Consider the following 71,628-nt stretch of genomic DNA (forward strand, 5'->3'; position numbering starts at 1 on the left):
GCAACACCCCCTTCCCTTCCTCCTCGTTATTCAGCTGCACCCCATTAGTGCTGTAGTAAGTGACCTTCAAAACAAGAGGTCAAGTTGCTCAAAGGACTGGAGCATTTACGACTTTGCCAGCACACTTTATGTTATAAAGGAATGCCAGAAATGCCATTGTGGGACAAAAACATGTCCCGGGGGTTCCATACACTCCATCCACCGCCCAAAATCTGTCAAGTCTTTGGAGACAGACATGTAGATCGGACTGTATATACACACCAGCCGCAGCGAATCAGGCTGTCAGTCCGTTGTTTATATTGTCTTTGTTCAAGTTTTAGGAACCCATAGTGGAGTGCTTGGGCTTCGTCTTGCTCATGCGGGGTTAACGCTCCATATCCTCTTCCATTCAGCGCATTGTTCCTTTTACCGCTGATTAATATCTTGTTTAAACAGCCACCAGACGCAACGCGCCATCAGCGTGTCCATAAATTCTCCAGAGCTGATCAACACAATGGCTGCATTCTTGTACAGAGACCTTCGCATATCACAGCATCTCCATACCTCTGGAGACTGTGAGGTTCTAGGAATACGGGATCAAAACAAATCAAGTGACTGTGGCTCCATTGATGAAAAATGAGCCCAAAATAGATATATTTCACCTTTTGGAATGGACTCAGCACTACAAGATTCTGTAATGCTCCCCTGTTGGCTTGTGCAATATTGTCCACGCTGATAAAATAGGGCACATAATCAAGACGTGTTATGATGTTTTGAAACGGAACAGTGATCTGTGCGAATGCTGTGGCGGAGGAGGGATGAGATCATTGGGAATGAGGCCTGTTCTAATACGGTCACTTCAAGTCAAGAGAAATCCATCTCACATGCTCAAGTGGACATTTAATGACTTTTCGGCATTAGCTCAGACTGAACTTGACTGGAGGATGAGTCACTTCTTCTTGTGTAATTCAGTGTTTATTTACATCTGTTCTCTTTTTTCATACTCAGCTGTCCATAATTTTCATTTGAAGATATGGCAAAACTGGAGGAGACCAGAGGAGTTACAAATGTTGTCTGTACTTAAAGATTCTGAGCAAATGCTTCAGTACAGAAAAAAATATCTTCAATCAATCAAAAAAAAGCTTCAATCAATTATTCATTTAACCCTTTTTTTTTTTTACTTGGAGCACATTGAGGTTGTAGCCGAGCTGATACATTAACATATAGACTAAAAAATGAAAAGGAGCAATTTATAAAAACTTTAAATGAACAAAAAGTAAGATATTAAACAAGTAGGACAAATTTTTTAAGTCAAATCCAATAAGGAAAACCATAAAAATAGCTGTAGATGTAGTTATGTTCAGCTCCCCATCGATCTGCACTCAATACCCCATAATGAGAAAGTGATAATGTTGAGTAGGTCTAGCTTGTGCCTCCACAGCAGATCTTAGCATTCGAGCCATGGACTCGTCTAAAGGCACTAGGACCATGACTCTGTTGGCAATTCACCGGTTATCCTTAATTGGAGCACTTTTGGTAGGTACTGACCACTGCCTACTAGTAAAAATCCCACAAGACCTCCCTGATGTTCTGGAGATGCTCTGACCCAGTCGTCTAGCCACCACAATTGGGCCCTTGGTCAACAAGCTCAGATCCTTATGCTTGCCCATTTTTCCTGATTTTAACACATCACCTTTAAGATCACTTGCTGCCTACCCCTTGACAGTTGCCACTATAGATGAAGATAGTCAATGTTTTGAAGATAATAAATGGTCTGTTTGATACAAACAATGAAATTAAAACAAAAACAAATAATTATTTAATTATTAATACCAATTAGCAATGTATTTATTCAAGTGTTTCTAAAATACCATATCATATAAATCTTAAACTTAGTTTTAAATATCACCCAGTTCTAGCAGGTTACTCTGACAGACAGCAGAAGAGATGCCAGACGTGACTGTTTCAGGCCAACAGCATGGCCTTCAGCACGGAGACCTAACCACAGAATAATAATAATTGGGAGGGGTTCATTCACAAGGCCTAATGTTGAGCCATTAACAAAACATGCCTTTCATTCACATTGAGTCATTCTTTGTTTCTCACTGGGTTGGGGTATATGTGAGATTGGTATCTCCAGATCGCTTGTGGACATTGTTTAGAGGTGGGTTATACAGGCTACTGGATTTGTTGGCTGGGCTGGAGTTGTAGTGAGCTCCATCACGTTCACGCTAAAGCTCAAACGCAGAGGGGAAAACGGACATCATTAGCCCAGGTCCCACTGCATCAGCAGAGTTTATCTTAGACTCTTAGCAAACGTCGGAGCTAATTTCTATATTTAACAACTGAATCCTGCTTAGTCTACTGCTCATATTTACAGTGGCATATCTAGAACTTCCAGAAGGCCTAGAGTGATGTGTTTTTTATAGAAATTGACCCACTCATTAGAAATCAAAAGGTGATTGCTTGATTTACAGTATGATGAATTAAATAATATTTATACTGGTTTAAATCTGCTGACCAGAGGAGTTACGGCATGTATATGATGACGCTATGCATAGTGAAATATAAGCTTGTAAAAACAGTGTTTGTGTGCCACCATGATCCCAATTACTTTATAAAAGATGCACAAGGCCTTAGGTCTTGTTAAATGAGCCATATTTTTTTCCATAGTACGCACATATGCTTAGATTTTACTATGCCTCAGACTAGTGGCCCAAACTGGTCGTTGGTGTGGCGCAACAGATAAACAGATATTACACCATGTGGAAGACCAGGGTTCGATTCCCATTCTGGGTGTGCTACACCAATAGGAGTCCTTGGGCAAGACTCCTAACACTGCATTTGTCCACCTCTGTAATATGAGCACCTTTGTAAGTCGCTCTGGGTAAGAGTGTCAGCTAAATGCTGTAAATGTAAACTCCACTACTGACTATGCTGAAGTTTACGTGGACTCTAAGTATATGCTACTATTATAAATACTACTGGCACAGTTATGATTATTTCAGCAAACCTGAGCTGAAGAACAGTTTTATGTGGTGGTACAGTGACTTTTATCAATAATATAGAAGTAGCTTTGGCCAGACGAGGTTTGGGAGTCTTTGTTCCTCCCAAGGTTTCTTCCTCCAGCTCTGAGGGAGTTTTTTCTTGCCATTGTCGCCTTTGGTCTGCTCATCAGGGGTTTATGGTTTTTATTATCTTTTGTTTTATTACTGGATTTTTGTAAAGCTTCTTTGTGACAATGCCAGTTGTAAAACGGGCTATACAAATTAACCTTATTTGATTTGAAATCCAAGCAATTTTTAAACCTTTTTAATGAAAGTAAAAAAGAAACAAAAGTGATACGTGACTTAAATACCTGTTCATGTGTTTGAAAAGCTTTTTCTGAGTTTCTGATGGTAACCAAATAAACTTCAGCTTTGTTAGATCATGTTTATTACATATCAACTAGATGCATCAATGTCCAACAATGCAAGAAGTCACGTTATTAATAGAAAACAAATTGGTTGCCAAATAAGGCGGCCACTCAGGGGCCTGTGGAAAAAGAATGAGTTGGCATCTTTTGTACGTGGAGAGGTAGGTGTGTAACTTACTCAACATATTATATTTGTTGTCATTTTTGTCATTCACACCCTCTATTATAATACAGCATTATGTACTTAGTATAACATTTTATATTTTGCCAGATCTCCTATCCTATATCTTGAATTTTGGAATTAGGAAAAAGTTTGTGGAATTAAATCTACACTGATTCCCGTTACTTGGAGTTGACTCCAATCTCTGAAACACTAAAACATTATTGTCCATTTAATCGACAGTATGATGCAGATGCTGCATGCGGAGATTAGGTTTAAAAACAGAGGATTACTTTTTATGAGCTTGAACGACAAACTAGAGTTGAAAAATCAGAGAAACGCATGAAATCCTGCACCTGAACTAGACAGAGCATCAGTTCCGCTGCCTCTTCAGCGACAGCCAGTCAAAAGGCTGATCATGCAAATTCATCCGAGTCAAGTTGCAGTTTGATCAGCGAGGCAAAGCCGGCATATATGATAACATCTCTAGAGGCTGCTTTGGTTCTGAACGGTATATTGAGAAACCAGACAGAAATCTATCCCTGCAGGAAATGACCAGCTCTAACCACTGCTTAACACACACGGTTTGCGGTTACACCTTCACCCTGTAAACAATGGCACTTTGATCTCAGACTGGGTCCTGCACAGAGGTATACATTGTACAAGTCCTCCCCTGTATGACTTTACCACACAGCCAAGAGAGACGGGTCACTGAAGAGTTAAAAGTTAGAAGATGGGGATGGTTATGTGTGTGTGTGTGTGTTAAAGATGACCACTGAATATACATGTCACTTGCATTGTTTCCTTTGTAAAAAGCCCTTTAGCAGTAGGACCCAGAGGATTGCTCCCATCCATCAACACTGAAGTTGGACAAGTACACCTTTATGGGGTCTCTGCCAAACTAGGATGTAAAAAAAGGCTCCACCAAACAGTTCTCCTCAGTTAAAGAAAAAAAGCCTCCTGCGTCGAGCCTGTCAATTGGCTCCAAGCACCTGACAGGAAAACACAATGGTTCCTGATGTCAAACGCCTGACAGCTATAAATGAATGGCCAGGTAGCACATCCTAACTGCCCTGAGGAACCCATCTCTCTCTCCCTCTCTCTCTCCCTCTCTGGATTTAGCCTACAGTCATTCCAAGGCAACGAGGCGTTTTGTTAAGAGGACACGATGAGCACTTCTGTGGCTGTGTACAGGAACATATACACAGAGGACCGTTTCAGGCAGACCTACGGTACAGAGGCTACGCCGAGTGGGAAAGCAGCTCGCCTCAGAGAGACTCTCTTCAGACCGTGCAGGTGTTCCCGGGATACCTGCCTCCACCTGTTGAAGGAACGGGTGCCCATTTTCAACTGGCTGCCAAAATACAGACTCAGGAAATGGATTTTAGGGGATACTGTAGCGGGGTTAACTGTTGGCATATTGCACATTCCCCAAGGTAAGACACTTCAGCTTGTAAACTGGAAACTATATGGAGTTAAGTGGTTGGGAATCTCTAGATCAGATTAGATCAGATCGGAGTAAATCGCCTGTTTTTCCTCCTTCTCTGTTTATGATGTCCTTTTATAACGAAAGTGTGACTTCGTGTCTTAAATTAGCGACTAACAAATTGAGAGCATTGCTTGATTTTTTATTTTATGATTTTTGATATCATGAAGTAATTACTTATTTTCTTCAAATGACGTCGTTTTGTGTTGTAATAATTAGCACGACTTACTTCTTAAATATGCGGCTTACTATGTAATAAATAACGACTTCAATAAAAAAAGTAGCTACGTGGGCTAGCATTACTTCAGGGGGTGCATTTGAGGTAACACGTAAAATAATAATACATTAATAATAATAATAATAATAATAATAATAATACATTAATAATAATAATAATAATAATAATACATTAATAATAATAATAATAATAATAATAATGATATTTTTAATAATTACTCATCCATAATAATTACTCATCCTTACCTGAAATGGGCTCTAATAGCAGTAAGCATCCATCAAGTGTGACTGAATGGAGCAGAGTGGAAACAGCCTTTAGCGATGGTGGAACAGCTGATTTCATTCTCAGCTAATTTTAAATGTTCCTCAAGTATTTTCTTAAGCATATGTCTTTTTAGATTCCAGTATAAACTAGGACCTGGAAAAAAATGTCTGTAGTAGTAAGAATTCGTTCCCCTGCAGTTCTGCAAAGATCCCAAAACTCGATGAGATTTAATGGCCTGATACCTTTTAGCCCTTTAGCCCTTTAAGCCTTAGCTGTTGGTTGGAAATGTCCTCATAGAATTATAGAGTATATATAGAATTATATAGTAGAAACTTCAGCTGCTTACTCCTTTCTCTCACTCCTTTCTCTCCCTCTCTCTGTCTCTCTCTTTCTCTGTTTTATCAAATGTGTGGGCTGCAGTCTGTAATGTACAGTAATGCAAAATGTACAGTTTGATTATGCTATTTGAAGATGTCTGTATGATAGTTCATCTGTCTTTACTACAGAGAGAATATTTGTGTTGTGTTGAGCCTAAACCCCCCACAAAATACGCAGTTACTCTTTCTGACACTTGATTGTGGATGTCCGATGTCCAATGCTCATGACAGTACCCACATCTTATTGCAGTCAAGGTCATAACAATACTAATCTCACTAATATGGATTTTCTCTCTGACAGGGATGGCTTTTGCTTTATTGACATCAGTGGCTCCAATTTATGGCCTTTACACATCGTTCTTCCCTGTGGTGCTCTACATGCTTTTCGGGACGGGGCGCCATGTCTCCACAGGTAACACGTTCTCCTTTCAGTAGCAGGGGCTTCAAAACGTTAGTTTCTATGAAAGTGGGCATTTAGGTGGGCTTAAAAAATACATTGAGTATATCCATGTTCACTGTTGCACACTTCTTGCATTCTTTTGCATAGTGTCTATTATTAGCACAGTCTGTCTGTCATAATGAATGCACAACATTTGATAGTAGTATTTCATTTATGTAAAATCTTAGCAAAATAGCTAAATTTCTATCCTAAGAGAAATCCTGAGAGATGTAGCAACAAGGGGAAGTATGTCACAATGTTTGTGGACACCCCTTATAATGAATTCATTCAGCTACTTTAAGTTGCGTCCATTGCTGACCCAGATGTGCAGACACAAACACACACACACACACACACACACACACACACACACACAGTCTAGTCAACTTGCCTGTAGACAAGTATTTTCAATAGAATTGGCCCCATGCCTAATGCCAGACATGGCTTAGAGAGTTATAAGGTCCACAAGCATTGGGCTGTGAGACAGTGGAACTGTGTTCTCTGGAATGATGGTTGATGCTCCGTGCAATACTTTTGGGGTGAGTTGGGGATGAGGTGGGGTGGTGATCATTAACACTCTTGTTGCCTCACATTAATGCTCCAAAACCTAGTAGAAAGTCTTCCCTGGACAGTAGAGACAGTTACTCCAACAAAAGCAGCATGAACTCTTTTTTAATACTTCTGCATCCTTCAGAAAAGTGAATGAGAAGGCGTCCACATTTTTTTGTCTATTTAATATATGTTCTTGACTTTAAGAGCACTTTCTTATTTCTGTTCCTGCACAGGTACGTTTGCTGTGGTAAGTCTGATGACTGGCTCAGTGGTTGAGCAGCTTGTCCCCACTCCTCCTGCTCTGAACTCCAGTAGCCCAGAAGCTGCAGAGCTGGAAGCTCAGAGGATTGGGGTGGCTTCAGCCATAGCATTCCTTTCAGGAGTGATGATGGTAAGAAAGCACAGGCCCCGAACTCATGAAAACATATTTTGCTGGTGTACTGTGTGTGTTATGGCAGGAGCTCCACTGTGGGGGTCTCTGAATTTTACTCTGTAATTATGACAGTCTGCCGCCTGTGTTTATGGTTTTCTTCCCCAGCTCTGCATGTTTGGTCTGCAGTTGGGCTTCCTCTCCACATACCTATCGGAGCCTATTGTTAAGGCCTTCACCAGTGCAGCGGCCTTTCATGTGACTATTTCACAGCTTCAGAGCATGCTGGGATTACGGCTTCCTCGCTACACAGGCACTTTCTCTCTATTCAAGGTTAGAGGCCTTTGAATTGAAGGCAATTCTAACCCAAAACAAAGCGATTACACAGAAGGAATGAGGACTGTAAGGAATGGTATAAATAAATAAAGATAAAGTCAGTCAATTAATTGACTTTCAAATCATTGCTGTTGTAACAAAAGATTGTAAAATGAATTATAAATAATTTGGAAACATTTCTGTTGGTACATTTATCATGAAACATTCACATTAAGTAAAAGGCAGCTGGCATTTTCAAAGAGTTTCAAAAATTAAACTGAAATAATTATTTGAAATATAGTCCTGCTGTCACTTTTGTCATGCTTGTCACTTGCTGTCAGAACTGAACTTGTGCTCACAGCATGTCTTCTTCATTATCTTCCACAGACGCTGGCCTCAGTGATGGAGAACCTGCCCCACACTAACCTGGCTGAGCTGCTGATCTCACTGCTCTGCCTAGCTGTGCTCATTCCAATTAAAGAAGTGAACACACGCTTTCGACAGCGCCTCCGCACACCCATTCCTGTAGAGATTCTTACAGTATGTAATTCCGGGAAAGACTCTTAAAAATAAACATTACAGAAATGCTTTTTGGCAGAACTGCAAACAAAAAGAACCCTTTAGGTTCTCTGAAGGTTTAGGTTTTAATGAACCTTTTACACAATGTAAACTTTCTGTTCCAAGCCAGGGCATGAATAATTTAGGAACCTTTAAATCTAGAATTTGTTCAGATTAGTGTCGTTCGCTCTGTTACTATGACTATTTTTCTCTGTTGATCTTTTTGGCTGCCCTTTAGGTGATAATTGCCACGGGTGTTGCTTATGCCTTCTCTCTGGATTCCACGTATGATGTACAGATTGTGGGTCACATTCCAGCAGGGTAACTATTATTCCTAAATCTGAATTGCACTTGAAAATTTACATCAGTTCTGCTAGTAGGTTTCTACAGGTTTCAAGTCATGAGTAGTTTGCATTGTTTAAAATGTGGGAACCCTTGAACAAATTATCTGCAGCCATCATCTCAGCTTTTATTGCCATGCTGATGACATGCAGATATACAGTATACCAGCACATACAGTAAGTCAACTCCTGACTTTGCACCCCAGGATCTGTCAGAATGCATCCATGAATTAAACCTCTGGATGAGTCACAATATTTGATAATTAAATATGTAAAGATCTAGTTTTGAAGTATTCTTCACTCTCCTTTGAGGTTCATGTAAACCCTTTTTATTGTCCTAAAAGTGAGAAATTATCCATGACCTTAAATGATCACCTTGAAATTTAAAAAAGTGAAAATTTGTCTGTTTATACTTCCATGATAGCTGTACACCACCAGGGTAAATGGACTGTCTCTAGATTGTCCCTTTTTGACCCTTCTGCCATGAAAAGGGTTTCCTACTACATTATTGCATCCTTACAATATTGTCTGTCCCCGAAAACACTGGTCCATGTCTTCATATACTTCATATAAAGTTCTTTCTCACATATAAACTCAGCAATGGCAAGAGTTTCACTAACAGCAAGACATTAGCATACATGACTTTCCTTCTTATTGAGCTACACTGGTTACCAATAACATCACACATTGTGTGAATGTGTAAAATACTGCTAGATAGTCTGGTCCCTGCATATCTTGGGGAGCCCCTCCCCCCATACAGCCCACCTTGTGCCCTCAGACTCCTTAGAGAGTAGTTTACCCACAGTCCCCTAAACAGAACTCTCCTGTAAGGGTGGCAGATCCTTAGGTTCCACACACCCTTAAAAAATGCTACAAAAGGTTCTTTGAGCAGTGCCATAGAAGAACCACTGTGGAATTCTTTAGCCCAATCTCTTCAGGACTGTAGTTCTCTCTCCTTCTCCTGCCTTATAGGTCATTGTTACTATAACAATTACCATCAAAACTAGGATTCACATCTTATTTGTTGTGTTTTGTTGCTTGTTTTGCAGGTTCCCTCAGCCTCGGCTGCCTGCATTGCACACGGTGCCAGTCATAGCTGGTGACACAGTTGCCATCACGTTTGTAGGCTATGCTGTGTCTGTGTCACTAGCAATGATTTATGCAGATAAGCATGGTTATTCTATACACCCTAACCAGGTAAAGCTATTCTTAAAGTCGCATACTAATATATACACTGATTAGCCATAACATTAAAGCCACTGACAGGTGAAGCAAATTAAGTTACTTAATACAGTATCTTAATACAGTGGCACCTGTAAAGGGGTGGTATGTACAAATTAAGCAGCAAATTAACTTTCAGTTCTTGAAGTTGATGTGTTGGAAGCAGTAAAATGGGAAAGTGTAAGAATCAAAGCTACTTTGACAAGAATCATGTTTTTTTGGCTAGATGGCTGGGTCAGAGCATCTCCAAAACACCAGGCAGGTCTTGTGGGGGGTCAGTACCTACCAAAAGTAGTCCAGAGAAGGACAACCACAGAACCAGTGACAGGATCATGGGCATTTAAGGCTCATTGGGTTGATCCATTGAGGCGCCAACTCACAACTTACAGGACTTAAAGGATCTGCTGCTAATGTCTTGGAGTCAGACACCACAGGACACCTTCAGAGGTTCATGACTTGGAGGGTCAGAACTGATTTAGTGGCACAAAAAAGACCTACCCAATCTTAGGCAGATGGTTTTAAAGTCTGATCTGGAATAAACAATCGTTTGTGTTATTTTTCATCATCATTGTTGAAGCTGTGGTATTATTTCATTACCACATTAATGATCACGGTATATTGTGAGATATTAACACTTTTCTGGAGTGAGCATTGGTGCGATTTCAAGGTATTGCACACCCGATCAAGTATAATTGCATACACTCTTTAAAAATAAAAGTGCTCCACATGGTTCTTTGAGCATTGCTGTAGAAGAAACCCAAGGTTCAGATATAATGACCTGGGTTCTATGGCATCACTTAAATATGAATTTGATGCATCCTATAATTTTTAAGAATTTAGGTTGTCACCAAAAACAATATGCAGTAACCGCTTAGGTCTAATGTTCTGGTTTCTATTGCAGGAGCTACTTGCACATGGGATTTCCAACACAGTGTCCTCTCTCTTCACCTGCTTTCCAAGTTCAGCCACTCTGGCCACCACTAACATCCTGGAGAGTGCTGGAGGATACACACAGGTATAATATAATAAAAAGGTGCTCCATTCAATGAGTTGGGGAATTGGGGATGAGGTGGAATGGTGATTATTCATCCTGACCTCAAAATCTAGTAGAAAGCCTTCTTCCCTGTCCCTGACTTTTCTTATCATACCTATTGGTTTTGGAAGAAACAGTTTAATATTTCTTCCAGCAGTTGTCCTAATACTTTTGTCCTAATGTTGTATATCAAATTAAAAAACACATTTTCCCACATCATGCAGCCCTTCTCGCAACTAATGTGATTAAAGTCTAAAAGGACATGTTTGACTATGGGAGATACTGTAATGTAATGTAATATGTAGGATTTAACTGACTGATTCATGCAGGACAAAGGATTTGTGAAATTGTCCCAAACTGCCACAGAGGTCATAGCCTAGATGTTCATGTCAGGGCTACATGGCAGACGCCACACTCAGTAGCAGTCACCACAGCCCAATCTATGAGCAGGCTGTGTTATTACATTACAGCGAAGTCAGTTCTAACAGGACTGTTATTACTGCAGGAGCCAGTTACAGAGCGCCATTCACACTGCAATTTTTACTGTCAGACTTGCGAAAACTACGCACATTGTAGATCCATGGTGGTTTAAAATCTCAGATATGGTCACTTCAATTACAGTACCTCCTAAAGTGTCACTAATCCAGCAGGAATCATGCTTACGTTTGCTGATTTGTTCAATCTGCTAGCTCTCGGGCCTGTTCACAAGTCTGGTGGTGCTGGTGGTGCTACTACTCATTGGTCCTCTTTTCTACTTCTTACCCAAGGTGAGGGTGTGCACTAAACCATATGTACAAAGTTATACAAGCCAGTCTGAGCACAATTGCAGCAACAGTAAATACTGTACATTGATACAGTCCTTTCCCTTTTCTCTGTATAGGCTGTCCTTGCATGTATAAATGTGACCAGCTTGAGGCAAATGTTCCTCCAGTTCCAGGATCTTCCAGATCTGTGGAGGGTTAGCAGGATTGACTTTGTAAGTATTGCACCATCACTGTGCAACCTTCCCTTTTTCCTGGGTATGAATATCAATGACAAAACATGTACATGAAGCCTATTTGAAGTGCTGGAACATGTGTACAGATGGTGTGGCTGGTGACCTGGCTGTCTGTGGTGGTACTCAACGTGGATTTGGGTCTGGCCATTGGAGTGGTGTTCTCCATGATGACGGTCATCTGTCGCACTCAGAGGTAGTACAATTTATAGACCTTTTTTGGTGGGCTTCTTTACTGTACTGTACAGAACTGTAAAGGCTTGTACAGAATGCAGCAGAGTAAATCTTAACTAAAACAAAAAAGCACAAAATGGCCAATCACCTGTGCACCTCACTGACCATCTCATCTGCTTATGTTCCAAAACGTGACCCTACATCTGCAGATTATGGGCTTTTACAAATAACCTGCATAATTACGGAAGGAATTAAGAAATATCTGTTATCATAGTTTTAAACTGGAAGGTCAATCCCACCTATTTAAGCAGTCAATTTTGGTACATAATTTTTAAGAAACATTTAACAATATATCTTAATTTAGCTTTTAATTTGAGTGCTTTTTTTGTTTATAGTTTTTTAAGAAATGAACAGCAGGAGAATATTAAAATTAAAGCATTATTAAAGCAACATTATGTAGCATGTTTACCTTACCTAGCTTTAAAATCATTGTGATGCTCTGCTGATTGTAAAAGGGAGAGTAGCATCTGGCTTGGCACGCTAAGCATGTTATCAAGTTATTGTACAATATATAGACAGGACCTCGACCATTTTTGATATTGCCCACTGTGTTAACTAGCCCTATTGAACACTCATGATGTTCTGTTCTTTTGCCTGCTCTAATTCTGCTTTAACTAACATTAACAAAATAAAAGGAAATTATTTACTTTATTGTATTTGCTTTATTTTATTTATTTATTTATTTATTTGTATTTGTATTTACTTGTGTGCAGCTACCTTAAAGAAAAGTACACTATAAATAAAGCTTATTCTTATTAATAGTATTACACAACATTGTCTGCACTATTGTTATTTCCAAAAAGCACCAAAAAAGCCTCTTGGTCACTCAGCGAATGAGTATGTGAGAGTGTAATATTTATAAATAAGTTGTTATCCTCTCAAGTCATCATGGGACGATAGAATAAGCTCTCCAACTGGAGCAGCCCCATTGAAAGCAAATATTGAGCACATACAGTAATATAATTGCCCGTGTAAATAGAGACTGAAACTAGCTAATTAGATTTGTGCATTTATCAGCTACAATAATCATGTTTACTATATCCTCTAATTATAATTTCCAAAGCTCAGGGGCAGTGTGGAAAAAATAAACCGTGAACTGTGAAGTATCCCTTACAAAAACCCCTGTTCCAAAACAACATCCCTCTCCTGGAGGATGTATCAATTTCCCATAAGGTGTAAATAAAGTTGAGACATAAATATGTACAGGAACCTTTAACAAACTCTGTTTCTGCAGGGCTGGCTGCTCGGTTCTGGGCAGGGCGTCTAATACAGAGATCTACCGGCCCATCAACAATCACAATAAGGTGATACACAATCACAAAATCATGCTAGTGATTCTTCTCTGTTCTGCCTTCACGTATTCATTAAAACTGTGTGATCTTGGTTCCGTGCTTTTTATAGAAATTCTATAAAACATGCAGCTGAGATTCCAAATAAACACTAGTGTTTTTAATATGGTATGTCTCAGTTAGCTCAGTTGTCAGTATTTATACTGCCTTTTTTTTTGTTCTGCAGTGTTATGAAATCCCTGGAGTGAAGATTTTGACCTACAACGGGCCTATCTACTATGGTAACCGCAGTTTCTTCAAGGCAGACGTAAACCAGCTGCTGGGCCTCACCCCTGAGCGTATCCGCAGCCGAGAGAAGGCCAGGAAGGCCCTGGAAAAGAGGGAAAGAGAGGCCATCAACACCGTGGTGAGATATATATATATATATATATATATATATATATATATATATATATATATATATATAAAACCATGTACACAACAACTACACAGTTCACACATACACATAGACTGTCTCTTATTTGATTCTTCTTCTGATTTCCAGGAAAGAGGAGTAGCAAACACCTCGTTTTCCTCTGAGAATGAGTTTTTCAAATCAGGTGACTAAATCACATTGATGAAATAGCAATATTTGCTTATCTGTAGGTCATTCCTGCATATTTGAGCATAAATATGAGTGGCGTTTGTCTGTGTCACTGCAGAAATGGGAGAGAATGAAGTCCAGTCCGTTCTGATGGATTGCAGCAGCGTTGTTTTTGTGGATGTGGCTGGAGCCAAGCTATTCATACAGGTAAGCCAAATCATCCTACTGTATCTTGTTGTGATCGATGTCTTTGTTCCTTTAAAACAGCTGATAATAAACATTGCCTTTTATAGGTGTGTATTGAGTGTCAGAAGATGGGAGTGCGGATATTCTTGGCGAACTGCAATGGTAAGTTTTCAGTGTAAGCTTACTGTTTCAAATGTTTCAGGCGTGCGATGAATTAACCTCCTTAAATCCATTGATCTGTTTTAGATATCAAATTAGAATCATCTTAAGAAGGGACTTGATTTGTTTACTGCACTGTCACAGAATGGAGTCCTTTAACAGCAGATATCTTTTGTTTCTGTAGAGAATGTGTTAAAGATTCTCACGTCAAGTGGCCTGATGAACTATATGAACCCACAGCACATCTTCGTCACAGTCCATGATGCTGTTGTCTACATTCAACAGCAGAGGGTATACAGGATTGTTTATTCTGCATTTCTTTCTCTATAGGTTTTTCTGATGCTACCAAGCATTAAAAAATATTCCAGTGTTTTTCAAGCTAATCTCTGTTTGCTGATTTCTGTGAATAAGTGTGACTGTATAAGTGAAATAAATAACTGTAATAAGAGTAGAATCTGGAACTGGAAGAACTGGAACTGGTATAGTTAGAATTACAAACATTTGCTTTTTATTTTTGCTTTTCTGTATCATGGTTAAGAGACATTTTTGTTTTTTTATATTTAATCAATGTTTCAATTGTACAGCTAATTACGCACTCACTTGTTAGAACTCCCCCCATTACATGCAACCAAGGTGCTCAGAATGACAAGGCAACCATATTCACCATTTGTGTCTAATATGGTTACTGAATATGGTTGTCTATCGGTTGCATCAGCTGGTTGCGGCTGGCTGAAGGAGGCATGCGTCAGCCCTCACCCTTCCAGTGTCGGGAGCATCACATGTAATAAGGGGGGGGTACTACATGTCTGGAGCAGGGGGCAGCCATTGCTGCAGAGAGGGTTAAGGCAGCTTGCGAAGCCTGTGTAGCCTGTGTGAGCCACAACTGCCCTTGCCAGGTCATGCATTGGCCAGGAAACAAGACCAGGTTAACTGCTTGGAAGGCATCTATGCTCACCATTGTACCACCAAGGGCAAGGCCAATTGTGCTCTCTCGAGCTCCGGCTGCTGATGGCAGGCTGAACCACTTGGTCAGACATTCTAATCCAGGAGTTCCCAATCTCTGCCCGAGGACCACATGCAGTGCACAGTTTTTAAACAGCACAATTAGTTAATGAGTCAGCTGTAGTGCTCATGGCTGGGATTGAGAACTTATGTTCTAACCAAGTCCAATGAAGGAAACATTGAAAGACGTATACAGCTGTCTAGATAATACACAGATAATACAGATAATAGCAGGGTCCAAACTTACAATTTGAAAATCCTGACTCGTCTCTAGCATCATAGAAGCTATGGTGGTTTTTAGCTGTATGATACTAATGTGGCAGACCAAGGTTAGATTGAAAAAGCGCTGGAAAATTCCTTAAACGTTTGTAGGTTTAACCAAGGAGCTTTTGTAAAGTGTCTTTATGCTGACTGGTTCGTTTTTTGTTTTACAGGAGAAGCCTTCAGAAAACACTACGATTTGGGTGTGAATGCCTAAACTTTCACTGAATTCATTCAGGCGTCTTGTGTTGGAAACAGTTGGACACACTGTTCAAGAGCTTCAGATCTGGAAGGTTGGTTATGTTAGACCAATGTGATTTTGGTCATTTGTACCCTAAAAAATTGGGTATATTGCCTTAGAGTGTTTCGCTGCCATTAAAAACCTTCTGTAGCTTTGCAGCGGGTTTGTTCAAGTTCCAATACTGGATGGAAAGCCATGCAGTCAAGCTGAAGCTCATTGAAGACTTTGGCATGCTGTGTTCAGACAGCGCTGTCAGTCACTTTGATCTTTGTGGGAGCTAGTGAAGTTAAGGTTTGCACTATTGCCCTGTATGAAGCACACATCCTGAAATAGGTAGCTACTGTATAGGTGCCAGGTGCATTCAAGGTCCATGTACTCAAAACTAAGCATGGACACACATATGCACACACACACATACACACACACACACACACGATCAGTTTGTGCTCTTATGTTGTTGTTTTTTTTTACATTTCTGTTTGAGTACTTTCAGTTTTCATATTTAGCCGAACTTATTTCAATGTCTCTTTTGTTTGAATGCTGGAAAAACACTCTTAGAAGTATTTATTTATTTCATTTTCTTAATACTATTTCTAATTGCTTGTTAATATCTTTAGTATCACTCCTGAAGAAAGATGCACTGAATGGCCAAAATGTATTTCAATAGAAAGAAAGTTAACTGAAAGTTTTCTTGTAACTATATGAAAACAATATTCAGAACTCTGCACAATTACAGTAAAACAGTAAGACAAGTACATAAAAGATAAATGAACATTTTTTAAAAAGGGGCAATGAACTGACCATCAGAGGCAGAGGCTTGATTTTGTTATATTTTTAATATTCTTTTTCTGACTTTTCTATGTTTAAATAAGACAATGGACTCTTTTTACAATAAAATTTATTTTCCCACTTTACTTGTAATACTTTCATTTAAAAACAGCACATACACATGATTAATAACTAACCTAACCTGTACTGGAACTGGTAATAAGGTAAGCACATAGCAAAGGCTGAAGTGATGCTTCAAATGACTCACATTATGGAGAAGCAAGATTTCCTCACTTTCTAAAAATAATGTTCATGAAATTTGATGTGATATGTAAACATTTCAAATGTACAGATCCATATATGGAAACTAATCTGCATAAACAGCCTGGTTAGAGTACTGTTCCCTTAACGTCACAAAAGAACAGTACTCAAAAGAGCTGAGAAATCAGGACAGCAAATCAAATGTTCCATTTTTAAATGAAAAGTTGAATAAATTGCATTCCCAATTCACCTAATCAGCCAACAGCAGGTTTACACCACTTGCACAGGCCAATGTGTGAAGCATGGATTTAGGTTGGACAGAGATCATTTACATATTTACACTAAATGTCCACCCATGCTGACACACACTGCTGGTCTAGTCCCTGTGGAAAACTACAGGCAATAGAATAGGACTCTCTGGAGCAGATAAACATTAACCTACTGGTGCCATGTGTAACGCCAGGCTGAGCTAGCGTTGAGCTGTGGAGCAGTGGAGAACTGTGCTCTCTGGAACGATGGATGGTGCTCCATTCAATACTTTTGGGATCCTCACAGCAGTGCTCTTCTAAAATCTGGTAGAAAATCTTCCCTGGACAGTAGAGATAGTTACTCCAACAAAAGCAGGACAGGATAAACTCTTTTTTTAACACCCATGACTCAAAAGAAAGAATAGTGCATCAGTCTTGAGCCTGTTTAGCTTTAATAGATGAAGAAAGGTTCAGAAACCCACACCAAGTGAAGCTCAGAAAAAAAGACAAAATATGGGTCCTTATTTAATAATAAATAGAAATATTAAATCTACTTAAATATTGAATCTACTGTACTTTAGCTCCACCCATTCAAACTGAAGTGAGAAATGCTGTTTGAATGATGTGGACATGGAGCCAGATAAAGTCTGAAACGTGTAGTATCACCCTGTTTAATTCGGAGGGACAAGTTTAAATGTCCATGCAAAACTGAATTATGACCCTTTTGGTATATTAAGTCCTTTTCAGGGGGCAAATCTAAGAGAGCTGTATGATATGATCCTTTGAGCACATTAGGCAGTTATAAGGCCCATTGTGAGAAGAATTAGAGCTCAGATTATTTATGTACATGTGCTGAGACAGACTAAAATGACACACTGCCCTCTGCTGTTGCTTTCTGCGAGTGGTGAGGTACTGCGGACCACCTCCTCGTGAGCCTTTACCTTGACCTGATAAAATTAATGCAGAGTTCAAAATCGGGCCACAAAATTAATTATTTTTCCTGCTTGATGTTGGATGCCCATATTTTTTTTTAATCCAGGGTGTATTTCAAAGAACTCCCCAGACTCTACACCCTCTGGGTTTTCCTTTAAAGCTCAAGGAGTACTTTACTAATTGGCAGGATGGAATGTAGTCCACATCAATTACTGTGTGTGTTATAAGACCGTCCAACTGCTCTCCTCAGCCACTCCTGCATCTCTCCTGCTGCACGAATACACAAACACCAATACACTGGAAAGTAGGCTTAATCAATTTGAATGACTTTATTGATTTGATCAGAACATTGAGTTAATGGATAAATTAATTATAAAAGTTAATTATATATATATAAAAAAACAATATGCAGATTCAAATGTGTGCATAATGTTTAACAGTAAAATTGTGCATACAAATGTTCACTTCCACCACCTCAACCAAAAGAAAATCATGAAAATGGCCTTTAAACTGAATATCTCTCACTTAATCAAAATGAAGTTAAGTGTGAAGTGATGTAGAAAATGTAGATTCTCTCCCCACTTCCTGCAGTCCATATATGAAAACTAAGCTGCACTGCTTGTCTGAGGTCATAAAAATGTATTCACATATCCAAATATATTGTTGCCATCAAAAAACATGCATCTCCAACGGCATTTAGAGTTCTGGTTTAAAACTGAATACAGTGAGAGGGCTGGTGGAGCTGTGGAGCTGGTTAAAAGGATGGAGAAGGAACCCACATAAGCAGTGATACCATCAGGAAGCCTAACATCACATATTTATTACCCTCTACATGAGCGAGTAATTAACAGTCATTATTACCATAGATTCACATGTGATTTTGCATGCACTGGAACAATCCAGTCAAACTGATAAAACTGATGGGTGCAGTACTACACTACCTAATACTACAGAACACACTTAACCTTTAATGTTAACAGATATTAGGGGCTTTGTATTGTGACATACATGATTATATATATATATATATATATATATATATATATATATATATATATATATATATACACACACACACACACACACACATTATATATATATATACATATGTGTGTATATATATATATATATATATATATATATATACAGTGAGTCCAAGAAGTATTTGATCCCTTGCTGATTTTCTTCGTTGGCCCACTAATAAAGACATGATCATTCTATACTTTTAATGGTAGATGTATTCTTACATGGAGAGACAGAATATTAAAAAGAAAATCCAGAAAATAAATCTAAGGAATATATATTAATTGATTTGTATTTCATGGAGTGAAATAAGTATTTGATCCCTTAGTATTCATTAGCAGTTCTGGCTTTTACAGACCAGTTAGACACTCCCAATCAACTTGTTACCTGACCTGAAGCCACCTGTTCTCACTAATCACTTGTGTGAAAAACACCTGTCCACAGAATCAGACAGATCACACAGATTTCAAGTCTCCAACATGGGTAAAACCAAAGAGCTGTCACAGGACCTCAGAGTCAGAATTGTTGACCTTCACAAAGCTGGAATGGGCTACAAAAAGATTAGTAAGGTGTTGGATGTGAAAGTAACAACTATTGGTGCAATTATCAGAAAGTTTAAAGAGTATAACATGACAATCAACAGACCTCGGCCCGGTGCTCCAAAGAAGATTTCGCCTCGTGGGGTGGCAATGATGCTGAGAACAGTCAGAAATCGTCCTGCAACCACTCGGCAGGAGTTAGCAAATGACCTGAAGGCAGCTGGGACCACAGTTTGCAAGGAAACAATTGGCAACACTTTGCGCAACAATGGATTCACATCCTGCAGTGCCCGAAAGGTACCCCTGCTGAAGAGAGCACATGTGGAGGCGCGCCTCAAGTATGCCAATGATCATTTGAAAGATGAACCAAGTTATTGGGAGAAGGTTTTGTGGTCAGACGAGACCAAAATTGAACTTTTTGGCCTCAACTCCACCCGCCATGTGTGGAGGAAGAAAAATGCTGCCTATGACCCCAAGAACACTGTGCCCACCGTCAAGCATGGAGGTGGAAGCATAATGTTTTGGGGGTGTTTCTCTGCCAAGGGTACAGGGCTACTTCACCGCATCACTGGGAAGATGGATGGAGCCATGTACCGCACAATCCTGAGGGACAACCTCCTCCCCTCTGCCAGGGATCTGAAAATGGGCCGTGGTTGGGTCTTCCAACATGATAACGACCCTAAACATACAGCAAAGGCAACAAAGGATTGGCTCAAGAAAAATCACATTAAGGTCATGGAGTGGCCCAGCCAGTCGCCAGACCTCAATCCGATCGAAAATCTATGGAGGGAGCTGAAGGTCAGAGTTGCCAAGCGACAGCCCACCAACCTTCATGATTTAGAGAGGATCTGCAAAGAAGAGTGGGCCAAAATTCCCCCTGGTGTGTGTGCTAAACTTGTGGTTAACTACAACAAACGTCTCACCGCTGTGCTTGCAAACAAAGGCTTTGCCACTAAGTATTGAGTGTGTTTGGCAAGAGGGATCAAATACTTATTTTCCTCATTGAAATACAAATTAATTAAAATATATTCTTTAAAATTATATTCTGGATTTTTGTCTTGATATTCTGTCTCTCCATGTTAGAATATATCTACCATTAAAAGTGCAGAAGGATAGTGTCTTTATTAGTGGGCAAACAAAGAAAATCAGCAAGGGATCAAATACTTCTTGGACTCACTGTATATATATATATATATATATATATATATATATATATATATATATATATATATATATATATATATATATATATATATATGTATGTATGTATGTATGTATGTGTGTGTGTGTGTGTGTGTGTGTGTGTATTGGGACACCTACAGGAGCTTTTATGATATCCCATTCTAAATCCATATGCATTAATATGGAGTTGGTCCCCCTTTGCAGCTCTTACAGCAGGTTTGGAGCTTTGCAGGTATTGAGTCAGCTGTGTGTTGGAGACTTTAGTGCACTATGCTCCTCAGTGCTTTGTAACTTGGCAAAGTTGCTTTCTGTGGTTCCTAAATGCTTCCCCTTTTCAATAATACCACTCACAGTTGATGGTGAAATACAGAATTCCATAAGAAACATTTTAATGGAGTTTTTTTCTTTAAGTAACAAGTTAGGAACCTTTAATCAGTCTCTATGTATAAGGAGACCAATTCCAAAATCTCTATGTCCAGGTGGCATCGCTTTCTACACATCCACTTTATTCAGTCAATACACACAAACACTGCCAGTAAGTCAACACAAGGTTTGTGCTGGGCTTTATTATCGATTTAGGAGGTGTAGTGTTACTTTACTTGGATGGTCTATTATATAATCCTCATAGATGCTCCCCTGACATTCAACTAACATTCATCAGAATATCTATTAAATGTAACTGAACTCCAAGTCTGGAGAAACCCGGAGATGTGAAAGGGAGATCATAATCAGCTGATTAGTTGGATTAGTGGAAACAGGAAAACCCCAAGTATTTGCATAGTTGGCAGCTCTCTAGGAGCAAGGTTGGTAAACCTTGGTGTCCAGATCACACCACTGATGGTCTGCTGCCATCTTGTGGACAATGTTGAACACTACTACAACACACGAAGGCAACAACACAAAGACAACATAAAAATCAGAAGTGCTTACAGTGCAAACAGCAGCAAACCCCAGCACATGCCATCATCATAAACCATGAGCTTAAAATCTTTGGCCTTTGGTCCCTCAAAAAAGTGTAAACATGATGAAACTGGAGTAGCCACAGCTGCAATTCCTTACTTCAAGTCCCTGAGCATAAAGTCTGACTGGAGTCTTTGGTGTGTCTTTGCAGCATCATCAACATAATCCTCACCAAAAAATGTTCCACTTTAAACAAAGGCGCTCCACGATGTCTAATTAACCACAGAGACCCTAAAAATGGTTAATTGCTGGTTATACATTTTAAGTGGTTCTTGAAGTAAAACAGAGCATTTTGAATGTTGGAGGCAGCGGGATAGCGGAACTTGGAGTAGGCTTTATCAGTCTCCGACTGTCCCCATGGCAACATGCCTTTGATCTTGGAGGCATGATTGACTATGACGTCGTCACAGGAACCCACATGGAGCGAGCCAAGGCCATCAACGAAGAACTCTGGAGTTAAAGGAGATATTATACAGTAAGAAATGCACACAGATAAACAGATAAAAAAAACTAAAAAAAAAAACTATCAAGGACCATCAAGAAAATGATACATGCATTTTAGTCCTGGTTTGCTTTGTGTTCATTCTGACATATTTGCAATCAAACCAAAAGGGGAAAAAGGTGACGCACGTATGACTGAAGGCTGCAAGTAGAGGTAGAGACACAAGACTACAAGACTCATCTGTGATGAAGCGAGTGGATGTGGGCGGCATGACTTTGGTGGAGAGAACAAGCAGGGCTGATACCAGATTTGGCGGTCAGGAGTGACCCTGTACCCGTACTGAGCTCTGCATTTGGTACGATTAGATAAACAGAAACAGAGTTGATTGAAACCCACCTGCTTAGGTGGTCTCTGAACCGATTTCCAGCTTTTACCCTGCGGTAAAAACACGTGCACCACACTAGTGAAAAATCTTCAGGTCATAGCTACCCCAAAATGGGTTAAAGCAGCATTATGTGAAAATGAGTAATTAGTTTTGTTCCTTCACTGCCATAAATACTAATCACACTATGAGCGCCCCCTCAAGGACAGCTGTACCTTTATACACAAAAACATCTGTTTAGAGTTGAGATGCTATGCTATAGGTTTATATAAAATGATTACATTTATATCATACAAATATCTAAATATCAGCAATTCAAATAATGTAAGTTAAACAAATACACTGCTCACACGTCTTTGTGTTGAAACTAAGAAATTGATACTTTCCTGTATTCTTAAAAAGAATTATGCATATCTGACATGAACATGATTTCACAGTCTGTGCACAGTGTGTGGCTGTGCACTATAGACTGTATGGACAGTGGACAGTACGTCCCCATTGACCCTCACTGTGACATTTTGAAGCCAAAAGATTTTCCCATAAATTTATTTTACACATGCTATTTTGGACAAACAAATAAATAAATTATTATAAATTTCATAATTCATGTAAATGGATTATAGCAGCATTGTGTGAGAATAGGTATGTTGTGCTCATGGGCTCCCCCTACAGGTGGGAAGCGTATTGTTTTAGTTAGTTTTACTCTGCTGCCGTTAAAACAAACCGTCCTTTTGGACAGCCTTACATGTGTATTGGTTGACAGGCTGAGAGATACAAATGTGGCATCTGTAGTGAATGAAGCACATGGAATGAGGCGACCGAGTAATATTACAGGACTTTACACGAATATCACTTGAATTAAAGCTCAAATTTCACAGTTTTTATGAGCGGTCTCGTGCAGAGAGAGGTCTCCACAGTGCAGTAGCAGTGTTTTGGCCCATATTGGTAATTACACATTCTCCCCAATACGGCCAGCTTAACAGCAAAATAATCTAAAGCTCTTATTTATAGGTTAAATTGATCCATAATGCTGCTTTAAATGAGATTTGATTTTTTTTAGCATGCCATAAGGTTTGGACCACTGCACTTGGTCTATACATGGTCACTATCTATACTTACACGAACACTCCTCTCTCAAATGCAGCAGTGAGAAAAGAGGCAATGTGAATGAAGGGTCTGACTAAGACCCTTCTAGACGCCCGCTTCAATTAATCATTGTAGAATTACTATCACAATAAATCAGTAGTACAGCAGAGCTACAGTACAGGGGACATCAAACTACCTACCAAGGTGGGCAACCCGCACCAGACGAGGGTCGAAGCCAACTTGCCGCACCTTCTCAGTGCGAGCCATGAAGAAGTTAATGACTGCATCAGCGACCACACAATTAGGGAAGCCCTCAATGATGTGATGAAAGCCTCTTCTTATGTGTAGACAATCTCCCTCTTCTCCACCGTCTTCAATGGAGATTGTGTGTCGATAGGTGGCGGTGTAGCCGGTTACCTCCCGCACGGCCCCTCCCACCTAAACATATTTGAATAGAAAATAGAGACCAAACTCAAATTTTATACATGCTCACAGCAAACACTTTATAATGGCTGTTTCCAATTTTCTTTCTTTCTAAGAATTACAAATAAAACAGCATGCAGAAACATTTTTACTCAACTTTCCATTAATAATATTAAATATTAATAATAGATGTATATAACCGTGCATCTCAACATTTTTACCTCTTGTGGATTAAGCACAAACATTTGAAGCTTGAAAAAGGCTTTATATGTTTTATCTAAAGCATGTAACAAACAATAATGCTAAAGTAAAAATAGTGTGGGACAGATTTACTGATGTTTGTGATTAAAAATGCTAAACTTGCTAATGTTGCTAATGTTTACACGGATTTAGTGGACGAATTAAACCTGCCAGATTTGACTGTTTATTCATCTCGCCGCTGAGCTCTGTGCAGCTGTAAACTGCACGTTGCGGCAAGAGTGCAAGGTCACGCAAATGTTTATGAAATTTTGAGCAACGTGCTTCGGCCAAGACAAACTATGTCCATGTTGGACAAACTTACAGACATTTAACTACTGTGCTTTTTACTGTGCTGAAACCCAATGAAGATTCTGAGGAACGCTGAAGACAAGCACAGCAAGCGTGCTGTTAAACACCTAGGTGTATAGGGAGCCATTTCAGTCACAGCCATGGTGTGTGTGTATGTGTGTGTGCGTGTGTGACCGTATCAGAATGGGCTATAATGACACGGACTGATTCTGATCACAGACCGATCGCTCCTTGCATCTATCATTTAGACATGTTTCTCTAGGAGTACACGAGAAAGACAATGTGTTACACCACATCCTGGGGCATTTCGCACAAGAGTCATGTTTTTCTTAACCTGCGTTATTATTAATCTCATCACCCACAAAAACCACCCACACTCAGTGCAACAAAACCATCCAAACAAGGTAGAAAAGTACAGAGAAAGGGAGGGGAAGAGAAAGGGAGAGGGAGAGAGAAAGGGAGGTAGTGTGCAAACATATGAAGTTGAAAGAGAAAGAGAAACAACTCACACCACACCTTAATTTACTATGAAAGTGGACGTTGACCTTAATTGTACTTGCAAATGTCCAGATTTCCATTTGTAAATAAAACTCGGTCACCTGTTGCTATTGTTATATAATAGTCAAAGTGCAGGAACACAGGTGCAATCAAGGAGTAAGAGAAAGAGCACAGCATACACAGTATGCAGACTACAGTAATCAATACACACCGTTTTGCAACTATGCCTCTAGGCATCTACATTGAGTGCTGATCATTTGTATATGTGTTGCATTTGTTTCATATAAACACTGAATCTTACTGCCCGTTCTAATGAAGGCATTACACTTTAAGACACTTTAAGTTGTAGCAGTTGCTTACAGAGAAGTGCAATTGCACACACAGCTTTTCAAGTTCCTGTAGAGACCGATCATAGAATAGTACTCTGGAGCATTCAGCTGTGGAGCAGGTGATTATACAACACCCTGACCTCACAAATGCTCTTGTCGCTAAATTCAATCAAGGCCTCACAGCAAAATTCCATAATCTAGTACAAAGCCCTCATCCCTGGGCAGTTGAGACAGTTACTCTGAAAAAGCACGATATGGCCTTTTTAAATAGTCTTGATTTCAGTAGAAATAACGAAAGAGCAGGTGCCCCAATACTTTTGTCCATATACTGTAGCATACTATAATAAAATGTAATCATTGCAATTTCAAATGTTCTTTTTTTATTCTTTCAAATAAAGGCTATTCAGTGTTCCGAGTAATTCAAAGATAAAAACGGCGCACTTTGCTACTGGAAGGTCGCCGGTTTAATCCCCTGAACTGACAGGACACCTAACCCCCAACTGCTCCCCAGGCACAGCAGTCTCAGTGTCCCATTAGAATGTGTGTGTGCGATCACTGCACGGATGGGTTAAGGACAGAGGTTAAGTTCCTACGTATGAAACACAAGCATTGACTGAGTGCTGCTTCTTCTTTTAAATTGTATGCGTGTTGATGTAAGCACCACCTTGCATATGTAAAGGTCAAGTACATGGTATGTACGTGGTTTGTGAAACATGGTTATTCTACACATGCCTTTCCTTTCTGTATTCCAGGGCCCTACTTTGCTTGCCTTAAAACAAAGGGAAAACATGGAAAACATAGATGGAATGAAAGCATAATAACAGGACCAACCTGTTGAGCTACAGACTGTTAGGGGTTTGACTGAAAGATTGTCAGTTCCTTTCAGTCGGGTTAGAGCTACACATAGCAACCGCCTTGCAACACTGCAGCACCCAACTAGCAAGCAACTGCCTGGAATACTATAGCAACCAGCTAGCAACATCATAGAAACCACCTGGAATACCACAAAAAGATTTTGGGCTCGACAACTCTGACATTTCTGCCAAAATAATCAATTATTTTATTTTTGGGAGGGGGGCCCGCCAGTCACAGGTCATTAGAAATGTCCTAACTTTCAGGAGGAAACCACTAAGGCAACAACCATTCTACGTTCCCTTCAGGAAATGAGTCACCCCCCCCACCCCAGTTCTTACTTGTGTATTTCTACATTTTATTCTATTATTACTGCTTCTGTAAGTGCTGTTCGTCTTACCAGGTCTAAAGTGGTGCGCTCCAAAACCTCCACCATCTTTTCCAGTCTCGTGTTGGAGGTGAAGATGAAATCATCGTCCACCCATAGCACGTACTTTGTGGTCACCTGAGAGATGGCGAGATTACGCCCAGCAAACCATCCCTGCAATAAAAACAATCGTTAACTTAGAAATGCCACCAACTGCATATCAATCAATGATAAGCATCAAAAAAAGAAAATTTGGTTTCAAAACTAAAACAAATCAAATCAACAAACGTTACTGCAGCTTATTCCACATTACAAGCCGTAAGATAACAAGCACATAAGGAGATGGACTGAGATGTGGCTCACACTTTAGAGGAGTATATAAGCATTCATAACAGCAAGGGTGGAAACACTACTGCACACTGTGTGTGTGTGAGTGTGTGTTCACTACCAGATGGGTTAAATGCGGAGGACACATTTCGCTGTACACTGTACAGTGACAAATACGTGCACCTTTACCTTTATCTTTACACTACTCTTATACTTTTGTAAAGTATAGTTTATATAGTTTGGATATTTGCACTTCATTACCAAACACTTTCTGCAAGATTTTCATTTATACATTTGTTTACATCAATGTCAATTGATTTATCTTTAGTCTTTTGATTAAAATGTATATTAGCTTTAGTTATTTTAGTAATTTAGTCATTGTTTGTTTCGGTCAACATTTCAAATATCTAAAAAGTGTTAGCCAATTTAAATGGTAAACATTTGTGTGTATATATATATATATATATATATATATATATATATAAACACAGTCCCCCTCATTTCAGGGTACCATAATGTTTGGGACATAGCAATGATGGTACTGTACATGACTGCGTCAACATACCTTTATTACATATCCACAGACATCATAAGCTCTTGCTTGTTTCGGGGCCTTGTTCCCTACTCAGGTTTCTCCTCAGCATATGGAATGCATGGTCAATTAGATTTAAATCCGGTGACTTTTTTTACTTTGAGAAACATCTGTGTTGCCTTAGCAGTACATCTGGGATCATTATCTTGCTGTAGGATGAAACACTGCCCAATGAGTTTGGAGGCATCTACTGGAACCTGAGCAGATAGGATGTTCCTATACCTCTTAGAAGTCATAGTTCTGCTGCCTTCAGCATTTCCATCATCAATAAAGCTAAGTGCACCGTAAGCTGTGGCAGCCATGCATGCCCAAGCCATGACACGGCCACCACCATGTTTCACAGTTTCTTTTTGTCTCTACTGGGTAATTACTCTGCCATTACTCTGATACAGGTTAATCTTGGTCTCCTCAGTCCACCTCATCCACAACACCTTTTTCAAGAATTCAGTAGCTTTTCAGTTCTTTTTTGCAGACTGTAATCTGGCTATTCTCTTTAGTAGTTTGCAGCTTGTATTGTAGTCTCTGCATTTCTGTTCATGAAGTCTTCTGTGGATACTAGTCTGACAAATACACGCTCCCCTTCTAAAGGCAGTTTCTGATCTGTCAAGCACACAATTGAGGATATTCCAGAAGATAAGTGAGGATTCTTCTGCCATCAGCAGTAGAGGACTTCCCGGGCCTATCAGTGCCTTTGCGTTCAATGAGCTCACAAATACTTTATTTTTTTTTCTTAATGAAATTTCACACAGTTGATTTTGGTAATACCAAATTTTGTAATTTGACTGATAGTATTCTTGTTTTTTAGCCACACAACAGACTTCTTTGACTTTCACTGACAAAGCTCTTGTCCTCATGTTGAACAACGGCGACTATGGACTTTTGCACAGGTATCTTATGTCGGTAATACTAAAGCAATGGAACACACCTGACTAATCAGGAACACCTGTAAATCCAAATGTCCCAAACATTATAGTGCCCTGCAATGAGGGCTATGCAAAAAAGGGTTGTGATTTCAACATGGCGAAACCAAAATGTATGCAGACCATGGAAAATGTGTAATTGTCCCAAACACTATGGAGAGCACTGTATATCTTTATATTTTGCTTTCTTGTTCAGTACAAACAGGTGCAGGAAAGTCATGCATGACACTAGTACCTCCTGTTTTGTGTTTAGGCACCACTGAGTACTCAAGTACAGATGTGTTCCTATTTTACAAGCTTCATTTGTGATGTGCAGGGTTACTGTAGTCTGACATACGTCATATGACACCCTAAACAACAAGGAAACTTGCACAAGCTTATTCTCGTGTGCAATAGAAAGCGGTTATTTTAGACAAAAGGAAGTTGCAATTTTGCCACAAGTGTAGAAACACTACCCCGTTTTTACACTGCCACTGATCATACAGGAGCACTTTGTAGTTTTTAAAGAACTTTAATAACAGACTGTAGTCCATCTGTTTCTCTAAATACTTTGTTAGCCTCATTTCACCCTGTTCTCTTCAATGTTCAGGACCTCACAGGACCACCACAGAGCAGGTGGTATTTTGGTGATGGGTCAGTGACACATCGTGGTGGTGGTGTGTTAGTAGTGTGTGTTGTGCTGGTACGAGTGGATCAGACACAGCAGTGCTGCTGCTGGAGTGTTTAAACACCTCAGCTTCACTGCTGGACTGAGGATAGTCCACCCAACAGCGTCCTGTAGGTAGCGTGCTTTCGCCACTGATGAAGGATCAGAGGATGACCATAGAAACTGTGCAGTAACAGATGAGCTTATGTCTCTGACTCTTTTAAACACTCATACCAGGTTGATCCACCTTGTGGATGTAAACAGTGAGTGGGCACAGTGGTCAAAATCTCCAGCAGCACTGTAGCAACGCAACACACACAGACACCTGCTCTGTGGTGGTCTTGTGGGGTCCTGAACATTGAGGAGAACAAGGTGAAAAGAGGCTAACAAAGTATGCAGAGAAACAGATGGACAACAGTCTGTAATTATAGAACTACAGAGTGCTCCTATATGGTCAGTGGAGCTGATCTAATGAACAATGAGTGTAGAAACAAGGTGGTATTAATGTTATGGCTAATATATACACATATATCATACCAAAGACCAGTGAAATAACTATTACCTTTCCAAATGGCATAATGTAATGCTCGATGTAGGGTCCAGTTACAGGCTTAGTGTGCTCGCTGTCGTCAGCTATAATTATTGTGACGGTGGGGTAGAACAGTCGTATGCTGTCAATCAGATCCTGAAGCTTATCATAACGTAGAAATGTTTTGGTTGCAATGGTGACAAGAGCACTTATGTTGTATTCTAGAAGTGGAGAAAATACAAACAAATGATTACACACATCATCTGATTTTATTAGCATTTTCAGAAGCAGTTTCTTGATCAGTAATACGCGAGGACTCGTTACCTGCACTAGGTCCAGGATCATACAGCTTAGGAGGAATTTCATGTCGAATTTTAATGGTGAAGGCTGCCTGGAATCCATCTGTGCCAAATTGCACTGGTTAAAAGAAAACTGACATGTTAGATAAGTTGCGTTTCAGTTTAGATTTACATAAGTTGATACATCTTCACTGTCATGCAAAACCCTTGTATCTTCAAACTGACATCTTTATAGAAGAATGAGGAGAAGAAACACCCATACACCTTCTTAAGCTTCAATGGAGAAAGGTTAAGAGGGTGTTAAGTTGTACTTTTCTGAGGTAAAACTTGGAATTCATTTTGAAGCATATCTATTGGTCGATTCATCATGAAATTTGGACGCAATATAAAATAAAAAAAGCCAGATTCAAATGATGTAAAAGAAACTGACAAATAGATACAAAAGGCTTTTGCATGGCAGCAATAACGTACATTTCCTAGCATGTGTGTATATTCTGTAGATTGTACAGTACTAAAATAATATCTACAGTATGTATAGTATGTATACAGGGTGTATATGCATGAAATGTGCGGTACAGTTGGTTGTGTCTCCTGGATAAACCTTTTCCTAACTATGAATAATGCTTGATGCATATTTGAGGTCCAATTTATACACAAAATATTTGACTGTGTTGACTCAATTGACTGTCTTTGCCTCCCTGAATTTGACAAGAAACACATGGAAGCCAGGGAGATGCACTATACTGCCAAAATGATTCACTTGCCTGCCTTTGCACACATGTGAACTTGAGTGACCTCAGATTCTTAATCCATAGCGTTTCATATGATGTCGGCCCACCCTTTGCAGCTATAACAGCTTCAACTCTTCTGGGAGTGTGTTTATGGGGAAGCAAATTCCAGAAGCGCATTTGTGAGGTCATACACTGATGTTGGACGAGAAGGCCTGGCTCGAAGTCTCTGCTACAATTCATCCCAATGGTTTTCTATCGAGTTGAAGTCAGGACTCTTGCTCATGCATGTCATTATGGACCTTGCTTTGTGCACTGGTGTGCAGTCATGTTGGAACAGGAAGGGGCCATCCCCAAACTGTTCCCACAAAGTTGGCAGCATGAAAATGACCAAACTCTCTTGGTCTGCTGAAGCATTAAGAGTAGTGATGCAGGATATATCTGTAACCGATATATTATTTTATTAATTGGATTTTTTTTATTTTAGATGTTTTAATTGAAAAAGCAGTGAAATTTAATTTATGTTTCCATTTTCATATGGGACAGTCCAGCCATAGATTCAACCCTTGTTTTATGTAGGCCACAACTGTAGACTGTTTTTATAACTATAGTTCAAAGGAAAAAGTTTTCTTTTGGAATAATCATCTCATGAGATGAGTTAATGTGTGATTTTGTTGGGGTTTTTTTGGCTGTTTTCCATAAAGCAAAATATCCTTTGTTGCTTTCTGTATAGTTATATATGCAGTTATATTAATTCTTGGAGCTTCCCATAAGCTGCCATACATGTAAGCTGCTATACATGTAATTTTCTTGTTGCTGTCTGTAACAATTTAAGGCAAAAAAAAATCTGTGAAAGACCAACAACTTTACAACAATCATCAGCTCTGATGTTTATTGCTATGTAAAGTAAATGACTGAAAAAAGGTTTTTAAAAGCAGTTCATATATGGATTATAATGTGAACTTTTTAAAATACTAAAAAAGTGAAGTTATCGGTTTTTAATATTGGTATTGGCCACAACAATGTGCTAATAATCGGTTATCATATGCTCGGCCATGGAAATCTATTCCATGAGGCTCTATGATGCGCCTCAGCATCTGCTGACCCCGCTCTGTCATTTTACGTGACATACCTCTTCGTGGCCAAGTTGCGGTCGTTCCCAATCCCTTCCACTTTGTTATAACACCACTGACAGTTGACTGTGGAATATTTAGTAGCGAGGAAATTTCCCCGTTGCACAGGTGACATCTTATCACTGTACCACACTGGAATTCACTGCATGCCTAGGTGTTTGGTTTTGGAATTGATTGGAATACCTGAATTCAATGATTTGGATGGGTGAATACTTTTGGCAATATAGTGCATGTCAAAATTCTAATCTCATTATTTTGTATAAAATGTTGGAGAAATCAACAGTATCTTCATTATTGGCCACACTAAATCTATTGTGCTATTGAGTGCATATCCTTTTTTTTTAATGATAATGTGTAGAAAATCCCCAAAACTTTTATTTTACATTCTATGTGAACTCTAGTTTGAGGTTAGAACATTAAGTCACAAAATGATGGAAAATGTTTTTATATAACAACATACTATTATATAAATATAAGGCCCATTCTGCCATTGTAGGTATAGAACACTCTTATCTTTCTTTTTTTCTTTCTATTTAAATTTTAAATCATTTAGTTTTCACTACTTTTAGAAATATAATGAAGATCTATAAACTCTTTCATTTGGATCAACTTCATTCAGAAACACTGACAGTGTATTGTACTATTTCTTTAATTAGTGTATTATAAATGATGGCCATCATTTCCGTTATCAAGTTCAGCATTTCCGTCATAAAGTTCACCTCTTCACATCATCCCACGTAGTTTCACTAAGTGAAACCTGGGTTGTTGTTTTTTTTCTCCAGATTTAGAGAAAGTGAACCAGTCTAACTTGTTTAGTGTCAAGTTCTCAGTGGAGATAAACAGTCACATCAAGGCACATGAAAAGCTCACCTACATCTGCAGTGTTGGGGTGAAAGATTGTGTTGGTGTAAGTGATGAACTGCAACTGCCTGTTGAGAGCAGACAGCGCTCTGCTGGAGAGGGCTATATGCATCTTTCCTTCATTGCTCACTTGGACCTCATTCACTGTAGCCGCCATATTAAATATTCCCATGCTGGCAGTTAAATTCACCTACACACACACACACACACACACACACACACACACACACACACACACACACACACAAACACAAACACAAACACACAAACAGGAATGAGGGTTTTGTGAGGCAAATCTACTAAGCTCTTCTAATTTTTTTTAAATCTTACATTTCCTCAATACAGTAAAGCACAATTAAATGTAAAGAAGAAAAATATAAATGTTCCCATAGGGAATACATCAAACACATAACCCCTTTAACCCATAATAAACACTAATCCAATCCTGTAAAAGAGCATTAAAACTAAACTGAACTGAAAAACTAAACACCCAAATGAACTTCTGACTGTGGTCATCAGTATCATCCATGGCCTCCAATCAACAAATCACACATGAATGGTACCAAATAATGTACTAAACATAAGAGCATAACATGGTGAAAACGTACCGAGTAAAGGCTTCTGGGCTTGTGTTTTAGAGCCAACCCTTACAACAACAAAAGTAAAGCATTAGGCAATTTCCTTTGAATAAGGAAAGAGAGAGCAAGCATGAATAAAGGTCACATTTCCTGGAGACAGTGAAAAGGCAGCATGAGGAAAGGTTAGCAAGAGGCTCATAACACTCACATTTAATCATTTAATTCAATTCTTTGTTATGCCTTTTCTCCCTCATCTCTCAGATATTCATTCATAGAGCAGACAGCCAGACGGCCAAAAGCACCAGATCAATAAAGCCCTTTATACTAGAGAGAGGCCTTATAGCCTAACATCACAGCTAAAACTGCAGGTGATTTTGTGGCAGATGAATTTGGCAGAAACCAGTAAGCGTAATACACAAGCCAGCACAGTTTACTGACTTCCCTGCTCTAACAGACCTACTAAACCTGGCTTTTAACAGGTGGGTTGAATTAGGTGTGCTTCAGCAGGAAATGCACAAAACCTCCAGAACTGGAACTGCACGCCCTAGACATGAGATCAATACCATCAAACTACAATGCAGGCATTGTTGCGTGTAATAGTTGCTGTTACACAATCTTGTCTCTCCACTTTTGCAAATTACTTAAAAAGTGTGCACTTATGAACTTTTTAACATATTTACTGTGGTAGTGTGTGGTTTGGGGCGCATCCAACTTTGTGACGCAAGTTATGAAAATCAATGCATTTAACTATGCCTTAAACTATGATGCTGATTTACAAATAATCTTCATGATGGCTTTAAACAAGTCTGGGGTAGTTTAGCGTCTGTCTGTCTGTCCGTGTTGTAAAAGTGTTGACCTGTTGATATTATTTAACTTCACTCTTTGATCATTTTACTAACACCGATCAGCAATAACATTAGAACCTAATATTGCCAAATACTGAGTAGGTCTCACTTGTGCCACCACGAACTGATCAAGGAGTCGGGTCAAGACCTCTGAAGGCATCCTGTGGTATCTGGCACCAAGATGTAAGTAGCAGATCCTTCAAGTCCTGCAATGTGTGAGGTGAGGCCTCCATGGATTGCATTAATAAGGCTTGACTTAGGTGTTCACGGCCCTGTTGTGGGTTCACCAGTTTTAGTAGGTACTGACCACTGCATAACACCCCACAAGACCTGCCTGAAGTTTTGAAGATGCTCAGATTCTTGCCCATTATTATTCTTTGCCACTACAGATAATGTTTTTTTTTCCTTTACCTGTCAGTGGTGCTAATGTTATGGCTGATGGTGTATGTGTTCTTTTTTTATTAAGTTAAAACAATTTTTAATGACATATACAGTGCCCTCCATAATTATTGGCACCCCTGGTTAACATGTGTTCTTTAGCTTCTAATAAATTGAGTTTTTTTCTAAATAATATAGGACCACGATGGAAAAAAAAGAGTAAAATCCAACCTTTAACTCAAGTGAATTTTAAGGGGAAAAAAAGATCCCTGACTAAGAAATAATTATTCTTCATAAAAATCACCTGTTCCACAATTATTGGCACCCCTAACATTTCTTAGGAAATAAATATAATTAAAGTATTTGTCAATTCTACAGTAGTTTACGAAGTTGATCAGAGTATGTAGGAACATTTAATTAGTAATTCACAACTTCCTGTTTTCCTGGGGTGTAAATATGACGTGACACAGAGGCCATTTTTCTTCAAAGACAAAGGAACATACCATTCAAGTAAGGCAGATGTGTGTTGACCTCCACAAGTCAGGCAATGGCTCCAAGAAAATAGCCACTCACCTACACCTGTCCATATCTACTGTCAGAGGAATTATTAAGAAGTTTAAAACAACTGGAACAGTGGTAAACAAGCCTGGACGAGGACGCAGGTTTATTTTGTCACCATGCACAGTGAGGAGGATGATAGGAGAAATAAAAAGGTCTCCAAAGCTCACTGTTACAGAATTGCAACAAATGGTAGCTTCTTGGGGTCACAAAGTCTCCAAAACAACCATCAGGCGCTATCTGCATGCCAACAAGCTGTTTGGGAGGCATGCACGGAAAAAACCTTTTCTCACTCACAATCATAAACGCAAACGTTTGGAGTTTGCTAAGCAGTACTGGAACTTTAACTGGGACCGTGTGCTGGTCAGATGAAACTAAGATAGAGCTTTTTGGCAACAAATGCTCTAAGTGGGTCTGGCGTAACACAAGAGCTGAGTATGCAGAAAAGCACCTCATGCCCACTGTGAAATATGGGGGAGGATCAGTAAGGCTGTGGGCCTGTTTCTCTTCCAGAGGCCCTGGGAACCTTGTTAGGGTGCATGGCATCATGAATGCTTTGAAATACCAGGACATTTTAAAACAAAATCTGGTGGCTTCTGCCCAAAAGCTGAAGATCGGTCGTCACTGGGTCTTTCAGCAAGATAATGACCCAAAACATATGGCCAAATCTACACTGAAATGGTTCACCACACACAGAATCAAGCTCCTCCCATGGCCATCTCAGTCCCCAGACCTCAACCCCATTGAAAACCTGTGGGGTGAGCTGAAGAGGAGAGTGCAGAGGAGAGGACCCAGGTCGCTGGATGATTTAGAGAGATTGTGCAAAGAGGAATTGTGAATGATCCCTCTATCTGTATTCTCCCATCTTGTGAAACATTATAAGAGAAGATTAGGTGCTGTTTTGTTGGCAAAAGGGGGTTGTACAAAGTATTAACATCAGGGGTGCCAATAATTGTGGCACACATGATTTGATGTTAAACAATTATTTCTTAATGTGGGATTTTTTTCCTACTGAATAAATTCACTTGAGTTAAAGGTTGGATTTTACTCTTTTTTCCATCGTGGTCCTATATTATTTAGAAAAAAACTCAATTTATTAGAAGCTAAAGAACACATGTTAACCAGGGGTGCCAATAATTATGGAGGTCACTGTAGTTCATATAGGTTTTGTGTTTGACCTTAGTCATGCTGTGGTAAGTTCTTTAACATAAGTCATCCTGTTTCTTGTGCAAGATGAGAGCAGTGATAGCTGAAACAGGACTAAACAGGTTTAAGCGTTTGTGCAACAGTAGGGCAGAATAAACATGCCATTTATCAAACAGTCTCTTACCTGGAATTAAGACAGATCTTTTAGGTTGGACCTCCAGACCCTGGGTGGGGTACTGAAGAGGACTGTTAGGCTCTGCAACTATAAGCAGGTCTGCCGCTGACTGAGACCTACAAGGCCAAAAGAAAAAAAAAAGGGGCTCAAACAACATTTCAACTGAGTAGAAATATTAAAGTTCACGTTAATGGATATCATTCAAAAATGCATTGTCCTGATAGTCCCAGGGACAGTTTGGACAGAGCACCCAAAACCAATACACTGGCTTATCCAACAATTCTTCTGAAATCAGGGGTATTCCCTGGCCCTCTTCTCTACACCTCTGGGAGGTCTTTGCTAGACGTTGGTCACATTTGGATAGGAGTGTCTGCCGAATGCCTTAAATGTAAATGTGTATGTGCAACTGAACCTTCAGCCAGTACCTATTGAGGCAGTTTATTGTGGATGTTAGAATCAGAGAGTTTAGGGTCATTGTCCTGCTGTAGAATATATTAAAGTTGCTGGTGCATCTTTAAAAAAAAAGTTCCTTGTGCCAATGGCTGCAACATTAGCTCAAAGCATGATCACTCCACCCCTGCGCCTAACAGTTGGAGATGTGTTTTTCATTAAATTCTGCATCTTGTTTTCTCCAAAGTTCTCACCTAACTCTCACCTAACTCCAAGACTCCTTGTGACGCAGTTCTTTTTTCAGATGATTTATCCATGAAGATCCTCCTGTTCCTGTCAACTGCCATTACATTAATTACATTACAAACTAAGGAAACCACTACCTGAAAAAGCTTTGCTATCTTCTAATATCCCTCTCTTGCTTTATTGCCATCAACTGTCAACTCAGAGTAATAGGCAGCTGCTTAAAGAAGCTCATGGCTGCTGACTGTTGGGACAAAATTTAAGTAGTCAGTATTTATAAAGCTTTAAAATTTGCATTACCAGCAAGATCTAGTTTGTAATATATGGAACAAACTTCACCCCTCTCTCTCACTCTCACAAAAAAAAAAACAATTGTCTCAGGTCATTTGATTACTTCTTTTGGTTTATGTGCTGCCATTGGTGAAGGTGGATCCCTGTTATGTGACATTGGGAAGTGAAAAATCACTTCACTCTAGCTGCTTTAGGGCAAATTATTAACAACTACATTTTCTGCCTGGTTGCTCAGCAGCTCACCTTCTGCGGAAGTCGTTGTACTCCTGCTGCCTGCGTTGCTTTACGCCCGCCAACTTGGAGGGTCTGAATGCAAGCTTTAAGTCCTGGGCAGACACCCGAGGAAAGAACAGATCTGCCAAAGGCACTTTAATACTCTGTGGGTCTTCTTCACACATGCACCCATTTCTGGCAAGGGATCTGTTTAAAACACATACAACACAGTTAAGTCAGGTAGAACAACAAAGCAGTTTGGGAGTCAGCAGAGCGTTGGGAACCTTTATGCACTATGTATCTCTCAGCACTTGGCGACCCCAACGAGTTGCTGTGGTTTCTAAATGCTTCCACTTTTCAATGATACCACTCACAGCTGGTGGAGAAATAAAGTAGAACAGAAATTTCACCATTTGACTTGAACAGTAGCATCCTATTACAGTACCACACTGAAATTCAGTGAGGTCTTTAGAACCACCAATTCTTACACTGTGTGTAAAGGCAGGCTGCCTGGCTACGTGCTTGATTGTATACAGCTGTGGCGATGGGACTGAATAAAACACTGTTTTGTCCATATTGTATTGTATTGTGTATCTGGGGTCAATATGAAGGAGTATGAAGGAGTTTAAACCCAAACAATCCCGTACATTAAAACAGCTATACAGAACAGTACTATGCAAAACACACACATCTTTTGTAACTTTTACATCTTATAAATAAATATAAAAAGACATTAAAAAATAAAAATAAAAACTTTAAAATAAATATATATGAGAGATGAAGCAGCCTTCACTGATCATTTGACCCGACACACTTGTACCAGTGCCACACCTACAACTGACTTCAATTCTGTGGCGTGAATGTCTCAAATAGTGTCAGCGGTGAGGCTACAACGGAAAACCACTGTGCAATGAAAGGCAAGCATCAAAAGGGGTTGCAAGCAGAAACTGTAAAATACACTTTACTTATTGGAAAGAGACAAAAATTGTAAAGCCAGAGTTTCAATAAAATAAACAAAGAAAAAAAGTGTCACTTGCAGCTTTCAACCCCTAGGCCCATATTTATCAAGTGTCTTGAAGTCTAAAAATATGGGTTCTGGTTCACCACCAGTGTAAACAAATTCAGGTCAGGGCAGAGTTTTTCCTCTGAATTACTGCAGATTTCTCACAACCACTGAATCGTGAATAGATTCACCACAGAATTCCCATAATCATCCAACATCTTGAGGTTATACCAAAAATTACAGTAAATAACAGTACAGTTACAGTTAATAAAATATAAATATGTTGAAACGGTTAAACGATTCAGAGATGAATCTGGCAGAGTATTCACACTTCACCTTGTGGCCAGTGAGTTTAGGTCCAAGGATTATCTAATTAACCTGCAACTCCGTGTATTAAATGTTCAAGTTGGGCAAAACTGTTAAAAGAGCCAAGCTGTACTCACCCAACACTGGTCTGCTTGAGGTGGTAGGGAATATCATCATAACTGTTCTCCCAGTGTCGGGCATTCCTTTCAATGAGTTTCTCCATGGCAGAGTCCAGCCTTTGTTGAACATTAAGCACGCTTGAGTCACTTGCCTTCCAGTGATACACAAGAACAGCTCCGAGTAGTAATGATATCATGCTGGCCACCAAGGCCTTCTTCCTCTGAACACGCATTGCACCCTATGAAACACACACACACACACACACACACACACACACACACACACACACACACAAACACACAAACACACAAACACACAAACACACAGGCGGCAAATTAGGCCCAACCGTCTCTTATCAGCAGAACTGCACCTGCAGCATCACATGCATGGCTAAACATTCTCGTTTCAGTTCCTATTTCTATACTGTAATTCAGTTTTTTTGTGTACGCTTTTAATGATCTTTTTTAGAAAATAATACATATTTTAGTATTTAAAAACTAGAATTCTCTACTCGTATTCATTTCTAGTTAAAGTCTAGTGAAAGCTGCAGTCGTAAAAAAACATCCACACTGAGCTACAAATGTTGTGGTTACTCATAAAAACTTGGGCAACTGATCGTCCAACTTGACACATATTAACTAACTAATTTCAGATAGTGTAAATGAATGAATTTTAGCTTATGATGTCCATTATAAAAGTAAAAATATACATCTATTCTCAAACCCTAGCAAAATTAAAAGACAGGATTTCCAAGTAGTCATGTGACCTCAGTAATGCACAACAGGAAATAGAACAAAAAAAATTAAGATGTGCTATTTTCTTCCCAGAAAAAACAAGTAAAATGTAAGCGTGATCAGTGTGTGGTAAACCCCTGAATAACATGTACAGTGCACAGCTGTGATCACACACCGGTCACACGAAAACCCTGTCTTTACAAATTGTCAAATTTACAAAAACAGAAAAAACTTCACTTGATTTTCAAACTGCAGAAATTGACAAATGGAAAAACTGGATGTTTTTTGCAGGACAGCAACAAAAACACAACAACAATAACTTCCTAATTATTAAAAACATATATTGGATCTCTACCAAAATGGGATTTTTTTTTTTACTATTAAAAAAAACATTCCAGTTGATATGAGTGGTAGCATATAGCCACAACCCAGACCTCTCCTTCTTGTTCGCCAGCGTGCTGTCTGCTTTGACTGTGTTAATGCTGTTTGTTTATGCTGCAGAAGAGCAAATAATGACAGCCTGGTCTTCAAAATGCAAAATGAGTAATACAATAATTAAAAACAGGTTCAGCTTGGGAATGTACTGACTCATTACTGATCACACTAGGCAACTAAACTTGCTACACTTGCTACACCACACACTCTCACACACACACACACACACACACACATTCTCTTTCTTTTTCTTTCTCAACATAAAAAAAAAAAATCAAAATGGGAAATGGGAGTGATAGCATAGACAAAAAAAAAAACCAACAACACTTTTGCATCCCTAAAACCCAAACTGTAAAAGTGTGAAGAACTTCTAGGTTTAAAGAACCTTCACATTAATGGCACATCCTAGAATCCCAGATCCTAGAATCCTAGAGCCACTCAGGAAGCTTCCTATCTCAGAGTATAACTGTTGTACACGTCTACTAATGTCACCTCCTCTTACCCTCAGAAACATGGCCACACGCTTTCAATTGCTCGCCATGTCTCCAGCTCATCCAGCTCAGTGGAATGTCCTGCTCCTGCAGCTCCACTGCTGAGAGAGGTGGCGCAAGCAGGTGGTGGTGGGTTTCAGACTAATTCCTGATGCACCTTAAGGGCGGCGATACATTCGCTGTTTACCTCTCCACATTATACAACTGCAGTACTGCTGACACGCGCCTGTGCACCTCTCGCCTGCCTCGAGACTGGCAGAATCGAGACTGCCTTTCTTCATCACCGTTGAAGGGTTTAGCACAGAATGAGCAAGAGGAGGCCTTGCATCAGAGCTTTAAAGAAATAAAGGGCAAAGGTGCTTTAACGGTGTGCAGTTCAGTCCACTGCTGACAAAACGGCATACTGTGGTATACTGCAAGCTGCAGAACCAGGAGTCCAGAGAGGGGGTCGGACCAGGTCCAATGACTCCAAAGATATGACGAATTTTTTTTTTTTTTTTTTTTTTTTTTGGAGGATGCATCTGCCACGAACAGTGTGCAACACCCCTAACGCTCCTACGGTTTCCAGTAACAGGAAACCACCAAAAACTCCCTGAACCACCAACTTCTTACCAGAACATTTAAAATCTTTAAAACTGAAGTATTTATTCGACTTCCTTAGTATTTTATTAAAATAAATTAAATAACACTGTATCATTTTATACACCACAGCAGTTTTTACGTATAGAATACCAAATTGTTTAACCCCTTATTGCCTGTCAAAGTTTACTCAAGTCATTTCAACCTCAAACAAAAGCTGTAGGTATTTTAATGTATTGGATTATTATTTACATACTATCAAATAATTGTCTTGTTTTAATTATTTCACTGATGAGAGAGAGAGAGAGAGAGAGAGAAAGAGAAAGAGAAAGAGACGACTTACTTTTTGGAGGCAGTAAAACACGAAGTAAGAGTGTTTAGATGTTGGTGTGTCCGTAGCAGGACCAGTGGAGGCAGTATCTGTAGTAAAGCGACGTTCAGTAACAATCAGACCAAACAGACCGTAAGAACAAGCGCATCTGCGTCCGTTTTCGTGATAAAGTGATAATGAAAGAAGGCGTCCCTGTACCACAAGAGGATTTTCCAGTCCCAGCGCGCCCCCTGGTAGACATAGCTGTTAATCCTCCAGATAAACGAGAGCTACTCAGAAGGGTGTGTAAGCAGTGCTGCTTCTGAACCTGCAAAAACTACAGGTACTGTGACCAACAAACTTAGTCATGTCATGCTTATATGTCAAAGCAAGGAGGCAAAAACATGTGCCATTTTACCTTGAGTACACTGTAAAAATGACAGTGACCTAAAATATTTGAGGAAGTATTCCATATTCAAATTGAATTTTTTTGTATTAAAATATAATTGCAAAGATTAATACATCTAATTTGATGTTTTTTTCATTCCCAAATGTTTTTAAAAAGAAATGATAAATTATATATTTTTATTTACATTTGCCAGTTGTTTAATCTAGACAATGTAGTTTAATGATAATTTATTCAAATGTAAAATGTATTTCTCAAACTGAATGAACAGTTTCATGTGAGTATGCAATAACAGTAATAAGTAAAGTGAAATTTACCTAGTATGTATTTACACTCAATCAAATCAATCTCAGCTCCACACTGGGAAAATGGTAAGACTCAAATGTATTCTTTATATTTACATATTATTGCTTTATCAAGCTCAGATTGTGGCAAAGTGCTTTAAAATATGTCAATATCCTTCATTAGTTTGTGGTGAGGCGAGTTTTGGGCAGCTCTGGTCCTGTTTGCATAGTTTTAGGCAGTTTCATTTTACACCTGCTTGAATTTCATGGGACGTTTTAACAAAACCAATAGCCTTAATTAAGATGTGAAGGACTCCGACTGCCTGGGAAGTGTAAAAATGATGCAAACAGAATCTCGCTGACATTTTCCAATGAAAAAGCTTTACCTAATGACGGCATTTCCTACAAAAGACTGTTAACACATTGGGGTTTTGACTATTGATTAGTATTTGGTAAATTCTGTGCTGATGGCTTCCATAACACTGCATGACATGACATGCTGCTTGATCTTAGAGCAGACTTTGATACCATAGATCATGATATTTGATACCATAGATCATGGGATAATAAATGTTCTGGTAGGAATTAAAGGATCTGCCATCTCTTGGATCTCTTTAAACATTTAGCTGTTTACAGCAAAATAACTCAGAAGATGACAAGATCCTACATCTGATAGTTAAGGTTCCACCGCTAAAACCGCTCCACTGTGTCCTACACTCACTCACATCCTCATAAAGCATCCACATTATAAAGCATTTCACATTAACCACAGCACATTGGTTCCTCTTAAGATTTCCTCCTCTTGACCTGAGGGAGTTTTTCTTGCAACTGTCGCCATAGGCTTGCTCAAAAGAGGCCCGGACCTGTATCTCTGTGAAGCTGCTTTGGGACATTTGTTATGGAAAAACGCAATGGAAATACATTTGAATTGAATTGCATTAAATTTTTAAGAATTTGGAATTTTTAACATTAGCACCACCTGCCTAATAATGAGAAGCCCCCCCCCCCCTAGTGCTGCCACAATAGACCTGACCATTAATGGCATGGACTCCACAAGACCTCTGAAGGTGTCCTATGGTATCTTGCACCAAGATGTTATCAGCAGATCCTTTAAGTCCTGTAAGTTGTGAGGTGGGGCCTCCATGGATCGTATTAATGACCCTAGGTGCCCATGACCCTGTCGCCAGCTCACCAGTAGTTCTTTCTTGAACCACTTTTGGTAGGTACTGACCTTCATACCAGACAAACCCCACAAGACCTGCATGAAGTTTTGGAGATGCCCAGTGTTAATGGTCTGTGTGTGTTTGAAGTTTCTGTTCTTCTTTAATAAATAAATGCTGTTCTGTCAGACTCGTGAGATTTTAATGACATGGGACTTGTGGGTCCGTGTGTGTGAGTAAAGTCTTGCATACTACGAATGAAGTAGAGCAAAGAGACCAATGATCTAAAGTCAGTCATGGGATCACTGGGCGATTGCAGCAACAGTGTGTTCAGCTGGTTGTATCTAATAAAACATGGGAACAATTTAGGATCAGTTAGTTCTGAAATTATGAGGCTTTGTTGACTTTTCACTTACAGATTAAACACCTTATCTGTGGCCCTGCTGAAGCAAATAGGACAGGTTAGTTTGCTCAGGTTGGGTTGTTTGGAATAGGAAATTTGTATAAGGCTTTGTATAAGTGACCACGGTTATAATCTTTTCAGCACAACTTCACCTTTTCCAGCAGCAACAAGCTAAAATAGAGCCAAAATGGGAACTGGTCCAAAGTGTAATACATGTTCTAGTGCACCAATGTGTTTTTTTTTTTTTTTTTTTTTTTAATGTGTTTAATTTCTTAGGAGAGCGGGATCCGTCATTAAAGCAGAAGCACAGCTGTCGACAAATTATTGGCTGTTCACTTTGTGTGTTTGTGTGTGTTCGCTGCACAGTTGGGTTAAAGGTGAGGCCAAATTCCATGTGTGTCCAACACAAATGGTAAATATGGGTGCCTTTGTCTTTTCTTGAAAAAAATTCAGAAAAATTCTTAGTATGAGATTGTTGAATGAGGCCTAGTGATATTCCAGGGTAAACAGACATAAGGTGCGTGCAGGTGATGGACATTTTCCAAGCCATTATATTTGCCTTATTCTTTTTTAGATGTGCTACTCTGATGTGAAATAGCCATAATAAAACAAATAATAAATACAACAAAAGAAACTAATTTAAAAAAACATTGTATTTAGCTAGATTTATACAACAGTGAGTGAGAGAATAGCAGATTGAGGGAACCTTTTTAAAAGTATAAAAAAAAGATCAACGACACGTCAAAGACCGTGAAATAGCCATAATAAAACAAATAATAAATAAAACAAACAAATAAATAAATAAATACAATAAAAACATTATATTTAGCTAGATTTATAGGTAATGGTATAGGTAACAGGTAATGAAGACCTCAATCTGCATTTTTAAAAGTATAAAAAAAAAGACGTCAAAAACTAAAAAATCTAGCAGTGCTGTAATCACGTAGACTAGAGGTCATGTCTTCACAACAGTGACGTTTAAGCCCTGTTTCAGGCAGTTATTGACTTTTATTGACCCACGTTTCTGACTTCGCTTCCCATCTTCAGGATCCGAGAATCCTTGAGTGGGCGGGGTTTCGGTGACCCTCCTCCAATCAGAGCGCAGCACTCTGCGATGCTCTGCGGAGCTGCAGGTCAGCGTAGAAAGCAAAACCACAAAGAAGGCCTCGATATTAAACACCGCCAGAAAGCCACACCCCCCATTATACTGCAGTACTGGACACGGCTCAGAGCTCTACGGCTTTAGTGGGCGATATTAGACATTAGCTTTGTTGATTTTCCGCCGTTGCACATGGCGTCTTAGCAAGCGTCAGGTTACGCTTTCGCCATGGAGACCTGCGCAGTCTTCCAGGAGGCTCCACGAGAGGACAACGCTGAGGTACACGCACTGAAGCCCAAAATCATGGCGTGCAAAGCGGCTGCTCACTGGAGACGGGAGACTTCAGAAGGTCGGTGGATAACTTGCCACACTCGCACGTATTCATATGAGACTTGGTTTAAGCTGCTAGCACTGAACCGCAGACTTCAAGTTAATAGTTAGGTGTAATTATTAATAAGCAACATTAAATACAGCTTTATGGCACGTTAAGATCCCCAACCTCCTGATCACCCTTAAACCAGGTGTAATTCAGTGACGTGTTCACAGTCCTCGCTGTGGCACGTGCAGTTAGCCCCCTGTCCCTGTCCCTGTGTGTGTGCATTGTGTGACATGGCCTAGTCAGAGTGCTCACACTTAGCAAGAGCCAGCGATATTTAAGCCACCTAGCTTACGTTTTCCACTTGCTCTCATTCAACTTTTTATATTTGTCTGTGCCTTTGCTCTTTATCCAGCTTACTGACTGCTTAAGCATGGTGTGACGATGTGACTGGAAGCCACTCAGCAGCAGCAGCAGCAGGTGTCTGGGAGCTAATAAGGCAAATACCAAGATTGGTCAGCCATCCAAGGTAACCAGCTTAAAGCACCTCCATCCTCCACTGAAGCTCGCATCCGTTCACTGGCAGGTTTCAAAAATAAAGATACTTCACACGGATAATTGTGTGATCAAAGATCTGCATGTGGTTCCATAAGAGGAGATGTGTGAGTGTGAAGAACCTACACTATATGGGCAAAAGTATTGGGACACCTGTTTATCAAGGTTATTTATAAAAAAAAAAAAAAAAAAAGGAGTTTATCCTGCTGTTGTTGGAGAAACTGTCTCTACCGCTCAGTGGTTTACTAAATTTTGGAGCTTTGCTGTAAGGACTGGATTGCTTTCAGCAACAAAAGTGTTTGTGAGGTCAGGATGTTGGATGATCCCCACAGCTCAGTGCTGGGGGGCTTTATACCCCTCTAACCCACGCCTGGCATTAGGCATGGCGGCAATCAGTTCATGTGTGTTCATATTTGTGCATAATTTAACATGTGTCCACAATGGTTGCAACGTAAAGTAGCTGAATGTATTCATTAGCAGGGGTGTCTGCAGACATTTGGACAGTATGTTCACATGTTGGTGAGTGATGCTCAGGTTATACGAGGTACAGCGTGAGAACCAGCACTACCTTACTAAATAGTTAATTAACAGTGAGTTCATTACAGTGAGTGTGTCTGTGTGGCTCCCTACTTGGCTGGTCTCAGGCTGACCTAAAAATCCACCCACTAATCCTGACTGAGGGAGGGACAGAGAATCTTGTCAGTTCTTCTGCTGTACTTTAGACAGTCGGGTCGTTGCATGGCTTCCCTGCTGGGAAATCTTGGTGAATTTAGATCACTGATGCCTTCTCGGATACGCCAGCACCACGTCTTTCTCAGCACACAGAAAGGTAGTGTGCTTTCACCCAGGGGCCTAGTAGTGTCTGTATAGATGGGTGTACGGTGTCTTTCACCTCAACACATGTACAGTGTGTGGATGCACACACACCATTCCCCCATGTGCTCTGTAACTGTAACTCTGTAACTGCATATGGGCTAAAACTGATGTTGATAAACTTACAGCAGTGTAAACTATTGTTAGTCAGTGTAATGCAATGAAAATCATTTAGTAGAAGTGCTCTCACTTATAGATCAAGGGTGAAGGTTGGAAACTTAAGAATTAAAGGATGAGAGAATAGACCTTGTCTTTAAAATAAAATATTGTCACTGTTACGCAAACCCCTTGTATCTCCATTTTGTCCTCATAGTGTGAATCTGACAGTTGTTCTTTACATTGTTTCATCAAAAAATGCTCCAAAATGACAGAAGTGTTTTTCCATTGCAGCAATGATCTATTTAGTGCTTTAGTTTCATTAGTAGTCTATTTTTGTCTTATATAGTCACATAGAGTCCACCTTGCCTCATAGTGGGACAAAGAAGTGCCTTTTAAGTTATTTTGTGTGATAAAACCAGAATTGACTGCAGTTCCAGTTTATTTTCTTGTTCTGCTGTATCCACTCATGTACTGAGGTGGTTTAGTTTCAAAATAAATGAACATTTGTTTTTAAGGGAGACCTTTTCCCTAATTCTTCTTTTAAACCCAGTAGGCACGACTTTCATTTCCATGTGAAAGAGATGGCTACTTGATGAGGCCAAAAGGCCACTGGTGTTCCTGATTTGAAATAGATAGGAGCACAGAAAATCTATAAGCAACAAATTTAATGTTGATGACAAGTGAGCTTCATTCAGCTTCTTTTTTGTTTTTTTTTTGTCAGCAGTGGTGATTCTAGGAGTATGAGGTCATTTTTAGAGGAATTTATGTGAAGAAAAATATTTTATATATACTCACTGTTTCACAGTAATATCATAATATTATGACCACCTCTGGTTTGGAATGATTTCAGCCCATAACATCACCTCCACTTACCAAATAGGAGGACTCCATAGTTCTGTAGTTACAGACTGTAGTCCATCTGTTTCTCAACAAGCTTTATTTATCTCCTTTTACCCTGTTCTTTAATGGTCAGGACCCCACAGGACCACCACAGAGCATGTAATATCTGAGTGGTGGGTCAATCTCTGCACTGCCGTGATACTGACATGGTGGTGGTTTGTGGCACTGGTACGAGTGGATCAGTGTGTTTAAACACTCCTTACTGTCCACTCTAGTTGGTTGACTTTGTGGATGTAAAGTCAGAAACAGAAGCTTGTATCTGTTACTGCACAGTTTTTATTGGCCTTCCTCTAGTCCATTATCAGTGCTCACAGGACCTTGCCTGCAGAAAGCTGCTGACCGGATATTTCTGGTTTGTGGTCTACTCTCAGTCCATCAGTGAAGCTTAGACAGTCGGGTCGTTGCATGGCTTCCCTGCTGGGAAATCTTGGTGAATTTAGATCACTGATGCCTTCTCGGATACGCCAGCACCACGTCTTTCTCAGCACACAGAAAGGTAGTGTGCTTTCACCCAGGGGCCTAGTAGTGTCTGTATAGATGGGTGTACGGTGTCTTTCACCTCAACACATGTACAGTGTGTGGATGCACACACACCATTCCCCCATGTGCTCTGTAACTGTAACTCTGTAACTGCATATGGGCTAAAACTGATGTTGATAAACTTACAGCAGTGTAAACTATTGTTAGTCAGTGTAATGCAATGAAAATCATTTAGTAGAAGTGCTCTCACTTATAGATCAAGGGTGAAGGTTGGAAACTTAAGAATTAAAGGATGAGAGAATAGACCTTGTCTTTAAAATAAAATATTGTCACTGTTACGCAAACCCCTTGTATCTCCATTTTGTCCTCATAGTGTGAATCTGACAGTTGTTCTTTACATTGTTTCATCAAAAAATGCTCCAAAATGACAGAAGTGTTTTTCCATTGCAGCAATGATCTATTTAGTGCTTTAGTTTCATTAGTAGTCTATTTTTGTCTTATATAGTCACATAGAGTCCACCTTGCCTCATAGTGGGACAAAGAAGTGCCTTTTAAGTTATTTTGTGTGATAAAACCAGAATTGACTGCAGTTCCAGTTTATTTTCTTGTTCTGCTGTATCCACTCATGTACTGAGGTGGTTTAGTTTCAAAATAAATGAACATTTGTTTTTAAGGGAGACCTTTTCCCTAATTCTTCTTTTAAACCCAGTAGGCACGACTTTCATTTCCATGTGAAAGAGATGGCTACTTGATGAGGCCAAAAGGCCACTGGTGTTCCTGATTTGAAATAGACAGGAGCACAGAAAATCTATAAGCAACAAATTTAATGTTGATGACAAGTGAGCTTCATTTAACCTCTTTTTTGTTTTGTTTTTTTGTCAGCAGTGGTGATTCTAGGAGTATGAGGTCATTTTTAGAGGAATTTATGTGAAGAAAAATATTTTATATATACTCACTGTTTCACAGTAATATCATAATATTATGACCACCTCTGGTTTGGAATGAGTTCAGCCCATAACATCACCTCCACTTACCAAATAGGAGGACTCCATAGTTCTGTAGTTACAGACTGTAGTCCATCTGTTTCTCAATAAGCTTTATTTATCTCCTTTTACCCTGTTCTTCAATGGTCAGGACCCCACAGGACCACCACAGAGCATGTAATATCTGAGTGGTGGGTCAATCTCTGCACTGCCGTGATACTGACATGGTGGTGGTTTGTGGCACTGGTACGAGTGGATCAGTGTGTTTAAACACTCCTTACTGTCCACTCTAGTTGGTTGACTTTGTGGATGTAAAGTCAGAAACAGAAGCTTGTATCTGTTACTGCACAGTTTTTATTGGCCTTCCTCTAGTCCATTATCAGTGCTCACAGGACCTTGCCTGCAGGAAGCTGCTGACCGGATATTTCTGGTTTGTGGTCTATTTTCAGTCCATCAGTGAAGCTGATGTAAAAACTCCAGCAGCACTGCTGTGTCTGATTCACCTGTACCACCAACACATGTCCGTGTCACTGCAGTGCTGAGAATGACCCACCACCCAAAAAACACCTGCTGGTTCTGTGGGCTCCTAAATCTATGCGGAGAGGATATCGCCCCTCACCAGCACAGCCTGCTGGAATGTTTGTCTTTCCATGTCTCAAAATAATTATTAATGTTTGAACCATTGGCGCTGTTCGAGCAGTTTTATCTGGTTCCTGTGTGTGTGCTTACATTTGAAACTGCCCACTGGCTTCTTTTTTTTTTTGTTAACGGATACCATTCTTGTGTTTAAAATGTGGTTACATTTAATAATGTTAAACTTGGCTCATAAATAAAAAAAAACTTTTCTGAAATATATATTTCTTACACCTAAGAATGTACACAATATGGACAAAAGTATTGGGACACCTGCTCATTTATTGTTTCTTCCTAAATCAACTGTATTAAAAATTAGTTATCCTGTCCAGGAAAGGCTTTCTACTTTTTGGAGCATTGTTGTGAGGATATGATTACATTTATTGAAAGAGTGCTAGTGGATGTTGAATAATCAGTCAGTTTGTGTTTGTTGTGAATGGGATAAGTACTTGCTCAGGTCTGTCTCCAAACTGTTGTACCAGACAGAGGCTGGATCTGGGGTTAATGGACAGGAACGCACACTTGCATCTAGTTTTGGAGAGAAGAGGGTGGGGGTCTCCATACCGTCTCCAAGTATAACTATGTTGTACAGTATTACCAGGGTCTGGGATGAGCGATTCATGAATGGTTTATGTACATCAATGCCATTCTGGATCAAAGTTCTGTTTGCTTACACTGCCTTTAACTAGGCCTGGATTCAAATGGTTCGTAAGGGTGATTCTCCACTGACACTGCAGTTTAGTTCAAGGCTAGGCTTATTCCATGTGCAGGAAACTGGTCCCAAGTGTTCAAGCTATGATTGCTTTAAGTGTTTTACCAAATTCTGGTTACATGCAACCCTAATGTGGTGAAAGCACTTCCATAGCATTGTTCCAAAAAAAACTTTTTGTGACCTTTATCACAGTGCTCTTCACCTCAGGTCCTGAAAGGTCTGTGTGTTTTGTCATTTACTTAATCACACACCTGATTCAACTCTTGGGGTTAATTACCAGCTGTGGTAGGTGTGTGCTGGACAGGGTTGCTCCAGGAACCAAAACTGGTTCTTTTAAGAATGTGCAGCAGTGCTGTTGAATCTTTTATTCTGTAGGTTTTTCTCCTTTTATAAAACATAATTTTTTTCTAACAGCTATTCAGAGTGTAACTGTGGAAAGCAAGGAGACTGAAAAAAAGAACCATGAAGGTGGTGAATTCCAGATCTGCCTTCTTCCTGGGCTTCCTGACGGGCTCCTGCACCCTCTACTTCTTCCTGAGGCAGGTGTGGTTTGAGCAGAGCTTCAGCCTGTGGCGCAGTGGTAAGCAGGATGGAGCCGTGTTGACAGCACCAACAGAGAACCCCAACTGGAAGGTAGAAGGATCTGCTCTCATCAACCTGAACCACCCTCATCATACAGGTGTGTCGTTGCTGCCCTCTAGTGGACTGTTAATGCAACCAACATGCAACAAAGATAGATATCACATTTAGCCTCTGCATTAACCCCATCCATGGCAGTGAACACAAACACACTAGTGAACAGGAGCTGTGAACGCACATACCCAGAGCTCCGCACTTGGGAAGCAATTGTGGGTTAGATGTCTTGCTCAAGGTCACCTAGTGTAAGTGTTGGGAGAATTACGGAGGTGCTTTCTCTTTATGCTTGTACAGTACAGCGAAATCCTTACGTTTCCTACGTCAGAGTGCAGTATCAGCCATACTGTAGAGCCCCTGGAGCAGAGAGGTTGTGGGTCTAGCACTGGCAGCCTAGTAGACCAGCTATACAAACCTATAACCTGTGGTCATTATTCCAGCGCTCTAACCACTGAGCCACTGAGCCACCACTACTCATAAATAGGTAAATTGGGTTCATTACTCAATTGTTAATGTAACCAACAGCAAAGCCGTGTGTGTGTGTGTGTTTGTGTTTGTGTAGCAACTCCTTCATGACTGGAACTTTCTCTTCTGTAGAAGAGGACAGCCGTGATGCTGATAAGCTCTATAAAAAGGTGCGAATCCTGTGCTGGGTTATGACCGGGCCCAGCAACCTACAATCGAAGGCTCGTCACGTGAAGGCTACGTGGAGTCGTCACTGCAACACTGTTCTCTTCATGAGCTCCGTTGAGGATAGCAGCTTCCCCGCCGTTGGCCTCGGCACAGGGGAAGGCCGAGACCAGCTGTACTGGAAGACCATCCGTGCCTTCCATTATGCTCTGAAGAACCACGGGGAGGACGCAGATTGGTTCCTCAAAGCAGATGATGACACCTTCGTGGTGGTGGACAACCTCCGCTGGATGCTGTCCAATTACTCGTCTGAGGAGCCCATTTACTTCGGCAAGCGGTTTAAGCCCTACGCTAAGCAGGGCTACATGAGCGGAGGCGCTGGCTATGTGCTCAGCAAAGAAGCTCTGCGCAGGTTCGTGGAGGGGTTTAGCACTAAAGTGTGCACTCACACTACCTCGGTGGAGGACCTGGCCATGGGTCAGTGCTTGGAGAAGATGGGTGTGCTGGCGGGCGACTCTAGAGACACACTACACCGTGAGACGTTTCATCCATTTGTACCTGAGCATCATCTTACTGGGAAGTTCTCAAAGAGCTTCTGGTACTGGAACTACTGCTATTATCCTATTGTAGAGGTAAGGCTCAGACCACATGTTTGAAGCAGGTTTTACTTTTGTTCTGTAAAGCTTTGTCTGGTGTAATGGATTACAAATTATCCATGATTCGTACAGTTTGGGATGCAAGTGAACCACGAGTTAAAGTAGAACCATAACAGTGAGAAATACAGTTTTACTGCTGCTGTTACTTTTACAGTAATAATTCCCTCAGTCTGGATGCAGAGCTGCAGTGAAAACACACAGACTAAGCAGCTGTCTGTCACGTGAACAGAGCATGTGGATAAAACTGGTGCGGTCTGTAAACACTGAGCCACCAGACCATGCCCACACATCTGCAGCCCCATCACTCTGGTGTGTGAGTTCTATTAGTGTGGAGTGTGGGAGTCTCAAATGGACACTTGCTGAGTGTAGAAAGGAGAAATCTTCCGTTGAACCACTATTAACTTTTGATGTGGAAGAAAAAACGGAGTGCTAGAGAGAGGCAGTTGCTCCACTCAAACACTATCACACAGATGGTGTCAAAATAGAAGTCATTAATACAAATGAACAAAAGCCTGTCACATTAAAAGTCACTAGTACAAACAAAGCAGTAACACAAAATACTTTACATCTGAAAGCTAAAAAAGTTGTATATGTATTTATTTATTTATTTATTTTATTTAATTTATTTACTTTTTTTTTTTATTATTATCCGTGACTGATCTGCTATTCAAGAACCGTGGTCCAATCCAAACTGTGAGCTTTATGATCCGTTACACCACTACCCACAATGTGGACTGCAGAAAACTGAGAATAGTATATTGAGCCAATATCCAATCAACACTTTTCTACTGGTCAGCTTTGCTTTGCCAGTGTTACGTTATTAGTTAAATTTACAGGTTCTCTACACATAGTCTAAACTGTATGGTTGCGCCATGTCTGGCAGTATCACTGCTAACTTATAGTCAGTTTGTCCACCCCCTATTTTCTCTAGGAGATTTTGGAATCTCCACTAATTAAAGTATCAGTCAAGCATCAGTTAAGATGGTTCAGAAAGCTCAATATCCCCGCAGTGTCTCAAGCTATTGCTCTGTACTCAAGGGAAATAAGCTCAAAGATGCATTTGTCCCAGGCACTCATCAATGGCATGTGTATGAATGTTTTACATCATTTGTCCCATATGTGCAACATGAAGGCTGGACAAGAGCATTCCCCCACTGACACCGATAGATTATTTGACCGCATCTATAATAATGTCTGTATCTTATTGGGGGTTTTCAGTGGAGTGAGTCCTACGTGTCCTTCAGGAGTGTTCTTTCCTTTTCTGTGTTCCCTCCCGGGTGGAATGAAAATGCTTCAGTGTCCTGAAATTGGAGTTTGTGAATGAGGCACATTGAGGCACAATAGACTAAAGAGAGAACAGTGAGGCACAATAGACTAAAGTATCACAAAAGGTGCTGTGAATTGACTATATATAACTACAAATAGCCGTTGTTGCTTTCCCCGTGATTATGACAGAATTGTCTGATTTATGATAATGCTATTATCATCAACCCTTTTGTTGAGCCTCTGTGTCATAACTTGGAAAAACAAATAAATGAACAGAAGTGTAAACCAAAGAAAATCATTGTAATTTAAAACTTTGAAAAGAACATAAGCAGTAATTAGTATCTCTCTCTAGATTTGCTTGTGTTATCTTTAGACTTTAATGCCTATGACCTCAACTCTCCATCTTTGCTTGTTGCAAATGTAAGCGTTTAGTAGCAGACAGTAGCAGATTTTTTTTTTTTTATTCAGTAATTTCTGCAGCAATGTGGAATAAACAGCAGGGCATGGCTGCTATGGTTGCAGATCAATTGGTGCTAAGTTGGTATTTGTAATTGCACGAATCTAGGGTGTCTTCAAAAAACATTCCTAATACACAAATGATGGCATACCTACAGATTATGCATTCCATACAAGTTATTAATTTTTCAGTGTCCAGAAAAAGTAGAAAACTAATTGCACAGAAGCCTTATTAACAAAATAGATCAGCTTTTCTGTCATGCTTTTATTATAGCTCCCATTCTTTTCAGGAAATGTTTCTGGAATTTTTCTGCAGGGAGATTTTTCCACAACCCAGAAATTCAGTTGTAGAAGTTGCAGCGTTTTCTGCTTCTCAGCATCCAAGTCATCCCGAACAAATTCAATGTTTTTGAAGTCTGGACTCTGTGGTGGTCAGTCCATTGTTCTGAGAACATCAGTAGCTTCAGCAGTTTGAGTTGGATTTTTCTTTTTTGTTTTTTTCAGAGAGAGCTTGATTATCTCCACAGCCTTGAGTCATCTTTTCACTCTGGATGGACAAACAACTGTTAAATATATATTCACAGTTAAAGTGATTTGATAGGGCTCCTTTTCTCATAGGAAAGAAAATAGTCTTCTAGATCTACCTTTTTTTCCCTCCTCATCTTTTCTTCATCTACCTTAATTGCTGACTGGAAAATTGTGGTGTCTGTCTAGCCTTGTACGATACATAATATTGCCTACACGTATGGAATTTCATATAAAATAGAATATGTACACTCTCCTATTTTGGAAAAAAATCTTGAATTAAATTACATACTGGTCCATATTGGTGTCATGTAAAACATGAGACTTCTACACATTTACAAATGCTTTACAAAACCTTCATTTTAGTTCTCATGAGTGTTATGAACACATCTGTTTTTGGATTGTGTTATCCAAGAGCATCTTACCATGATCCTCCTTGATGCTCTTTCACAGGGCCCACAGTGCTGCTCTGATCTTGCTGTGTCCTTCCATTACGTGGACCCGGAGCTGATGTACACTCTAGAGTACTACACCTACCATCTGCGGCCCTACGGCTACCAGCACCGCTACCAGCCCCCAGGTCCATCTCTCCTTAACACAGCCTCCCAGACTGAGAGGACAGTGCAGGCCACTGTGAAAGTGTCTCAGCCAGTAGCAGAAGAACCAGACTCCTCCAAAAGCCAGGTCATGCCAGGGACGCACACGGTGGCAAAAGCAGTTCCAGAAAGAAAGCCAGCAGACAACAGTACTGCTTCCATACAGGAGAGCCAAGGCTAGCCTGGAAGAGCCTGATATGATTGTTGTACGTGGGTGACAGAGAATGTATGCATGGACAATATACTGAAAACAGCATTGTGGGCAGGCCATTAGCCTTCTGTGAGCATTGTCCTATCAATACCCATTGTCTCTGACAGTAAGTTTATTATTATGTTCTTCCAATGGCTGATCTGCATTTCTATTTGCTCTGCTGATTCAGGGAGAGCAAAGCCACTCCTGAATTATACTGTGTAGATGATGATGATGATGATGATGCTCCTCACTGTAGCCAGATATACTGCAGCCTCCTACACTGCAAGATTTACAGATATTTTTGTACTGAGAAACTGGTAGCAGTCAACAGTGGGAACTGACCACAGTATTTCTGTTACATCATTGAGCACCAAATTTCATATCCACCGATTTACGTAAACTTTTTGTTGTTTTTCTTTTATTCTCTGTAAACCGGGAACACGCTTTATTGTTGTCCCCAAAATGGGGATGTTCTGGGGCCTCTTTCACAAAATCGGATTTTACTTTTCTCGTATTTGAGACTAAATTGAGAAATCCTGCCCCCTTCATACCTCTGCAACGCACCCATTTCAGCTTTTCCAATCTGACCTGATTTATTTAAGTTTGCTTTAATGAACGTTATTTTTGGTGTTTGGGTGTTAGTAGCACTCTTTAAGAAAACCCAAATCCTCAGTAAAAGCCTCTATTTTTGAAGCTAATCAGAGAAGATTTTTCCTGTTTGTTTTTTTTTTTTGCAGGCTTTTTCAGTTTGTCTCTCTGAGTGATCAAAACTGTGTTTTCAATGAAATGCATTAAAGCTGACTAATTGTAATCGACAGAAAAGAAATTAAGCTGTCAGTCAGCCTCAGAAATTCTGCATATCAGTGTCAGCGGTTGTGTTTTAGTGGCTTGGTGTGAGTCACATGGTTGGCCTTGTGGCTTATCATGGGTGGCTAGGCTCCAGCTTATGGATTGCCTTGAGTCTGCACACATCGGTCATGCCTGCGGTCATGCAAATAATACTTTCGTGTGTGTGTTTTTTTTTTTTTTTTTTTTTTTTTTAAAGGGCTCATCTCTGTTTACGTTTCGCGTGTTCCATCTGACGCCTTAATAACCTTTGTGAATTTGCTGTATGAAAATGTAGCTTATGGAGTAAAAGCGGGTTTACAGTACTTTTGTACTTGTGCAGTGCTTTCAAAAATAAAGGAGCATTAGTCTGCTTTCTCTCTCTTCTGGTTTTTACTAAGCAATGTTTTAAAATAACAAACATTTGGGAGGAGGAACATGCCTGAAGCCCCTCCTCCCAATCTGAAATTATGTGAATACCATCTCTGTGTTTGTGTCTTTGACGAGTCTTTTCCCATTACTCCCCCATCCCCTTTCCCCTTAACCATCTGCATCTTCTTACTACCTTATTAATTAACCCTCTGCTCCTTGATGCCTTATTGCTTAACCCCCATGTCCTCAACTTCCCATTACTCCAACCATATCAATACTCCACCTCCATCTCTTCAATGGCCCTTTACTCCTCCCACATCTGCTTAACACCCCATAACTCTCAATGCCCAATTACTCTACCCCCTACTTCCCAACACCCCAGTATTCCACACTCATATCCGTCCGTTTGGTTAGGGAAAACATGGGAGATACCAACAGGCCCTCTAAATCACTGAGGGCAAAAACCTGCTATATTGAAGCTAAATGCCGCAGGCGGCAGAAACACATGCCACGATAAAATGTGGGAGTTTGGTGCCCAGTCTGACCCAACACCACCACTGAACCAAGAAGAGTCAGAGATGTGGAGCACAATTAAAATTCAAGTCGATCTGAAGAGAAGTTTCCCTGTGTGTGTGTGTGTGTGTGTGTGTGTGTGTGTGTGTGTGTGTGTGTGTGTGTGTGTGTGTTCACTTACTTAACCACTAGAGGGCGTGTTTCTTGAATAGGAAACTGGTAATTGCCAGCAGTAGGACCGCACAGTACATAGTATTTAGCTGATCTCTTCACTGCTCCAACTGCTACTACTCCTTTAGACACACTATTACTGCACACTGCTCTTGCTGTGTTATTGATTTTAGATATACTGCTGAAATGAAAGGATGACAACATCAATTAAATAATATCTTTATTTACAAAAAATCATGTTTTTTATACATTAGAAAGCAAAAGTAACTGGTAAACAAATATACTCAAATACAGAGGATGTATCTGGAGAATTCTGTCTACTGGTATATACAATCTATGTCATTGGTAGTTGCAGATCAACATAAATCAAAAAAATCGTCTCTGATAAATTAGCTAAATTTCATTTGAAGAATTGCTTTAATTAAATTGTTTTGCTCTTTTTCTGCGCCAAAGTGCGGCTTGAAAAGGATTCATCTTGTGAGAACGGTACTGATGGTCCAAAGGGGCGTGGAGGAACGGCTCAGCCTATAACCCACGACGAAATCTGAAACCAAACAGCCACGTCAGTGTCTCATCATACGACGGAAGGGTTCACCTTTGACTAATCAAATAGTAGCTTTCTAGCTGATTTCTATTAATATCACCACCCCACCTCATTCCCGACTCATCCCGAAAGTACTGAATGGAGCATCATCCATCAATCCAGAGAACATTGTTCCTCTGCTCCACAGCTTAACACCCCTTTGAGCCCAGGCATGGTGCCAATAGGTTCAGGGTTATCTGCTCCTATTCTATTAATAATACCTCTCTACGGGGACTAGATAAGCTGTGTGTGTGTGTCTGCAATGGGTGCGTAGCTGAATGTATTTATTAGAAGGGGTGTCCACAAATATTTGGACATATAGTGTATGTCCATGTACATCATATTGTATTTTCATGAATGTTACTATCCAGCCATATAACACATATTTTGTCACTGTTGACACAAAACCACAAAACCTTTCATTTTTTGTCATAATAGAATTAGAATAGAATTATAATAGGACTTTCCTTTACATTAACCCACATTTCCCAGGATAGTCAACATTTTGGAGACACAATCTTTTGATTATATCATTTCATCCAATCCATTTTCACTAAATCGGCATTACAGAGCAACAGAGCAGCTTCAGAAGACATGATACACAAAGATAAGGGTTCCTGACTTGGACACAAATTCCTAGAGATAAAACATTCATTAATTCAACCCTTAATCTCTTTGGAAGGTCTTTAAATAAAGCTTATTCACACTCATACTGGTTCTTTAAAGAACAAATGGTTCTCCTATGGCATTACTCCAAATTAGCCTCTGTTTTATAGAGTGTACTGCAGTGCTTCAGGGCAAGGGTGGCAGCGAAGGAGATCCGGAGCACTAACCTCAGCCTGCACTTGTTAAAGAACAAGCCTCTGGTCTCTGGCAGCTCTCTCCTCCATGGACGGCCAGTGTCTGTCAGTGTAAACACAGTGCATTTGAGCGGATGTGACACTGTCTGATTGAGGGTGCGCAAAGTGCTGTCAAAGAAAGCCTCAAAACAGATCCTGACGGATGTCCACAGGGGGCACGAACCCCCTGAGAACATTCTGACTGAGCACCTCAAGAGTTCATTTGGGTTAAACATGATTCCATCAGGATGTAAACGACCATTTCAGTCAGACTGTGATTATTCGAAAAAAAAGTGATGCTCTGGATTCAAGGCCTACTTGATTGAAGTGTAAACATCATTTCCACATTAATTAAATATAAAGCCGCAGTTTTGTCTTTCAGTTTATTTACACTAGGCAATAAGTGTGTTGGTGTGTTAGATTCATGGTGACGCACACTTAGTGTCACCCTGAGTCAAGCAATTAAGCAAATTCAATGCATGGCTTTTCTGCAGAGAACCTTACCAGCATCGTTGCTCCGTCGACCCATGAGTCCAACGAAGATATCGTGCATTTCTCCTGAAAGGCCAGAAAATGAGATGAGGGCACTGCTGGGATATTTGAAAGAGAAGTAGGCTGAGAGGGGAGTGCAACAGGGGAGTGCACTTACTTTTGCGTTGAGATGCTGGCATATCATCAGCGTCTGAAAGCAAGTAACACACTGAAGCATTGTACAGACACCTCTAATGCAGGCACTGCATGGCATAGTCATGTGAACAAGGTGGAGAACACTGTGTGGCTAGAGCCTGAACCTACTCACCTGCATTCCTCCTCCCCATTAAACCCACGAAACTGTCATAGTCGATGTCGTTATACCTCTTGGGGAAGTTACGCGCCGAGAGACGAAAACTAGGATCCTCCTGTGCATAAAAGAAAGGAAGAGAACTGGATTAGGGGTCAGCTGCTCCAACTCAAATAAGGGGCGCACTGACAAACTACGAAGCACGTGCCACATTCATATAAACGCCACGTGATTATTTGATTATTTGTGACGAGCACAGGTCAGCAGAACCGTGTAGTACAGTCAACGAAGGCAGGTTTACTTACATCTGAGACTGGTCTGTGCGATTCCTCGTCCTGACAGCTTGATTGAGTGAACCGAGGTTCCAGCACGAGCACCAGGAACGCGAAAAGAACAGCTCGATACATACTTGTAGGCAATCTGAGATAGATAAACATGCTGTAAGTGGATTGTGGGCGAGTCTCTACACTGTTAAATCAGTAGGGTGAGACTGAGCCATTCGTGAAGGGAGTGAGGGAGTGAACTCCAAAAGACCTGTGCGTAAAATATGTATGTGCAAGAAATCGTTAATTTAGTTAGAGGAGCGTAATGGATGGAAGGAATGCAATCATTTGTTTGATCATAACAATAATAGAAAAGAAAAATATGAGGAACAAATTCCCCATGAACTCTCTGATGCGTGGAGTCGTGCGTAACCGCTTCTCCATTACGCACAGCGCCTTTCCCTTGAAATCAGAATTATAATATTGAATTAAAAATATTTTAAACGTATTTTTAAGATCTTTGGTATCTTCTGAGCATGTATTTTATTATTAGCCCAGTGGACCTGTAGCTCTTTACATCACAAACACTTTAGTGCGCATTGAGATTTATATCGCTGTCGGTGGATCGCTGTGGTGTAGAAGTAAATCAATACACGAACAGGTTTTGTGAATTTCCATGAAAGTCATAGACCTGCATGCTAAATAAAAAAATATATATAATAAGCCATTAGTCCCCTCTTTAAACATTGCGTAAAAGCGCTCACCTGGGTAGAAGAAACTGCTCTTCGCAGGTAAGGCGCGCGGCTCACTTCTGCGCAAGGGGACAGGAGTTACAACTGTGTCTTGCTGGAGTGGCAGAGCAGAGAGAGACTGGGATTCTCTCCCCTCGGATGGTTAAATGACTGCAACATGTGCGTAAGTCCAATCAGACGTTGCTCTGTAGGTGTGGTTTAAGGTTATGGAGCCTCTCCATCCGAGATGACCACGCAAATGAAGACCCTGACATCATGAGCGCGAGGCTTTCCTTAAAAGGAGAAAATCACAGCGCATGCTATCGAGCACATGTCCTCACTCAAGAGTTTCAGTGTTTGGCAGCAAAATGTTCCACAAAGATTGTTTGAAACTATTTGTCTCAGCAGGGAGATCTGTGTTTTTAAAATTTTAAAATAAATGCAAATGAGCATTAAATCAATGGTCAGTGGTCAACAGTGTGCTGTTGGTCAGTAAAGATAGTGATAAGCCAGTTAGAACAGCACAGGTTTGGGTGCTGATCTTCTCTGTGTACTCCAGACACTGTATGGATTTGTTCAGTTCCACCAGCAGCTCACCTGGTTTACTTTAATGAAGGACTGATCAGATTAACTAGGTGTTGGATGGGAGCTGGAAATACTGGATTTCAGGGAGGATGGTTAAGCTTAGGCAGTCAAAGGTGTTTTCACTGTATTTGTGTATTTTTTGTAATATTGGTGTTTCTTAAACAGATTTGCAGACTTGCTGTGCAGATGCACATCTTCACATGTCATTATCTCAGATGTCGAAGACTTTTCAACAGTACCACTAACGCATTTACACTGAATTCAGTCTGTGTATGAAATAACATTTGAACAAGACTAACTGGTGTTTAAGAGTTAAGGTGGTCCTAGTAGCTGGATATTAAACATCATAGGGCAAATAATTGCCAGATACAGATATGGGCCCTTCATTGCGTGTCCTTAAAATCAAATCAGAGCTTGCTGAATATATTGAATATGTTAAATATATTGACTATATTTCATTACAGTGATTTATTTCAGCTATGCTTATTTGTCTTTAAATGCACAGAATAACTTCATGAGTCATTACTTTTCTTTAAATGCATAAATGTTATTTCAGTACCACGGACAGCTCAAAGCATCGTTCAAGCATCCAGAATTTTTATTCTGCCTCTAAAAAAGTCTACTATATAATTATATGTATTGCTGTTCAGCAAAAACCCAATTTAAATGAAGTCAGGGTAATCAGACTGCATTCAAAGCCATTTTTGAGCATTTCTATTGGTCCATTCATGGAAATATAACTTGCTATCTAATGAAAAACATGTCTCAAAAATGCTTCTTTATTTTTGAACAGACATCAATGTAAAATAAGGGTTAATTCAAAATTATTTCTATTTCTATTGGTCTATTCATCTAGAATTATTTCCACAGTGTACAGAGACACAGGGTTCAAATGATGAAGAAATTTGAAAACTGACAAAAATGCAGATACATGTTTTTCATTGGACAGCAGCATTATATATATATATATATATATATATATATATATATATATATATATATATATATATATATATATTTAAACATTAGTTGCATTATACTTCAAGAAAGGATAGAAAGTCAGTTTGATGTACATAAACCTATATACTGTATAGGTGCCTGTATATACAGGTCTAGATTGTTTATTTATCTAATCTTGCATGAGATTGGTCATGATACTGAAATGTCATCTCTGAAATGTCATCTCCGTTCACTCCATCTATTTGAACTTTTCTCTCTGCTAAGTAGGGTCTCATTGTCCTTTTTTTCCGCCTGAATGTCTAATTGACAGAGCCATTGGCGAGAATGTAATCTCTTAAGGAAGCAATTACACAGATAGCAGTTGCACCAGTGTCTCACAACCTACACGGACTTCTTGAGGGGGAGCAATTCAACTGGCGAAATGGACAGATGAGTGGCGAGAGCATTAGGTGCCACCCACATTGAGCATACTGCATTTAACAGACTTCACTTTTTATCATCATCATCATCGTCATCATCATCATTATGACCAGCATATGCACATAAAATTGTTCAATGTAGACATGTGACATGCTATGATAAGGGCCAATTTTATTGGAATGTAAACTGCATGTTTTTAATATAAAATTATGTTATGTTAATTTGCTGAGATGAGGTCATTGCAACCATAGCAGTGGAGCTAGACTCATCTACAACTGAGTTGAAAGCAGAGCAATAGCTTGGAAAAAGAACAAGGCATACTGTCCTGTGGTGAAAATCACTGGTTCTGTGTCACTATACGTTCAAGGACCCTTTGTAAGAGTATTTTCATGGCTGCCAAATGGACAGAAAAGCGGCTTTGACAGGCATTGTAAAGAGCCTAACAGACCATTTATTTTCAAACAGTGACTGTGGTTCTTCACAGATCGTGGCTGTTGTTGCACCCTATATTCACCAAGATATGGGAATGCAAATATGTATTCCTCTAAATGTCGGAGAAGAAGATAAACTCTCTAGTGACTTATTATGAACCAAATAGAGGGCATATCTCATATGATCCCAAATAACCAACTCTGATGAGCTGTGTTTATACCTGCTTTTTAAAATGCAAGAAAGCTCTTGCACAGCAGAGGAAGCAATAGAGCAGCGGAGGAGATGTCAGGCATACTCATAAGGTTTGATCTCAGGAACTGCAGCACTTTGAATTGGTTTATATATAAACATTCACAGAGCGTCCTGAGTGTATTATGACTGTCCTAATAGGTAAAGAATTATGTGGGCATGTTAGATGCTCATACATTAGAGCATTCTCCAAATGGCTCGGGCTTCATAAACCAGTAGTTAAGGCAGAACACACAGAAACCTGCCGCAGGCTGTAATCCCACAAATTATAGATTATTTCCTGTTAATGCATTCAAATGCAAAACATCTGCTGGCTTTTCACTTGATTAACAGCCTGACTTTGTTACTTTTCGGTTCATGGTTCTTAAAAAAACATTTTGATGAGATATGTGAAGAATAAAGAATCTTTCAAGCTCCACATTATAGACAGGTCCTGTACTAATGACTGGTTCTTCATAGAACTGTAAATCCTGGCCAAGAATGATGTAGAAACCTTTATTGATAAATTTACTATGATGTATTACACCCTACACTCTGACAAAATAAAAAAGATACTGAAAAGGTTTTTAAAGGAATACTTTGAGAAAGTTAACATACTCTCGTATAAAAAAGGTATCACTAAGGGTCATTTTAGCAATGTCATAGGATAATCATTATGGGTTCCATTTCAGTGGATAGTTTTCAGAAGGACACATTCAAAACCACCTACTAAAATATTCTTCAAGGAACCCAAACTTTTTGTACTCAGTAAAAAACATTTTGGCCTCAAGAGTTCAATGTAACATTTCTACCTGTTTATTTTTATGGCCACACAAAGAACCACCTATTATTATGAAGTGTGTAGGACAATTGTTGTAAATTACTGCCATTAAAGTTCCTTAAAACAGTATTATAAAATAACCATTTTGGGTCATTTTGTATTGAGAACCGTGTGTCCACTCAAAGAACCACTTTGAAACTTTCTGTGAAGTTCAAAGGAGTGGTAAATTCTGAAGCATTTAAGCAAGATAAATAGGTCATTATTTGTTGCAATTGTTGCATGAAGGTTTCTTAGAACAATATTATAAAAAAACCATTTTGGGTTCCCCAAAGAACAAATAAATAGAATATTTTTATGAGAATGTGTTTGAAATGTTAAGAACGTTCTCATGCACTCTTTAAATGAAAAGGTGGCGCAAAGGATTCTTTGAGCAATGCAAAAAAAAAAAAATGGGGTTCCCTGATAAAATCATGTTTGAAAAAGAAATTTGTGAATGTAAAGAACCTTCATTGTAGGAATTTGTTTGATTTTCTGTATCAGTTTTTTAGGTTTTTCCTATAAAAGTTTACATTGTGTGGAAATTCTTTAAACTTAATTCTTTAACTGGATTGTTATTTGAGGAACCCAAATGAATGCTGCTGTTGCATGGAGCAAAAAACACATCTGGCACCTAATGTAAAGATTCTATACCAATTCAAGTTTTTTGATCAGCCATAACGTCAACACTACCTGCCTAATACTGAGAAGGTAATTGTGCAGAGAGGTCTAAGTATTCAAAGCTTGAACTCCACAAGACCTCTGAAGGTCCTGGGATCTGACACCAAGACATGACCAGGAGATTCTTTAAGCCCTGTACATTGCATCAATGAAACTTGGGTGCCCAAGACCCTCTTGCTGGTTCACTGGTTGTCCTTTCTTGAACCACTTTTGGTAGGTACTGAGCACTGCATACCGGGAACACCCCACATGACCTGCTTGATATTTTGGCTCAGATTTGTAAGAATAAAATCATTCTTTTAACACCTTCATCATCTTCAGGAACTGTTCCCTTGCTAAAATATACATCTGTGTATGTCTACACAAAGAACCATTTAGGATCTTGTATTATGAAGTGTGTATGATAAAATAACTGGTCATTCTTTATTTATTTTATTTGTTGTAGTGGTTGTGAATGGATTTTGGCTTTGGGTTCTTCTACACTGGCCCTGACAAGACACAGTGAAGGTTTACAGACTGACTCTTCAGTGGTAGAAGAAAAGAGAACCTGGGAGCTTTCACTAAAGGAGGTAAACAAATAAATACATGCTAGAAGGCCATGCTTGGTTGGCCTTTTAGTGAACAATGCTCTCTGGACATTTTGTAGATAAATATGGTCATTTTGTTGTCCACCACTGGCGGCATTCCCAGAGTAGATGGCTATACAGTAGCATTAACCTCACCACGGCTGCAGTTATACAGATAAATAAGGAAAGTCAGGTCTGCCTGAGCTATTTAAGACGGCACTGAAGAGCGAATTGCACTTTTACTATTAGAAATAGAATATAACTTAAGGTAGAACTTCAAATATAGCGGGTTTTCACTTAGCGGGCAGTGGCTGACATGTTTTTCCATTGGTCACTGGAATTTGGTCATAAAAAGTCCACTGATTGTAATAAATCCCTCTAATTTGGAAAGCTCTGGCCTGTGCTCATGAGTATGGAAGGTCTCTAAAAGCCTGTAAAAGCCTGTAAGCATGTGTTGATGTGTGTGAGTAAACATGTGCTGTATATTGAACAACAAAAGGCAAGCAGAGATCCAAATGGTGTATTTCCCACAAAGGTTAACATATTACCATTCTGATGTTTTAGTAATGAGCACAAAGCCATATTTGTCTCTTCCTGCACTGTGTGGATCACAGTGGGTCGAGATGAGGAGAGAGTCAGGGGTGACAGGGAGATCTAACAGAAGCGGGGGCAGGAAAAATAAATTAATCGCATTCGTCCATAATTGATGACTTCTTCTTTCCCTTAATCAAAGAACCACATCCTGGGGCTATCAATGAGGACCCATGGGAGAACGCCATAGGCTGTTTATTTAGAGCATGCTAGAGTGTAGGAGGTCCCCCACTACTGGGCCAGCCAGGAGAGGAAGAGGAAATCCACACGTGTAGGGGCGTAATAGCATCTGTCAGGATATTAGACTATAGATCACTTAAATGAATTTCATATAGAGTGTGTGAAGATACTGATGAAATATACGGATGCCCAGAAAAAGACATGAATTATTAAAGGGCCCACAGACTTTTCTCATACTTTTCTCTGGAATGTCTCTATTTATGACATTTCTTAGGCTTTACATTGCTTTAGGAGTGATATACAGCCCCTCCATATTTGGGACAAAGGCACATTTTCCTTGATATGCCCCTCTACCACACAGTTAAAAAAATCTAATCAAACCAATCCAGTCAGGCCTGATTGAAGTACAGACTCCAGACTTTCATTTAAGGGTTTAAGGGTTTGCATGAATTTCAGTTTCACCGTCTTGAAATTAAAACCCTTTTTTTACACAGGGCACCATAATGTTTGGGACATTTGGCTTATGATTACTCAGGAGTGTCCCTCCCCTCATTAGTGCAGGCATAAGATATCTAGACTTGCTTCTAAGCATCTAAACACCTTTGGAGTCTGCAATTGCTATTGTTGAACATGAGGACAAGAGCTTAGCCAATAAAAAAGGTAAAGAAGCCAATCTGAGGCTGAGTAAGAGTAAAACCATTAGAGACGTCGCTCTAACCTTGGTGTACAGTGTGTTGTTTGCACTGTATGTTAATGACCTCTGTTTTGATCAGCATGGCCTCACGTGTAGGTTGATTGTTCCAGTACACAAATACAAGCTATTTGGTCATTTTTCCAGCCGACTGCTGTTGATCTAAATACACACAAAGACACACAACCTCTGTCTGTTATGGATCGATTACAAAAACTGGGAGATAGTTGATGCATTCCAAGGCCTGGAAACTGGGCTGTGTAGATTCAGGTGTAAATAAGATTAGGTTTATGTGTAGATGAAGGTGTAGATGAAGGTGTAAATTAAGATTAGGTTTATGTGTAGATGAAGGTGTAGATGAAGGTGTAAATTAAGATTAGGTTTATGTGTAAATTAAGGTGTAGATGAATGTGTAAATTAAGATTAGGTTTATGTGTAAATTAAGGTGTAGATGAAGGTGTAAATTAAGATTAGGTTTAGGTGTAAATTAAGGTGTAGATGAAGGTGTAAATTAAGATTAGGTTTAGGTGTAAATAAAGGTGTAGATGAAGGTGTAAATTAAGATTAGGTTTAGGTGTAAATAAAGGTGTAGATGAAGGTGTAAATTAAGATTAGGTTTAGGTGTAAATAAAGGTGTAGATGAAGGTGTAAATTAAGATTAGGTTTAGGTGTAGATTCATTTGAAACAGTCAGTTTAGTCACTGCAATAGATATCAACGAAGCCTCATCTACACCAGTTTGCTCATCTTTACAATTACAGGCCACTCGCATGTTTTACCACACATCTAATGGCTTACGGTAATACAGAGTCGGCCCAAGACATGCTCAAAATATGTGGCCGCTTAAGGCCCCAATGTCATCAGGAGAGAATATACATTTTAAAAATAACAATGAATAATAAAGCAAAATGGTATTACACAGGTAAAAGCCATTTTTATATTAATTTATTTTTAACAGTTGGCTCACCAATACTAAGTTAATCAACTTCTGCTGTTGGCTGCTGCCACCATTGGGCAAATGCAGATAAGCACCGCTTGTGTGGTCTATAAAAGCCCAGGGGCTTCAGCATATTGTACTATATCTGTCTCCCTATGGAATGATGCAGCATCTGGTGCTGAGGTGGTGGTATGGGAGGCCCCCCAAATGAAAATCTGCTTAGGGCCCCATAAACTTGGGCTGGTTTACCCTGCGGTAAGCTTTGCAGTGACTTCGATTTTAAAGTAAAGTAAAGTAAAGTCGAAAGCGATTCAGCCTTTCCCTGGTTATAAACACCTTCATATTCTTGCCGTCTCGCCATCATATTCTTGTTCAGTAGAGAATAAAGGTGTTCAGCCTCGCGGATGTTCTAGCTGTTAAGTTTGGTCACTGCTGTGGGGTTTAGATAGCTAAGAGGTGTTTGCACCTTGCTAACTTCATTCGCTCAAAGATATTTTGCTTTCCAGTGAGAGAGAGGGAAAGTGAATGAGATATGACACTTGATGAGATGGTGGCTGACATCTCAGACTGATGGTCACAGTACTTGGCTCAATAACAGTGGGGTGCTGTTGTGGGATCTGCAGCACAGGAAAGGACTCTACATTGAAAACAAAATCCAGCAGAACAGACAGGCCTGTAAAACGGGTCAATTCCAAAAAAATATTATGTTTACACCCCCAGTTTACATAAACCCAGCCCACTAATGAAAGCCTCTCGAGGCTAAAAGCAACAGATACATCGAGAGAATATGGATGTGAGGCTAAAAAGGCTAAAAACAAAGGCTAGGGAAACTAGTGAAGAAAGAAGGGTCAACCTGAGAAAGTGCTGCTGTGAGTAACAGTGTGGGGAAGTCAGGGGTGCACCCCTCACCGTAGGAAAGCTGGTGAAGTGAGTGGGTGCTAGGCTAAAAGCTAACCCAGTTGACTGCACACAATCTCTTTGACTAGCTCCCTGTGAAATGTGTCTTGGTGACATAAAACAGCCAATAAAAGTAGGGCACATCATTGTTTTCTCGCATGCATGCCGTGAGCAAAATGTTAAATTCATAAAAGCGTGTTTCATTCCGGGGCAAAATAACAGGGTTGTAAATAGGTTTGTTGTTATAGTGTTTATGTTTGAGCTGTATTTTGTGTTTATACTATCACTTATATTTACCTGCAGAAGTTTAAGGCCATGTTCACTCTAGGCTTATTGTGCTTGCCATATTGTGCTTGCCATCCTAGGAGAAGAGGCTGCAAGGTGGCTTATAAAGCTGTTTTAGCTTTTTATATAGAAAGCTTTGAAATGTTTGAAAAGTTTTTTAGAAAAAGGCCAATGTACAGCGAGAAGAGCGTTGTCATGGTTACAAGAAGCCTCACAAAAAGTGCTTCAGGCGATGCTGTTTTCATGCAGAAATGTCTAGTGGGAGAACAGCTTTCCCAAACTGAACAGACATAAACAGTGAACAACAAGGATAAATAATGCCCACTACATTGCAACTGGAAACAATGTTTAAGCTTATTAGAATTTAATTCATCTAAATTCAAATTAAAAATACCAGCATTTTTACAGTTGTGATTTAGTGGTTCGAAAATGCTTCCTCCAGCACAGGAACAGTGAGCTTCAAATGTCCAGCTCAAAATGTGTGCACGTACAGTTTTGCATAATGGTGTGTTCGTGCGTGTTCTTGGTAAGTATTCAAGTATGTCCCATTTCTCAAAAGTGCAAAATGGCAGTGTACAAGACCACACTAAATGAATACCATACTGAAGTACTGGGCTAAGTATATACCTTGAAGTTCGATATGCTTGTCATGCTCCAGCATGCATTCATTTTCAATATACACTTCATTAAGAAGACTACACTAATACAAGATTGGGCCTCCTTTTGCTCTCAAAACAGCCTCTATTTTTCATGCCATGGATTCCATAAGATGTTGGAAACATTTCTTTGAGATCCATGTTGCCTGGATTGCAGCTCACGCTTTTCAGGAGCACTTCGATGCTGTGAATCTCCTGTTCACATCCTGAAGGTGTTCTATTGGATTCAGATCTGGGGACTGTAATGTCACTGAAGAATACTGAACACATTGTCAGGTTCATAAAACCATGCAGCTGAAGAGACATGGTGCCTCATCATGGCAGAAGCAGCTGTTAGAATATGGGTGAACTGTGGCCATGAAAGAATGCGCATTGTTAGCAGTAGTAGAAAAAAAAAAAGGTCCTTGAGGATCTTCAATTTGAAACTGTGGAGGAAACTCTTAAAGTGCTTTGAGGAACCTTCAAAGCCAGGTTAAGAGGTTCCTTCACAATTCCTTCAAAGAAGACTGAAGACCCTCCAAAGAATATTATAAACAGTGTGGTATTAAAATGGATGATTAATTGAGAAAATAAGTAGCAGATTGATCCATAAAAACAATCATTAGCTGGAAAGAACTATTTTATTTTATTTTATTTAAATTGATTTCAAAAGGGTCCCGTTTTACATTTAATTTCAAACATTTTTTTTAATTGTTAATGAAAATTCTTTATATACACCACTTCCACCAGCCATGGACGGCAGGTTGGGTCCATGGATTTATGCTGTTGGCACCAAATTCTGACCTTCTACCTTCTGTTTGCCTTCAGAAATTGGGATTCGTCAGGCCAGGCTACATTTGGTGGTCTTTAACTCTCCAGGGTTGGTGAGCCTGTGCCCACTGCAGCCTCAGCTTTCTGTTCTTGGCCGACAGAAGTGGAGGAACCTCACATGGTCTTCTGCTGTTGTAGCCCATCTACCTCAGGGCTGGACATGTTGTGCTTCCTGAGATGCTTTTCTGCTTACCACAGTTGCACTGCCTTTCTGGCAGTTCAAACCAGTCCAGGCATTCTCTGTTTACTCCATCTTTCATCAACAAGGCTTTCTGTTCACAGAACTGCTTCCTTCTGGATGTTTGTGTTATCTCATTACCTGAATGCGCTGGCCTGTAGGTGTCAAAAATGGCATATAAATAAATAAATGACTTGGTGAGTGTTGCCATGATTGCCATCACTTACTTTATCGTCATCTCTCAAATGACTTTGCTTTGGTTATGTTAGGACTAAAATCACTCCAAACTCAGTTCTTCCTTAAGAAAGTAAAGGTATGCTTAGGGATGTTTCACAGACATGTCAGCAAATTACAGACACTGGAACAGTTTACTCGCTCGCTACAGCACCAAAATTTTAAAAGAAACCCTCGACATTTATTCAAAATATTTTTGGCACTCTGGCAGAAATCTGGCATATATTAATGATCTTAAATCTCCATCCTAAGGCTTTGCCCATGAATCCTGCCCCATTTCTGTGAGCAGCCTTATTGCTATTAGAAAAACTCTTCATCAAAGTAGTGAAAAAGAGAAGCAACCTTGATTGCCAGACATTAAGAAAAGGTGATGGCAAATGGAAGAAAAGCAGGTTGACCTCCAGGTCTGTGTGCTGATTATGTGTGTACAGCAGCAGCGGTGCAGAGGCAGAGAGGCGTTTGTGCTCCTCACCCACACTGGTTGCAGCCACAGAGGAAGACCTCAAAACCCCCTATCGCTGGTACTTTGTGTTTCACTAGCACATGGACCCGTGACGGTTCAAAGACCTTTATCTATTGAGGGATTACAATGCACTGTGATTGAAGGACAGGATGACGCTCATGTGGCCTTCCTACTTTATCTTTTCACATGGCTTCATGCTGGCTTTTACAGACAGCTGGAGTGAATAGTGAACTACAGGAAGCTCATTTTTTAAAGGAGCAAAAACATTCTTCTTCTTATTATTATTATTATTATTATAATTATTATTATGATTATTATTATTATTATTATTAGTAGTAGTAGTAGTAGTAGTAGTAGTAATACACAGATGACTTCATGGGCCACCTAAATGAAGCAACACATATGTAGAAGCTTGGGCAAGGAAAAGAAAAGAGAAAAGACAAGAATAAGAATAGCCATAAAAATATTAGCTCATAATCTTGATATACAAGTGCAAATATATATAAGTGAATGTAACAATATTTATTTTGGAACATTTCTATTGGTCCATTCATCATGAAATTTATATAACGCTAAAAGTGAGAATTAATAAAATGGACCAGTCAGCCATAATATTAGCACCACTGACACATCAAGAGAACAACATTGATTGTCTATCATCTACAGTGACGGTGAATAGTCAGTTTGTGAAGGTGTTGTGTTAAAAACAGGAA

General features: G+C 39.7%; 4 protein-coding genes across 9 annotated transcripts; 2 read left to right on the forward strand and 2 right to left on the reverse strand.

Moving 5' to 3' along the window:
• Nucleotides 1-4,581: 4,581 nt before the first annotated feature.
• Nucleotides 4,582-16,600, forward strand: slc26a10 (solute carrier family 26 member 10). Its single transcript, XM_072696574.1, has 18 exons — nucleotides 4,582-4,990; nucleotides 6,221-6,331; nucleotides 7,144-7,301; nucleotides 7,449-7,613; nucleotides 7,983-8,135; nucleotides 8,392-8,474; nucleotides 9,544-9,691; nucleotides 10,617-10,730; nucleotides 11,438-11,515; nucleotides 11,629-11,724; nucleotides 11,832-11,938; nucleotides 13,211-13,280; nucleotides 13,492-13,671; nucleotides 13,810-13,864; nucleotides 13,967-14,055; nucleotides 14,142-14,196; nucleotides 14,378-14,484; nucleotides 15,630-16,600. The coding sequence occupies exons 1-18, from the start codon at nucleotides 4,723-4,725 to the stop codon at nucleotides 15,663-15,665; spliced, it is 2,073 nt and encodes a 690-aa protein (XP_072552675.1). The 5' UTR covers nucleotides 4,582-4,722; the 3' UTR covers nucleotides 15,666-16,600.
• A 4,411-nt stretch (nucleotides 16,601-21,011) lies between these two features.
• On the reverse strand, nucleotides 21,012-41,539 carry b4galnt1a (beta-1,4-N-acetyl-galactosaminyl transferase 1a). 6 transcript variants are annotated; one of them, XM_072697131.1, is made up of 12 exons: nucleotides 40,492-40,721; nucleotides 38,838-39,058; nucleotides 37,422-37,598; nucleotides 36,264-36,370; nucleotides 33,183-33,220; nucleotides 32,584-32,764; nucleotides 29,878-29,970; nucleotides 29,587-29,774; nucleotides 26,573-26,713; nucleotides 23,722-23,959; nucleotides 22,450-22,488; nucleotides 21,994-22,061 (listed from the first exon to the last, which is right to left on the reverse strand). In XM_072697131.1, the coding sequence occupies exons 1-11, from the start codon at nucleotides 40,501-40,503 to the stop codon at nucleotides 22,484-22,486; spliced, it is 1,401 nt and encodes a 466-aa protein (XP_072553232.1). In that variant the 5' UTR covers nucleotides 40,504-40,721; the 3' UTR covers nucleotides 21,994-22,061; nucleotides 22,450-22,483. The 6 variants fall into 6 exon arrangements, with proteins under 6 accessions (XP_072553233.1, XP_072553229.1, XP_072553234.1 ...); XM_072697132.1 differs by lacking the exons at nucleotides 22,450-22,488; nucleotides 40,492-40,721 and adding an exon at nucleotides 41,403-41,539 and having other exon boundaries at nucleotides 21,012-22,061; XM_072697128.1 differs by lacking the exon at nucleotides 22,450-22,488 and having other exon boundaries at nucleotides 21,012-22,061.
• A 3,140-nt stretch (nucleotides 41,540-44,679) lies between these two features.
• Nucleotides 44,680-56,266, forward strand: c1galt1la (core 1 synthase, glycoprotein-N-acetylgalactosamine 3-beta-galactosyltransferase 1, like a). Its single transcript, XM_072697439.1, has 5 exons — nucleotides 44,680-45,070; nucleotides 45,453-45,566; nucleotides 50,687-50,951; nucleotides 51,503-52,167; nucleotides 54,892-56,266. The coding sequence occupies exons 3-5, from the start codon at nucleotides 50,735-50,737 to the stop codon at nucleotides 55,213-55,215; spliced, it is 1,206 nt and encodes a 401-aa protein (XP_072553540.1). The 5' UTR covers nucleotides 44,680-45,070; nucleotides 45,453-45,566; nucleotides 50,687-50,734; the 3' UTR covers nucleotides 55,216-56,266.
• A 1,045-nt stretch (nucleotides 56,267-57,311) lies between these two features.
• Nucleotides 57,312-60,451, reverse strand: tac3a (tachykinin precursor 3a). The gene is made up of 7 exons (XM_072697172.1): nucleotides 60,339-60,451; nucleotides 59,617-59,731; nucleotides 59,330-59,429; nucleotides 59,180-59,212; nucleotides 59,035-59,088; nucleotides 58,525-58,594; nucleotides 57,312-57,652 (listed from the first exon to the last, which is right to left on the reverse strand). The coding sequence occupies exons 2-7, from the start codon at nucleotides 59,716-59,718 to the stop codon at nucleotides 57,634-57,636; spliced, it is 378 nt and encodes a 125-aa protein (XP_072553273.1). The 5' UTR covers nucleotides 59,719-59,731; nucleotides 60,339-60,451; the 3' UTR covers nucleotides 57,312-57,633.
• Nucleotides 60,452-71,628: the final 11,177 nt, after the last annotated feature.

This window comes from Salminus brasiliensis, chromosome 14, assembly GCF_030463535.1.
Source record: "Salminus brasiliensis chromosome 14, fSalBra1.hap2, whole genome shotgun sequence".
In the NCBI taxonomy this organism is placed as follows: domain Eukaryota; kingdom Metazoa; phylum Chordata; class Actinopteri; order Characiformes; family Bryconidae; genus Salminus; species Salminus brasiliensis.

Bases quoted from the DNA above. Each gene is read 5' to 3' on its own strand.
- b4galnt1a (XM_072697128.1), bottom strand. The intron at 36,371-37,421 runs GTGAGCTGCTGA...TTGGCCTTGTAG, and splicing joins TACAACGACTTCCGCAGAAG to GTCTCAGTCAGCGGCAGACC. The intron at 33,221-36,263 runs GTAAGAGACTGT...TGTTGTTGTAAG, and splicing joins AAGATCTGTCTTAATTCCAG to GGTTGGCTCTAAAACACAAG.
- tac3a (XM_072697172.1), bottom strand. From the start codon at position 59,718: ATGTATCGAGCTGTTCTTTTCGCGTTCCTGGTGCTCGTGCTGGAACCT. The intron at 59,430-59,616 runs GTAAGTAAACCT...TTTTATGCACAG, and splicing joins CGCACAGACCAGTCTCAGAT to GAGGATCCTAGTTTTCGTCT. The intron at 59,213-59,329 runs GTGAGTAGGTTC...ACTTGCTTTCAG, and splicing joins AATGGGGAGGAGGAATGCAG to ACGCTGATGATATGCCAGCA.
- c1galt1la (XM_072697439.1), top strand. From the start codon at position 50,735: ATGAAGGTGGTGAATTCCAGATCTGCCTTCTTCCTGGGCTTCCTGACG. The intron at 50,952-51,502 runs GTGTGTCGTTGC...TCTCTTCTGTAG, and splicing joins GAACCACCCTCATCATACAG to AAGAGGACAGCCGTGATGCT. The intron at 52,168-54,891 runs GTAAGGCTCAGA...GCTCTTTCACAG, and splicing joins GCTATTATCCTATTGTAGAG to GGCCCACAGTGCTGCTCTGA.
- slc26a10 (XM_072696574.1), top strand. From the start codon at position 4,723: ATGAGCACTTCTGTGGCTGTGTACAGGAACATATACACAGAGGACCGT. The intron at 8,136-8,391 runs GTATGTAATTCC...GCTGCCCTTTAG, and splicing joins TTCCTGTAGAGATTCTTACA to GTGATAATTGCCACGGGTGT. The intron at 11,516-11,628 runs GTGAGGGTGTGC...TTCTCTGTATAG, and splicing joins TTTTCTACTTCTTACCCAAG to GCTGTCCTTGCATGTATAAA.